Consider the following 72,089-nt stretch of genomic DNA (forward strand, 5'->3'; position numbering starts at 1 on the left):
AACACTCTAATCCTATTATAATAATAACAATCCTTGTATTTGATATAATGCCTTATCACATCTTTGAGATGTCTCAAAGGGCTTCACCAAATATACTGCAAAGTGAATTGAGTGAATATATTTTGTGGGTGAAACACGGCAGACAATTGTGCCATAAACAGTCATGGATTGAAGTGACCAATTTATTATTTTTTTTGAAGGAATTATTACCACTGGAAAAGCGATCCGCCAATCAACAAACAATGGTTTCCCACCCATCACCATGCAAACAAAGGTGTGTGGAGAAAGGAGACCTGCCCAATATTTTGCCCTGCCAGAAATCAAACCCAGGTCTCTCGCTTGTGAGGTGAGTGCTCCAACCAGCAAGCTACAGGACTCCAGGAATCGAGTTTCAAAGGGTGGGGGTAGAAAGACTGAAAGCCTGACTGCCAATGGTGGAGCGGGCAGAGTGGGGACGTGGGGCAGGCCAGTATGTGCCAGTTGGTAGGGTTTTAAGAAGGTCACAGAGGTAGAAAGGAGCAAGAAAATTGCTTTAAAAATGTACCAACTCTGGCACAGTGTAATTCCAAGCAAACACAGATTTGGGAGAACAGGACTAGAATTCATATTACAATAGGAATAATAAACAATAAGAAGCAATAAAGAGGAGAAACAAAGATGGCTCCTATATATTCACCCTTTGCTATTGTCATCCAGGAAATGCGTTTTCATAATTTGAAAGAATGGAACAATAAGCATTTATGTTTTTTATGTACACTCACAAGGCCATTTCTCCTGAGGACTATTAAATACATAAAATTACACATACTGTACAGTATGAAAAGCTCATTTGGTTCAACTAGTTATAGCGGTGTTTATTTTCCACATGAACTTCAAACTGTCCTAAACCCCTCTCCCTCACCCCTCTATTCGCCCACAAAAAACAGACACTACACTTACATTTCCTCTTAACTCTTCTAATGGCTATATTATTGATTAAGCAGATATTAAGTTAGTCTTTGTGTTCTAAATTTAATTGTCTGTACATATAGACAGTGAACATGTCAGAGAAGAAAAAGAGAAATCATAATTTTGTGCTTGTGTACTTCCTAAATTACCTGGGGGGAAACTAATTGAACTTAATGCAAAACAATGAGGGAGACGTGGATTCTTAATAGTAAATACAGTAGCAGCAAAAAATTGCTATCCAAATGATCTGCAGAGATAATTGAAATTGTTCAGCTCTTCATTATTCAGACTATCTGTTCCCTGCTGGGTTGAATCTGCTCTGAGATGTGATTTACTGCACCTTATGTGTGTACTTAATTTGAGCTTCAGCAATATTGTCAGAAGACCAGTCTTATACAAAATCTAACCTTATTATTTCATGTTTTTTATCAGACTTTGACTGAAACACTGGGGACAATACTGGGAGATTTAAATCTGCTGCTTTCTGAGTTGGCTTGAGCTGTATGGAATTCTTTTTGAACGAGTTGCCTGTGAGACAGGTTTGTGTTTTCTCCTTGGATTGACGCAAGCTCTTGACTATCAGAGCCTGCTGGCGGGAAGGTGGTAAAAATGAAGGTCTTATGCCGCTAACCAAAAAGGGTGGTGATCCATTTGTTGAGTGCCGAGATGTTCTAATCCAGGTAGTTTTCTTTGCCACGCTGTCTTTGAAAGCAACTTGCCTGAGCTTTGGCAACGGGGAAAGCTGAGGTGTGTCAATTACCACAAAATTGTGACCATCTTTCTCCTGAGACTTCCAATTTGGTGTTCGTGTATAGTCTTCCATAGCTTGGAGGAGACATTTGAATTCGGTTTCATGATGTACTATTGGGCTTTTGCAGTGTCCTTTGTTCTCCAGCAGTGATCTGGGTGTCCCTTTGCTGACCATTATTGATTTGAGGTTCCCTTCAGTACTCTGTTGACTGACAGGTTGAACAGGATCATCTCCTATGATGGGATTGTTTTGTTCTTGAAATTCTTGATTTGCATCAATTGGGCTGTGGGTGATCTCTGCTCTACCTTGTGATCCTGAGCTGGCTTGGTTCTGTGCCATGTCAGATATACCTTTAGAGGATGATTCAGGAGGCTCCAGATGAACTAATTCTCTGCCTGCAAATCTGGAAACTGTAAATGACACAAACATAAATTCTAGACTTCTGTAGGTGATTAGGCTCAGTATGGAGAAATGTTAACTTCCATCTAAAAAGAATTATGAAGCCCCTTGGGTTGAATCTCATTGGTTTGAATGTAAATCATCTTTTTGTTGAAAAGTTGCTCCCAGGAAAGAGATATGGTAACTAATAGAAATAAATAGATACAATAAGCAGGTTAAAATAAGCAGAGAATAGATAGAACGCATAGAAAATAATGAAAAAGAATTCAAACAAAACACAAAGAGAGAAAAGGAAAGACAATAAAATAATAGTTTACAGAGTTTGGCTTAGTACATGCCAATTGTGTTATAACACAGGTGTCTGTATCCAGTATCTTAGAGGCCATGTTATAACAGAGCACAGAAAACATTCGACTCCCAGGTTGTCAGGTTATGGCTGATATCACTTCCTCCATTCTGAGCATGAGTGGTATATTAGGAATCACTACTGATGTCACTTCATGAATGGTTCTGTGCATGCAACCTGTAAGAAGTGAAGTTAGCCGTTAACCTGACGACTTGCAAGTTAGACATTCTCCTAAGCGCAGGAAGCTGATTAATCAGAACCAGAAGCTGGGTATACCACTCATCTGATGGTGCAGGTCCCCAGTAGGCTCATGCTCCAAACAAACCCAAGCTCAACTGGGACATTCTAATGGGGCTGCCCTGTAATATGTATCTATATTAAATATCATTGTTACCTGCAAACAAACTATATCATTAGAAACTTAGAAATCTATCTCTGGAATTTCCATGTGTGGGTGGGATGCATGGAATCCTCAGTTTGGTTTGGATACTCTTAAGCGTGATGATTGGTATCCACATGTGCCAGACACCCACTGACCTAAAAAAAATTAGAAACTTAATTGGCAGCAGTTAATGATCACTGAAACCTTTCCAGGATTGTTTATGTTTATTCCGATGGACACATTTCCTACAGCAACAGCATAGTGCCTTTCACACAAGGTAGTGTCTCGGAAACTTCCGAGTTCCTCTTGGCTTACATTATTCACTCATAGTGTACTGTAATTATTCAGCTTTGATCAGTACTGTACAGAGAATGATACAATTACAGCACAGACACAGGCTATTTGGCCAATTAAATCTGTGCTGGTGTTTTCCTCCACATGAGTCAACTAATCTGATCTCACTTTCCTATCGCATACCCTTTTACATTTGTTTCAAGAATCTAATTTCTTTGAAAATAATTTACTTTGTATTAATGTTACTTTGAATTTAAAAATGTTTCTTGTAAACAAATCCAGTTTTACCTTCCGGGAAATAGTTGTCTTGAGTCGCCAATACAACTGCAATCTCTTGTTCCTGAATAATCTCCTTCAGTATAGGTGTGTGCACAGACTCAGGTTCCTTTGTTTCAGAGTTCTTCTGATTTTCCTGATGTATCTGTTTGGTAGTTTCCTTACTATCTTGAGATTGTGATTGGAGATTTAGATTTGTAGATTTTAGCTTTGCACACATACTTTCTTTTGTGTTACTTTCCCTCTGTTGAATGTTGGAAAAACACAAGTTATTTTTGTGAAACAACTTGAAACATGAAATCTTTTTACTAAGATGTTGTCTAGTTAAAATTCACATTTACAAGGCTTTTTTTGAACATGACTATTTATTTTCACTATTCAACCTGACGTTCACAACAAAAGTCCAAAGCATGTTGTTGAAAAGATAAATCTTTTTAATAACCATATCGACAGTATTTACTTTGTGGGTTTGGAAGACATGATACCACTAATCTATGGCAAAGCTCTCAAAATATCACAAGTGTCTGAAAACAGAAAGTTCCAATTGAATGATCCTAAATAATCCTTCAAGGCTGAAACTGATAGATTTTTAAAAAATAGAGGGATTAGGGGATATGAAGATAGGGCAGGTAATTAGAATGAGGTCAGAAGATCAGCCATGATCTTAACAAATGGCGGGGCAGGCTCGAGGGGCCGAATGGCCTACTCCTGCTCCTAATTCTTATGTTCTTATGTCCTTATGTACATTGCTTAATTTGGTGCAGTTGATCCAATGAATACTGTACTGTAATCCTACTCCCAAATCCTCCTTCATCATATGGTCACTCCATCCTTACCATAAAATAGAAGTCAAATGCCTGACATTGATAATTGCATATTCCCTGGCAAAACAGTGTGGTTGGTAACGTCCCACAAACCTTACTATTCTTGGAGCTAATCCAAAACTTCAAATTAAGTTACACACAATATATTAGCTATGATACAATCTGAGCTATCTGGACCCTGTGTTGAGCTGACTATTGTTGATGCCAGATTGCTGGATTTCTATACTGTTATAATTGTTATGGAAGCATGGAGGTCTCAGTTCGATATTAATTGTTTCTGCAAATTCTAGTGCCAAGGGTTGCTGAAATGGGCTATGAGGCCAGATGTAAAGTAAAATATTCTAATTAGCACTTTGTCTTGTGGCAGCATGAATGTACTCTCTGACCAGTGTCAGTTCCAAAATCTTTTTTTAAGCTCTGTGATAATGACAACACTTGTAAATTAGCATTTAGGGCTGATACAGAAGAACAGTCAATAGAGGAGTAAGCCCTCACAAGTTGTGTTCGTGATCCTATAATACAATAGCGTGAAAAGATGGTTGTTTGATATGGAATGTGATCAAGTAATAATTTTATCTGTAAGGCCTTTCACTTCTATCTACCTTTCAACTCAGCAATATATATAGTTATGTGCTCTCTTGTTAATCTGAGGTTATGATGAAAGCTGTGTGTTCAGGTGTAAGCAGCACTATTTAATTTAGCTGTCAGTACCTAACTTTAATATACATTATCAACCCATTTTCCATATCATTTGCAATGTCAAATCATATTTGATTATCAATTTATTGTGCTTCATTCCAGAGATACCTGATCAGCCTGATCATTTGATAGTCTCTTAGCAGAACAGGCTTCCTAATTATAAAATAATCAGTTTACAAGTTAATACAGTTATATGTAAATATATTTATTCAGCGAAATAACATGCTTTGGAAATAATGTACCACAGTATGTTCTGTTATAAACAGCAGTGGCATTAAATTTCAGAGCAGTAAATTAGTTCAATAACTAAATGTCTATATCAACCTGATTATAAATTAAATTATATATTTTAAATGAAACCAAGTCTTGTTTTCATTGTTTTGTTCAAAATATCCTGCCGTCATCCAGTAGAAAAGGTCGTGTTCATATGTTATTATAAACATTCTGTCTATGTTTATTAAAAGATGCTGATGCTTATTAGCATCAAAGGTTTCCAGTTTAAGAAGCCCAGAAAGGAGGCAGGGTAATTGGTTGTGGACACGTAGATTTATAGACCAGTTTGTGGTCACCGTTCACACAAAATCCTGGTGAAACAGATTCACTGTAATTGCACTCCCATTTGACAAAAAGTCTGATTATATAAAGTCAGGGTTTGAAAACTACAGTCAGTCCCTGCGGTAATGACAGCTTTTGTAGTAGGTGCCATTCCATTGACTTTATAGCCAATAACAATTGATTTAATGTCTAAAGTTGCAACATTACTATTGTCTAGCTGTAAAAGTCCTATCTAATCATCCTTTCATTGGATAAAGTGCCCATAATATCAAAATGTATCTAAGTGCTTAACAGAGTTTTCCTGAGAAATGTAATATTTGTAGGTGAACACAGCAGCTAATTTGTGCACAGCAACGTCTCATAAACAGCAGTAATAATAATCCTTACATTTGATATAGCACCTGCCACAACAGGAGGACAGCACAAAGCACTTTGTAAATTGGCGTCGATCTGTGTTTTGTGTGCAAACTATGAAGTGAATGATAACTTTTTATCTGGAGGATCAAGAGAAACCTCCTTCTCATTTTGAATAATATCATGTGATCCTTAACAGGGACCTGAATAGGTAAATGAGACTTCAGTTTAACGTCTCATCTGAAAGACAGCACCACTGACCTCACAGTATTGCAATGGAGTGTCAGGTCAGACTGTGAGAACAAAGTGCTTGAACTTACTACCTACTGACTCAGAGATAAGAATGCTACCCCAATAGATGCTGGCTAACTAAAATGAGGTCAGTCAACATCTGTGTAGGTGTGATTTCACAGAACAAAACTGCTCATAATTCAAAACAATTGACACCAAATTGAAAGGCTGATTCAGAGATGTCCCAAAAATGTGATGTGGTTAATGAAATGTTCATATTAGTTCTGTCAAAAGCAAACTTGTGAGGTTTTATCTGTGCTTGACACTGACACTGAATATCAGCACCTTGAGATGTTCTCCTGACGTAAAAGGCACTATATAAATGTAAATTTGTATTGTATCAACCAAACATTCACATCCCTTGCCATAAAGAACATGCAAAAGAAACCCTGTTAATAGTCAATTTACCTGCTGAAATGACGGTTTGTTAGGGATATTCTTTTCAGCAGTATCTATCCACAGAGACCTGGTTGATATATTCCACTCACTAGACTCAATCCTCTAACCAATTAAGCAAAAATATAAAGCAATATGGTTAATAAGTTACAACAAAGAATGTTTTCCAATCAATATGAAAAGATCAAAGCGTTTGTAATATTCAAAAACTACTTGATGGATGCATCAACATTTTACACCTTGTTTTTTATTCCATTTTGGTATCTTGCCAGTCTCTTCAGTAACAGGCAGTAAGTTGCCATGATGGGGGATGGTCTGTTATTGATTAATGTGTTCATAATTTCTGTAAGCCCAAAGCCCAGTTTTTCGGTCATAAAGTTTAAAACAGATGAATTAAGTTCATCAGGATGAAGTCTACAAAATAAAGACACGTCATTAAAATACATTATTGCCACAATATAATTTAACTTATAGTATATCAAAAGTACCACTTTAAGAAACATGCTAAGTAACACTAAATGATGAAAAGATCTTCTGTGCCTGCTATGTTGGACCCATTTTTTCAATTATTAATCTAATACATTAGTTGCTAGACTTCAAGTATGGTGTGCAATTAAAAATATAAAAACGTCTTCATAAAAGGCTAGGTCGCAAAGCATAACCAGTTTCAAATAGTATCTAGATCAAGGAAGGGACATATAAAGGTCCAATATCTACAGCTGCTTAGGGCAGCTCATAAATGAATGTGACCCATATTCAGAGGTTAATGAAGCCAGTTAAAAGGCCAATAACAGTTGCGTCATAGGTTTGACACAGCTCCTGAGAGCTATGAAAATGGTTCAGACCTGAATAGGACCCATTGTAAATGTCTAAGCTTATCTTAACTTTTATAAAAATCTGTCATTGCTCTATGTACCATTTGAAACTAACTGTTTAAAAGTAATAATAATACAGAAATAGAAATATTTATTCTATGTTTTATGAACTAGCCAAATAGAAGTAACACAAGTCAAAATGTCATAAGGTCCACATTGCCTACCAAAGTCTTATCTGCATTATGGTAAATGTTCACCAAAGTTTATTAAACTGTTCACAATAGCTAGTTAGGGTAAAAAATATAAAATTCTGTATCAGAATTAACAAAAGTGTTATCTTTCCAGTCTCTTCAATAACAGGTATTAATTAAGTAACCATTTTAGGAGATGGTCTGTAATTGATTATGTACCACTGCTAATAATTATCACATGGTTTGACTTTTTGCTCTTAGCTGTGTCCCAGTCACCCACTGGTTATCACAGAACACTTCCTGACATCGGGCCAATCGTTGGGCCCAAAGCCACTGAACTTGTCTGCAGAATCTTTGAACCTTCCTCCCTGCTGATTTTGGCATTTCAGAGGAATCTTTTGGAATAACAGTTTAATTCAAGTTTTAACGTGAATTCTCCCCTTTAGGCAATGAGCTATTTAAAATGTGTTCTTCAGATATTTTGTACATAACTGAAATTTGAAAACATTTAAATTCTGAGAATGCCTGAAAATCATCTGAACCCAAACTACTGAATTATTAACTAATGTAATTTAGGGGATGATTCCATTCTGCAAACAAAGAAAGACTCTTTCTGACACAAATAACAATATTTGAAATAGTGCAACATCAAGACAACTCAAAGGGCTTCACAGGAAATTGCTGTAAAGTTTAGTGTTTGCAAATGTGGCAGCTGATATGAACACAACAAAGTCTCACAAACAGCTGCAAAGTGAATGCCTAATCTATCTATCAAATTTAAAGGACAGCATCTTTGACAATGCAACACTCTCCCAGCAAATGCACTGCAATATCAGCCCATACTGTGAGCTCAAGCCCCAACGTGGGTTTTGAACCAGTGACGAGAGACAAGAGTGCTATCAACCAAGCCAAACTGATGCCCAATAATGCACCTACTTGTTGGCTTTTTGCAAATTAAATTTTCCTTTACAAAGGGAAAAACAAGACACATCCCGCAATGTAATTGTAATGAAGTACCTGTTTTTATAGACTACTGAATGCAAGGATCTTCGCACGAACCCTTCACTTAACCATTTCTCCTCCATAACTTCTCTCACAGTGGGTCGTTTGACTGGATCAGGCTCAAGCAAGCAAAGCATGAAATGTAGCCCTCCTGAAAGAACACCGCCTCTATGTTAGTTATATTCACAGAATGATTGACAAGCCTTGGCTGTACGGACAGAAAAGTAAATACACATGTGCTTACTCTAAGGTTTAACAGTCATTTCTCAGCTAAGCCAATGTGTGAGGGGTCCCCTCCACAACTGATAAAACACCAGCTTGTTTGTATCCACTTTCAGACTGTGTACTACAAAGACACTTTGAAAGAAACAATACATTTGTAGTTTCCTGCTCCTGCTGGTAAAATCATCACATTTATGGGCTGGAACATTTTCACCAACAGGGAGACAAAGGCAGCGACCAAAACATAGGTGGTTGCCAGTATCCACCATATCTTTCTGATCTAGAAGTGGGCATGAAATTACAAGTTTCTGATTGTTTGGTTTATCTCCACTGAAGGTCCTCAGCATCCCCATTCTATCAATTTCATCTACAACCAACTCTGTTACTTCCAAGTGGCATGGACTGTTTATGTAGGTACAAACAATAAGGTTCAGAGTATCTTAGGTCAACACTAAAACACCATTCTTTAGTTTCCACAAAATAAGGATGGAAAATTTATAAAAATATATCCTTTTCCAATTAAAAAGAAAATTGTAATCCTGAATGCTAAAATGATATTATAAATTTAGATATAAATATATACATTTAAAAGTAGCAAGTAAAAGAATTAACTCATTCGTAAAAATGAAAAATTTTAGCGACAATCTGCTCTTCAAAACAATACTTTTTTCCTCACAGTGCAGGAAATAAACAAGCAAACAATCAGGCCATATCAACTTGTCCACTCCCTCTGCTCAGCAGGCTCAGGCCTGCTCCACGTCCCCCGCCCGGGATCAGGCCTTCGGCCTCTCTGCCCCCACACTTTGGAATCCATCCCACAGTCCCTTTGCCTTGCTCCCTCCCTTGCTCCTTCAAGGCACATCTCAAGACCCTCCTCTTCGACCATGCCTTCAGTCACCCTTCTACACCTACCCTCCCTGCCCTCCACCCTTCTAATTGCTACCCACAGCTCGGGTATAAATCCCTCACTGTCCAGTGTCTTGAGACGTCTTCCCGACATGAAAGAGCTATTCTGATGTAATTTGGGTCACGTCTGGCGTCCCCCAGGGAGCTGTCCTTGGCCCTCTCTTCTTTAATATCTACATGCTCCCTCTTGATGACATCATCTGCAGACATGGGGTCAACGTCCACATGTATGCGGATGACACCCAATTCTATCTTTCTGCCTCCACCCTCAACTCCAGGACCACTGCTGTCCTGACAGACTGCCTGTCGGACATCAAGTCCTGGATGAGGGCAAATTTCCTACAGTTGAATGTGAACAAGACTGAGGCCCTCCTGATTGGCTCACACCAGCGCCTCAGCACCTCAGGCTCTGGCAACATCAACCTCCATGGTTACTCACTACAACTCACCAGCCAGTCAGGGACCTGAGTGTCTTGTTCGATCCTCAACTGTCTTTTCTTTCCCACATCCAAGCCATGACTCGCTCTGCCTTCCCTCACCTCCATAACATCGTCCGACTCCACCACTACTTAACCCCTCAGCCACTGAAACTCTTGTTCATGCCTTCATCACCTCCAGGCTCGACTATGCAAACTCCCTGCTTGTCGGCCTTCCCAACTCCTCCCTCCACAGGCTGCAGATAATCCAGAACTCTGCCCATGTCCTCTCCCGCACCAAACTCCGTGACCCCATCTCCCCCATTCTCGCCCAACGCCATTGGCTCCCTATCCTTCAGAGGATCCAGTTCAAGATCCTGGTCCTCACCTACAAAGCCCTCCATGGCCTCGTCCCACCCTATCTCTGCGACCTCCAACCCCCTACAAACCCCCTGTTCCCTCCGCTCAGCCGACTCTGGCCTGCTCCACATCCCCCGACCCACCCGCTGGGAGAGCCTTCAGCCACTCTGCCCCCAATCTCTGGAATTGCATTCCCCAGTCACTCCGCCTCGCCTCCTCCTTAGCCTCCTTCAAGTCCCGCCTCAAGACCCTCCTCTTCGACCATGCCATCAGCCACCCCCCTTCCCCTTCCCTCCCTTCTCCCCCCTGACCCCAGCTCGGGTCTGAAATGCTGTACTCTGTCTAGCGCCTTGGGACGTCCTCCCGACTTGAAAGTCGCTATACAATTGTAATCTTGTTGTTGTCGTTGTTCTCTCCTGACGTTCTGGAGACTCACGAGATAAGCTATTTCAGATGCGTGCTCACATCTGACCAAAGATCTTTGAATTTAATGAATTGTTGTTCTGAGTTTTGGGTCAGAGCTTCAATGGACTCAATTCAATTTGAGGTGTGAAAAAACTTAACCATTGCCTTTGCAACAATGTCACTGAAACATCTTAGCACATCCTCACCTGAGTGTCAAGACTAAGCTTTTTCCACTTCTTCCAAACATCAAAACTCCTACAGGTAATCATCGGGTACTTTTATTCACACACACACACAGATAGTGGCTTGACAGTATTTTGATCTAAAATATTATCAAACATGCTACTAAGTGAACTAAGCTGATACTGTGAATTTCATATTTTCAACCCCAATTTGTCTGATACCTGATGAGATTTCAGGTGGAATGGAACTGATATCCCCATTGACCATTTTCTGATGCAGCTGCTTGATGTTAAATGGTTCCACAGTGAAAGGCAATGTTCCAGTTAGCATCGCAAACATGCTGACCCCACTGTGAAGACAAAATCACATGAAAGACAATCAGAACCATTGTGAACTTACAACCACTCAACTCTGGCATATTTTTACTTCGAACATAAATAATAGTCAATGGTGTAGTCTTTGTCAAGAGCTAAAGTCAATAATCCATAAAAACTGTCAATGTCCAGAGAGAAATAAAGCTGTCAATTTTACTGATAACATTTACTCCAAACCATTTATTCGACATACTGTACTTTATATGATCTTATGCCACAAAAGTAAATTAAAAGTATATGATACCACAAGGACCAGTAGTATTGGTGGTTAATTGATTTCCTTATTATGGAATGATCATGGATGTAAGTCGCAATGAATTTGTACATTTATTGCAAACAAACAACACCAGCCAAGTTCTGAATATCAAAATATAAACAGGAAGCTTTCATATTTGGCGAAACCTTGGGCAAGTTTCCTTACTCCACACGCCTAATAATAATCCCTCCAAAACAAAAAACAATAATAAATTGGTCATTTTCAATCCACGACTGTTTGTGGGACATTGCTGTGCGCAACTGGCTGCCGCGTTCGCCCACAAATATACAGTCAATTCACTTTACAGTGTGTTCTGTGAAGCGCTTTGGGACGTCCTCTCGACGTGAAAAGCGCCATATCAAATGCAAGGATTATTATTATTATATAAACTGGATACCTCTTTTGCCCAGAACTTTACAAATAGGTGATCCAATAAAGTTTCCCCCTGACCCATATTGGTCTGACAATATTACAAATTATGTTTGTGTATTTTTCAACAACAAATTACATTTGTATTAGCGTCTTTCATATCAAGAGGAATTCTCAAAGCCTTGGACAGTCAGGGATTCAGTCCGTATACTACTGGTCCTTGTGGTATTATCCATTTTAATTTACCTGTGTGGGATATGATCACATAAAGTACAGTATGTCAAATAAGCAGTTTGGAGTAAATGTTAAACCTTCAGACTGAGAGCAAGCAAGAGCTGATAACCATATTGCAAGCAGTGGATTTCCCTTTCCACTTATGATTATCTTGTGAGAACTACTGCTTTTGCAATTACCAACAGTCATAGTACAGAAAAAAATGTTTGCGATCATAGGGCATGTCAGTGGAACATATACAACACCGTCAACAACAACAACTTGTATTTATATAACACCCATCACCCATGTAGTTGCGTCAAGAGCATTTGACCTTCAATGCTTTTGAAATATGTTCTGTAAAATTATAAAGTTTTATCACAGGAATGTTAGACTGCTTTGGCCTTAATAGTGTTTTGATGGTGATATCACTGTACAAGTGTAAATAGAATATGTCACTGGACTGAGCACTTTCATCCCAACACCTTAATGCCAAAGCAACCCAATGTGTACAGTTGTACAGTATATAAATCACAGTTTATTGAATATGCACAGAGTAAAATCAAGAAACATATTTTGCTAGAAATGCACCACTTCCCAAACTGTATTATCATAAAAAAAGCTGTAATGTAAATTTTATTTTGACTTTTCAGTTTAAAAAGTTTCTCTTTCATGTAATGTGTCAAATGTTTTTTCTAGATAGAGAACATTGTGTTATGCTTTAGTTTTATAGCTGGTTCCACAGAGTTACAAAGAATAGTCCAAACACTCAAATACATCAAACAATCACTTTAATCTTTAAAATCCACAGTCACAATTGAACCTCTATACACACTGCTCTTATGCAAAGCAGTTCATCATATCGGGATTGAGCTTCTCATTGCTCATATTGGAACTCTGGTCTAGACCATTGTAAATTGATATTTGTTATCAGATGGATTTTGTCATCATAATATTACAACTGCACATTTTATTCTAATGAAAATTAAAGACAGTGGTGTCTGTCACTGTTACACTAATGTTGATATACTTGTAAGATAGCACCATTCGGTATTCTTCCGCAAGTGTGAAATATATGAAACTGTTAGAGACAGAGGCAACATAAGTGTCTAATTTCTGAGTCACAATTTGATTCTTAACTTGTAATTCCTGTGTAAGTATAGGTCATCTGGATTTCAGCTCCAACATGCTCCTCACAGGCCAATTCAAAAGTACACAAGTGGCATGCCAAGCCCCATCCTGCCTTCACAAGCTTTCCAGATGGATATACCTTCCAGCAGGACAGACTGCAGATGACAATTACGGATGACAATATTGACTGATATTTCCCTGTCTCTAGCTCAGGGGCTCTGAGGTCAATTGTAGCATCCCAACTGCTTCCTCAGCTGAAATCAACCTGTAATGTGTGGTCCGCCTGGCTTAGTGTTACAACATGAGTGGCTCTTACCCACAGTTAACCTCGGTTTTAAGATTTTCATCTTGGTTTGAGCTGGCACAAGAATGTGTTGGCTTGCAACTCAAACACTCTGGGCCACAAAGATACAGGGAATAGATCCTTCAGATGTTGAGTTGTTGACCTTCCCTGGAGAGGAGAAAGAAGAAAACTTGGGTGGCAGTCACCTGCACCAGTCTGACCTACTTCTTTATTGTCAAAATCAGAATAACACTGATGAAGGTTTGCTCTACCCCTTGGTCATGATGGTGCACGATGACTGGAAGCCTAACAGAGGACACACAAGAAGCAGGCTCATCAGTCAATAATAATAACAATCATAACCCATATATTTGCTATAGCTCCTTTCGCATTACGAGGACACATCAAAGCACTTGATAAGATATACTAAGGGTTCTAAGGGCATTTTGTGGACAAACAGCTATAAAGTGAGTGGCCAATTTTATTTGGAAGAATGTTGGCCAGGATTCCGGCAGAAACTCCTTTCTCTTTCTCAATAGTACCATGGGATCGTTAATGCCACCTGAACATGTTTAACATCTCATCTGAAAAACGGCACTTCCATCAATTCAACGCAGCCTCAGCACTGCATTGGAATGTTAGCCTAAACAATATGAATCTGAGTTGTATGGCTTGAACCCACAACCCACAAATTCACCCAGATTGCTTCACCTCTGACTCAGAGAGCTACCAGTGAACCAGCCTGGCACATAAAATAAAAAAAGCTTACATTTTATTTAGATTGAAATAAAAACAATAACTTGTAATAAGTCTTTATGATATCACATTGTTGCAGATTACAGCACTGGGTACAAACATGGCAAGACATTGTCAAATATTTCAACAATACAATGCAAATTTATATTTAACTATACCACCTTTCACACTGGGAGTACATAGCAGTCTTGGAAGTCAAGTCCCATTGAATCTGAAATACTCCAAGACTTTGCTGATGATAGACCAGCCAGCCTAGCTCATTGGCAGGACTCGGAGGAGCAGTTGATGGGCAAGGGGGTGGGGGGGGAGAAGGGAGAAGAGGAGGTAAAGTGTCAAGTTTGGCAATGGAATATTGGAATTGAGTCAATCCTCACAGGTAATCTTAGTAGTTCAGTTCCTGAGCCAGGCAGATCTGCAGTACTCCCGGGCACTGCTAATGACAGACCAGCGAGCCTGGCTCATCAGTAGGATTAAACGGGCAGACTGGGGTTCAGGGACTCCTCCCACTCAGCTCCTGGTAACCGTGCAAGCCAAAACCCCAATGGGTAAGATAGTCCTAGCTGTTAAGTAGTGAGAAGTTTGGCAGACAATGCTTTCAATGGCAAGCTATGTGATTTTAACTGTTTATAAACTCCAGCAGGACCCTGACACCCACTCTGAGCTTTGGCTTTTTCCCACCTGAGTTCAATACTCTCTGGAATTAAGTAAAGAGGGTTCATCTTTCCAGGGGAAGAGTGCATATTCCATTCCAAACATGGGAATTGCACAGTGTAGGTGGCATACATATGTGGAACTCTGAATCTGCTATGGATATGATAATGGGATTCAACAGGTGCTGATCAAAAAAAATGGATTGGCACACTGGTCACTGGGAACATGGATTCTTCCAACTTATCTCTTGTTAACCCTGAAAGCCAAAGCTCTAATCGGTATAGTCCTAGCTGGACAAGCAAAGAGAAATTTTCCAGTCAGTGCTCTCAATGACAAGCTACGTAGCTTTAGCTGGTTAAATTCCAGCAGTACACCAATATGCACTCATTTTTGTCAGTTAATCACAAAAATGACACATAAATGTATTGATTTGGTTCAGGACACCGTTAAAACAAATTCGACATTAGCTTTCTATACTTCCAATGGTCCTTTTAAGTTTCCCTTATTTAATTTTTGTGATATACGTGGGATAACAGGTTAATGGTATCTCCTCTAAGTCGCTCCCTATTTCTTGCCTTGGTGTTATATTTATAGTATCACCTGAGGTGGCACTCAGATCTTCAGTCTTTGGCTGACTGCTTCTCTTTCTCTACTGCACAACTTTCTCTTGACAGTCAATTTCAATTACATTTTAAGAAAAAGTTTTAAAGAAGAATGTACCTGTCAGTGTTTCTTAGTCTTAATTCCCGCATGAATGTCATTGTTTGGAGTCAATGATCTATGAGCAAGTTGGGAATAGAAATGGCTGAGTAGACAGAGTCAATGATTTATATTCACCCTTGGGGTATGCTGACCAGTGAAATGGTTGATGAATGAGAGAAACAGCTGAGTGATACATCTGTGGGATGTGAACATGTAACACTGTACAGTTGCTAGGAAGTGAAAGAAATATCAAGAGAGATAAAAGTTCAGTGCCACTGGTAGAAATAGTGATAAAGGGCAAAAAAAAGAAAAATGGCAGGAAAGTATATTTACTGGTTTGAAATTGAAAGCACTAATCAAGACCGTGGGTAAGAATCTTGAAGAGATTTTTCTTAAAGGTGGAAAGTATTATAAGTTTATCAATATTATAAGTTTGTCAGCCAGTGCTCTCAATAAATATTCTAAAAATATCCTAGCTCTCCACAATGGTTCAGTGCCCAGTATGAAACTGAACATATAGATCAGGAAGTCCTTGGCCTTCTCTTGCACTGGTTCCCTTAGACCCATATGCCAGTCAATGGCTTCAAGAAAGGGGAAGGAGAGAGAAAATAATTCCAAATTTCCAGTTTATTTTCAAATGTCAAGTCAAAAAAATCTGGGGAAAAAAAGCACCCAAATTAACATTTCCCACCAAGATTATTTTGTTTGCTGGTCTTCTTTTTGGACTTTGTTAACTTGGGATTTGAATTACAGTGTGAATGTTGTAGTTACCTTGATTTTACAACTTAACGTTTATGAGTCATATTTGTAGGGTAAAAGTCAGCTGACGGATCGGAGAGAACAAATGAGTCAGCTTCAAAAATACAACTCTCTTTACAGAATTCACAATATAACCTTCTCTATCTTACAAATCTCCTCACTGTAAATAGAATAAATAAATTAAGAAGCAGAAATATCATTTATTAGTAGACTGAAATCTAAAATGTGATGATTTCAAACAGGAGTCCTTAATTTAGGAATGAATGGAGTTGGAGGAAATTGCCATGAGTTGGCAGGGTGCATGTCCAGATTTCTGAAAATGTGACACATTATTCTCATTATTTCACATAAACTCATATTCATGCTAACTCAAAGGCTTAGGTACCCCGATCCATGGATAAATCTCAGGAAAGACTGGCCTGCTAATGATGTTCCTTGGGTAAGTCAGGTCATTTCTTTGGTTGGCCAGGAGGTGGAATATCTTCATAACATAACATAACATAACATAACATAACATAACATAACATAACATAACATAACATAACATAACATAACATAACATGTAGGAGCAGGAGTAGGCCATTCGGCCCTTCGAGCCTGCCCCGCCATTCAATCGTGGCTGATCTTCTAATCTAACTCCAGCTAATAACCTGACCCTGCCTTACCCCCATATCCCTTAATCCCTTTTGCAATAAGAAATCCATCTATCTCAGACTTGAATCTGTTCAAGGACTGAGCTTCAACAGCCCTTTGGGGTAACGGGTTCCATACATTCACCACCGTTTTTCATTGAAGAAATTCTTCCTCAAATCAATGTTAAAGGGCTGGCCTCTGATTTTAAGGTTGTGGCCACTGTTTCTAGTTTCTGCAACCGGGGGAAACACTCTCCCACTATCTACTCTATCATGCCCTTTGATGATCTTATAGGTATATATGAGGAGACCAAAATTGGACACAGTATTCCAAGTGTGGTCTCACCAGAGCTCTATACAGTTGCAGCAAGACTTCCCTAATCTTATACTCTAATCCTTTCATAATGAATGCTAACGTATCGTTCGCCTTCCTAATTGCTGCTGCCCTGCAGACTAACTTTCTGTGATTGGTGTTCAAAGACACCCAAGTCCCTCTGGACGCTAACACATTCCCATCTCTCCCCTTCTAAAAAATAACCCGCAATACTGTTTTTGCTACCTAGGTGGATGACTTTGGACTTCCCTACATTATACTTCATCTGCCACCTACCTGCCCAATCACCTAACCTTTCTATGTCTCGCTGCAATTTTTTAATGTCGTCCTCTGTGTTGACACTTCCTCCTAGTTTTGTGTCATCCGCGAATTTAGATATATTAACTTCGATGTCCTCATCTAGATCATTGATGTAGATGGTAAATAGCTGAGGCCCAAGGACTGATCCTTTGGCACTCCACGAGTCACATCCCGCCAATCTGAAAAGGACCCGTTTATCCCTACTCTTTGTTTCCTACCCGTTAACCATTCCCCAATCCACGTTAATATGCTCCCCCCAATTCCATGGGCCCTTATCTTTTGAACTAACCTTTTATGCGGCACCTTATCGAATTCCTTCTGGAAGTCCAAATAGACCACATCCACTGATTCACCCTTATCTAATTTACTGGAAATATCCTGAAAAAACTCTACGAGATTTGTCAAACATGACTTCCCTTTTGTAAAGCCATGTTGACTTGGCCTAATTATATTGTGCTCCCCTAGGTACCGCACTACCACATCCTTAATCAACTATTCTAAAATTTTTCCTATCACTGATGTGAGACTAACTGGCCTATAGATCCCCATCTTTTCCTTTCCATCTTTTTTAAATAGTGGTGTGACATTTGCAATCTTCCAATCCATGGGGACTGTTCCAGAATCCAAGGAATTTTGGAAGATCAGACATAAGGCCTCCACTATCTCATAAGCTACCTCTTTTAAAACCCTGGGATGCAAGCCACCCGGACCAGGGGATTTGTCACCTTTTAGTGCTCACAGTTTCCCTAGCACCAATTCTCTACTAATGAAAATTTCTCTAAGTTGCTCCCTGTCCTTATCCCTTTGGTGCATCTCTATTCATGTTTGCTTTAACCATGTAGGAAATTTTCAGAGAAATTTCTAGTGATATACAATGTCAACTTGAATCAGATGAGTCATGCTCAGTACCTTGTTGGCTCCACCAGAGGGATTTCAGAGTATTATGTAACACAATTCCTTCAATAAAAAATAGCTGAAAGATCCATAGTAGCCTTCAAATTCAGCCTTTCGGTCTTTGAATAGATTGGACAAACACCACAGCTTTAAAGGAGCAAGTAGTTACTAAAAGTGGAATCCTGTTATAACTCAGGTTCACTTCTAGCACAATTGGGGTCTGGACCCCGGCAATTATTTACCAAAAAATTTATTTACATTTAGAAGGCCATCTGGTGTCATGTGGTCTAAAGACAGTCTATGTTTCAGTTCATTGGAGTCATTGCAGATGTGTGGCAATCTGATGGCCTGAAAGACGGCTATTATTTTATCATGGGGAATCTGGCCAACCTAAATCCAGAAGTGGTAAATTGTGATTACGCCCCAATATAATGTTAATTGGGATTTTAGGAACCCACAAGTACTGTGTTATTATTGTGGCGCATTACTGTACTTATATACCACCTCCATTATATGATTTTAATAAACAAACATGAAACTTATATTAATAGTTTTCAATAGGCATGGTACAGGTGCCAATTTATATTGTCTTAAGTAAAGGGAGCAGAGTATCTTTGTGTAAAACTACAGGTGCAACTTGTGTGATATATACACCAGATCAGGTGCTGTATGGAGACATAAATGTATTTAGTTTGTGAGTTTACATTCGGAGGTCCAGTTTTAGCCAGTTTTTTTCTTAAAATTTAATATTGAGCAGAAACATAGAAATTTTTTCAATTCAGTGTTTTTTTCACAGTTCTTCAACAGAAATAGCTTTCAAATCAAGACAGATTTTAAGAATTTTCCACAATTTTGCAGGACCATAAACTATAAAACACAGTGGTCTTACAGGCTAATACTAGATAGGATTTTTCACCCAAGGTGTTGTACACATAAAAAACAGGAGGCCATCAGCATGTCAAACCTGTTCCATCATTTTATTAGATTATAGCAGATATTTTAATCCAATTTCTCTGCTTTTTCATTTATCCCTTAAATGAATCACCTTACTTCCCAAATATCAGTGGAGTCCTGTAGCTCAGTGGTTAGAGCACTCGCTTTGCAAGCAAGAGACCTTGGTTCAATCCCAGGCAGAGGGCGAAACCTTGGGCAAGTTTCCTTACTCCACACAGAGCCTAATAATAATCCCTCCAAAACCAAAAAACAATAATAAATTGGTCATTTTCAATCCACGACTGTTTGTGGGACATTGCTGTGCGCAATTGGCTGCCGCGTTCGCCCACAAATATACAGTCAATTCACTTTACAGTGTGTTCTGTGAAGCGCTTTGGGACGTCCTCCCGACGTGAAAAGCGCTATATCAAATGCAAGGATTATTATTATTATTATATATCCAAATATTTATCCAGGAAAGAACTTTAGATTTTGCTGCGATTCCTACCGTTACCTACATTGACCAGACATCCACCTTTGGACCATATTTCTTGTGAGCCAAGAGCTCTGGTGCAGCATAGGCTGGGCTCCCACACTGTGTAGTCAGCATTTCCTGACTGTCGATCTTCAGGGTGTTGCTCAGTCCAAAATCTTCATCAAGGAAAAAGCACAACAAGAAATCAAGATCAGTCAGTTAGCAATTCATGCTTAATCAGAATTTGTGCCACGTATAGCTTTCCAGAGTCTTTGAAATCACAATACTAGGTTGGATATATTTCTCATTCCTCCAGAATCCACAACCAACAGTTCTTCCACCATCAAGCATCAAGCTGCTTAAACCTGAATTTACAGAGTTGCCTAAATAAATAAATAAATAAATAATTCTTACATTTGACACCTATATATTGAAGCATCTGTAAGCAAACAACACAGCCAATTAACACACAGTAATGTTCCTAAACAGTCATGGAGTGGATGAGCCTTTTATCTAGATGATATTGCCCAGGTAACTCCCTTAGTGTTAATCTTCAATGACCACCTGAAAAGATAGATGGGATCCTAGTTTAATGTCTTATCCGAAGGACAAAATTTCAAACAATCCTGTGCTCACTCAACACTAATTGGAGTGTTAGCTTGGACCTTAAGCCCCCTGGCATGGGATTAAATCTACAACCTTCTGACTTAGCGAGATACCAGAATGTTATAAGAATATAATATAAGGACATAGTAAGTGAAAATGTAAATGTTTCACAAAGGATTTAATGTGATAACTAGTTACAACATTTTACAATTTTACTTCTATTCATAGGACGTGGAACTGACCGACCCCTTCCTCCACACACAAATTGGGGCACAAGAGTTCATTACGCTTGCATTTGATGTAACGTCTTATAATGTCATCAAGACATCGCAAAGCGCTTCCCAGGTTTTACTGTAAAGTGTATTGATTGAATATTATTCCAAGACCATTTTTGTAACATTTTAGCTGCTATCTTGGTTATCATGTGTGGGCCCTGTTTTGTTTTTAAAATCAGCGTGATAGCTGACAACTTTTTCCACATAACTTTTTGCAATGTTACTTACCAACAATTTTGATATTGTTATTTTCATCAAGTAGGAAGTTTTCAATTTTCAGGTCCCTTGAGAAAACAAAAGATTTTATTAAACCCAATTGGTTACTTATTATCTTACATAAGTACCATTGAGTTATTGAGATAGCAGCTTCTGAAACAGATACCTTCTCTGTCATATCAGACAATGCCATGCCTTTGTGCTTCCAGCATTTAAAGGACTCATAATCAAGTACTGTATATTATGTGTCTGATAATTGCACAACCTTCCACAGTAATGCACTCCTACTAGCTCTGCCACTCAATATTTTCTGCTCCTTCCTGAGTACATTAACTGGGTAACTACATCAGTCCCAAAATATTGCAAAGAACACATTGAACGTAAAGGAACGGGTGCCTTTCAGAAACAAAGTGTAACATTGCTAACTTCTATAGTGTTTAATAGACTTTTAGGAATGCACATTACAATACAATACAAAATTACATTTGTATAGCACCTTTCACATCGGGAAGATGTCCCAAGGCGCTGGCATGTTACCTATGAAACAGTCACAAACACCTGGTAGATGTACTTCCTGAATTGAACAAACAATGAAGATTAGCAGACACAGTAAACAGATATGGGCTTTCAATATAATTGGTTATAATAGTAAAAGCCACATTTTCTCATAGAAATATTGGGGTGAAACTATGACTTGTGATGTGATAATTATCACTTGTAATAATTATCCCATCAGGTGTTGTATTTTTCACCCCATTTTCTTCTGCACACCAATGGAAACTATGGATGCCTGCATGTGAAATATAAAGCTTTCTATGTTGAGGATGTTCAAGTCAATATTGTCTGTCTCTGACTATTTGAGTTTTGGTCAGTTCCATGAGTCAGACCACAATCCATCTACACACATTGTTTTGTTGACTATTGCATCCCGGATTCCTGCTGACAGGTGTAGAAATATAACTGGTCCTGGAATTTCTTGACATCTGGTGTATGTATGGAGCCAGGAATATCTGATGTGTCTTGCAAACAAAATTCTGACAATTAGTTCAGTGACTGCTTTCTGTGATCTGTCAACACCATATAAACAGACATAGTTGTTAAAAAAAATGAGCTAGCATCATTCTCTCTGTGAAGAACTCTTAGACCCTTATCCTACGTGTAGGGTGCTATATGAATGCAAGTTGATGTTGTTGTTGTTTGTTTTCTGAAATTGTCAAAAAATTGTGTCAACAAATTTTTCTTTTCCTGAAAGTGTTGACTCTTATTGGGTATGGTTTCATAAGCATACAGAGTTCATCCAAGTAGCCCTTCGGGCCGTCTAGACTGTGAGTGCTGGCAGAATATTTGATAATGAGATAATTTGATAATCAAAGCTGAGCTCCGCACTCAATACAATATCTACATAGGTACATTTTCCAGCAAAGCTCCTGGATAGCAAAGCAGGAGCTCCTAGCTGATTTGTCCTTTCCACAGCCTAGGAGTGATAAGGTCAATTGCAGAAATCCTGTTATAATCTAAGATTTGATCAGCTGTTTCAACAATGACTAGCAATTCAACTTGGTACCTTCATGATCTGTATTGTTGAGTTCAACACTGGCATTGTTATTACTAACTGAGATATGAATTTCCGCAGTTCTCAGGAGCACTGCTGATGACAGTCCAGCGAACCTGGCTTAGCAGCATGACTTGGAGGGGAGACCAGACACTGAAAGCAGGGATTCTTCCCACATAGCTCCTGCAAGCCAAGGTCCTAAAAGGAACGGTGTTAATAACTAGACATGCAGTGGGAAGCTTGCTAAAGGTTCTCTCAATGGCAAACTGTAAATCATCTGAGATGTCCTCCTGACTTGAAAAAGCGTCATAACAAATATAAGGATTATTATTGCTATACTTGGAGCTCTTGGTCTGGTTTGGATACTGTTAAGCAATATGATGGTTTTCCAATTTTCAGACAACCAAAAAATTATTGGAAGTGGGACTGAATCTCTGTTTAGAAGTAAAAGCCAATGAAGTGGAAAATGTGTCTGATGTGATATCATTCTTATATCAGTCAAAATTACAGTCTGATTTGATCTCTAATTATGAGTAGGTTTGTGATTGAGTACCTTCTCCCTCATTTGACAAAATACTTTGACCCAAAGCTGCTTGAGTTTTTTGTGAACCTGCCATCTTTGTTGTTATCACCCACAACCGTGGCCTTTCAGTCCTGATGTTTGTAAACTGAGATAACTCAACCACGGTTTGGCAGCCAAAAGGAGCGGGCAGAAGGTATGGTCTTCTCTTAATCCTTTGTACAGCATTTATATCCTTGGAGAAGTGCAGATGTGGCTGGCGATAAGTTTCACCATTGATACAACTGTGGCTCGGACAAGCAGAGGTGAACGGATGGATACTTTAGATTTAATTATTTTACACAGATAATGGAGAATATGTGAAGTAGACTCTCCAGAAAGGCAATGGAGACAGATGCGGATGATCTGCAAATTCAAGATTGATTTGGATAACTATTTGCTGAAAGATACAATTTGGACACTACCATTATTAATGTCTAACAAAATTAAAGTTGTTTCAAAATTTAGATTTTATTTGTATCCAGCTAATATTATTATTAATTATTAGTACATATAATCAATAGACTTACTGGCATTTGAATTGCAGTATTACAGAAATATTCAGTATTTATTTCAGTACTGTGAGATTCAGGATGTTAGCATTTGAAATGGTGTAACAATTCAGATTAAAGCAATCTCTGTTTATGAGCAAACCAATGAAAACAGGCATGTGGTTGAACAGCAGGCTCTGGAGGGGGTTAGAGAAGCAAAATTGGAGTTGCTACCTGTGCACAACTGCATGGCGATGGAGGTGCTCCACAGCTGACAGGATCTGCCTGGTGTACCTTCTCACTTCTCTTTCTTCCAGTTTCTTCTTGTCACAGATTCTTTCCATCAAGTCGCCTCCCAGGCACAGCTCCATCACCATGTAGTAAGAGTTCTCAGTCTCCAATGTCTCAAAGAGTTGGACAATGTTTGGATGTCGGACCATTTGGTGGATGCGGGGCTCTCGTTTCATGTTCTTCAGGACATAAGAATCTTGCTTGGCCTTCTTCTTGTCTATCACTTTGATGGCTACCTGGTGAAATAATCAGATCAATCAGCTATTTGCCAGTTTAGTAATCAGAAATGAAGATTTGTAATACATATGCACATATAGGATTTAATTTGCAGGTTGTGATAACCATGTGTAAATGCATGCGTAATGTGGGAATTGCAGATGGTTTTAATTATGTAATTTGGTAATTAAACAACAATGAAAAAGAATATAAGTTTGTTTGGGCACCAAATTCCAGCATGTCTCTCAGGTGTCACATTGGTTCATTCAGTACTCTCACCCCTCATATTTGATTGACTGAAAGTCAGATCCAAAGTTATTTTTTCAGTAAATGTAGTTGATCATGACAATTAGAAAATAAGTTGGTAGCTGCTCAGTGAAGCAAATACCATTGAAAAGAATTATCTAATTGGCACATCCTAGGGTCTGAGGATTATAACAAATTCTCAGTGATGCCTGGAACTAATATTTAATAATTTTTTGCTCACAAGATCATAAGAATGGCCCTTAGAAGAAGACGCTTCCAGCCATCTGATCTCATCAACAAACAACCAGAACAAATCACATTTACATAGTGCCTTTTACATCGGGACGACATCCCAAGGTGCAGGTTTCTCATCTCAGAACACCCAACCATCCTCATATCACAGTACTGAGCTGTCTTTTGAGTCAATCCAATGTCCTGGTCTCAAGCGCCCTTCCTGGTAATCATTTCCATATTTTAATTACATTCTGGATAAATACGTATTTCCTGGTGTCTGTCCTGAAACTGCCTTTTGCAACTTAAACCTCTGTTCTCTTATTTGGCTGTCTCAATACATTCAAAATATTATGATGGGTTTACTTCAGTCAAACTACTTTACAATATATCTTGTAGAGAACTTTGAGATGTCTTAACAATATGATAAGTGTCACAGAGCTTAGCATTTTATATCCAATGCCCCAGTGATTAGAGTTGGGAGGACAAAACCAGTACCCGTTTATATTAACAAATTTAATATATGCACTTCTTGAAATAAATTTAAAATATTTAATGAACACAAGCATATAATTTAACAACACCCCAAAGCCTTATACTAAGCCGGAGTTGTGATACATAAAATGCCGGTACTTACAGTTTGAGCAGGGGAGCAAGCTGATCCACGTCTTGTTACAAGTCTCTCCAAGGTGCAACTCTCCTACCTGCTCAAACAACTAGTGTTTTTATCTCCTTGTTCCCTTGTACTCTCAAACAATACAACAACAACTACTTGCACTTATATAGCGCCCTCCATGTCAGGCGGCCTCTCAGAGCGCTTAACAATGGTGGAGCCCAAGGCCGAGCCAATGGGAGGAGGAAGATGACTGTAGTCGCGGTTGAAAAGGAAGGTCTTCAGGCACTACCTGAAGATGGGGAAGGAGGGGACAAGGCGAAGGCATTGAGGCAGGGAGTTCCAAAGTTTTGGGGTGTAGTGGCTGAAGGCACGGCTGCCGATGGTGGAGCGAGGATTCGGGGGACGTGGAAGAGACTGGACCCATTAGAGCAGAGGCAGCGGGTACTGCTGTGGGGAGAGAGGAGGTTGGAGAGATAGGGGGGTTTGCCAAGGAATGGAGGGATTTAAACACTAGAGTGAGGATCTTGAATTCGATCCACTCTGTGACAGGGAGCCAGTGGAGATTGGTAAGGACTGGAGTAATCGGGGTACGGAATTTGGTGCGGTTGAGATTGTAGGCGGCGGAGCTTTGAATGAGCTGAATTTTGTGAATAGTAGAGGTGGGGAGATGGGCAAGGAGGGGTTAGAGTAATCCAGCCGAGAGTGACAAAGGCATGGACAAGGGTTTTGACAGCTTTTGGGGTGAGGTATGTCGGAGACAGGCAATGTGGTGGAGGTGGAAGAAAGTGGTGTTGATCAGGGATCGGATGTGGGTAGGAAGGATAACTAGGGATCAAACCTGATGCCTAAGTTGTGCACGGGTTCAGAGTTTTAAGGACAAGTTAGGTAGGTTGAGGCGGTTGGACCCGTGGGATAGAAGACATCGACGGGAGCCAAAGAATATGGCTTCCGTCTTGTTGACATTTAACTGCAGGAAAGTCGTGTTCATCCTGTTCCTGATGTCAGACAGACAAGCTGCAGAACATTAGGGGACTGGGGGTTGCAGAATACACATTCTTACAGACTATAAGTTTTCATTCAAATCAGGCCTCCTTCAGACGACAACATCCTTTAACTGAGAGGGTGCACCCCAGTTAACATTCCTTCCATTTGAGACAGTGAAACAGTTCCTGCTACCTATGGGGTGTAAATGACCGAAACATTACCATGCAACATTCTAACAGACATTGAGTCTTCATTCAAATGAGAATTCAATCGAGTTTGCAGGTTCCCTGGTCATGACGTCACCACCACTACATAAGGCACTATGTCAAATGCAAAGATTATTATTATTATTACTATTACTTTCTCAATCTAATTTAAAATCCTATATACCTAGTATATACCTAGAGTCCTGTTGCTCAGTGGTTAGAGCACTCGCTTTGCAAGCGAGAGACCTGAGTTCAATTCCAGGCAGGGCGAAACCTTGGGCAAGTTTCCTTACTCCACACACCTAACAATAATCCCTCATAAAACCCAAAACAATAATAAATTGGTCATTTTTAATCTACGACTGTTTGTGGGACATTGCTGTGCGCAATTGGCTGCCGCGTTCGCCCACAAATATACAGTCAATTCACTTTACAGTGTGTTCTGTGAAGCGCTTTGGGACGTCCTCCCGACGTGAAAAGCGCTATATCAAATGCAAGGATTATTATTATTATTATTAATGGTTCATAACACTGGGAACCAGCGTTCTCCTTTGCATTGGCTCTGGAGCCTGGGCAGCCCCTTTTCAGCCACCTGGTCAGTCTGGCTCAGTGGTAGCATGCTCACCTTTGAGTCAGAAAGTTATGGGTTCAGGCTCCACCTCGAGGCTCACATCATAAGCTGATACTCCAATGTAGTGCTGATGGTATATTGTATTGTCCTTCGGATGAGATTTTAAACTGAGGGCCTCTTTGCCTATTAAGGTGAACGTTAAGATCCCATTGCACTATTCGAAAAGAGAAGGGCATTTCTTCCAGTGTCCAGACCAACAATTTCCAAAATAAAAATTGATAATTCAGTTCATGGCTGTTTGCAGGACATTGCTGTATACAACTGAGCTATAACATTTTCCTACAAATATACAGTCACTTCACTTCATAGTAAATTCTATGAAGTGCTTTGGGTCTATCTCCTGACATGAAAGGTGCCATACCAAATGTAGGGAATATTATTATGTCAAGGCAATATAACTGTATGCAGTACTCCCAGCAAAACCTGACTAGAACACTGTACAAGTTCAATATGACTTCTTGAAACCAGATCACAATTGATTTAGTATTATAGTTCAGCATCCTATTTGCCTTGTTTATCGTTGCCTCACACTATTTTGAGATGGTGAATGGTGAGTCAATTAACATCCTTCGATCTTCCCCTTTCCATCCATGGAGTATATGTGCTTCCTATATTTACTTCCTTGCATTTTTCTAGTGAAACCCTTAATTTTAAGATTTCTGCCATATTCCTATCCTTAGAGCTGAATGGAAATTATTATATTTTCCAGGACATTTCAAATCACTGCCTCATTTTGGAAGAATGTCCATAGTACCAAGATGTCGATTCAAGCATAAACTCTGAATGAAAATCCCAGTAGAGCATTATTACTGAGAAGTTATATTCATTCACCCTGCAGGCACCCTAAAGTTTTTTTTTCAGATTTTAAAAAATAAAATAACCAAGATTAATTTTTTATGGAATCACAGCAAATTAACAGCACAATATGAGGCTATTCAACCCATTGTGTATATATGTGGGTACCGGCTCTTTTCTGAAGCTACTATCATCCCAATTCTCTGCTTCTTCCTTATAACCTTTAAGTGTTTATCCAATTCCCTTTTAAATGTTATTATTGGCTTGGCTTTAACAACCATTTGCAGTTGGACTTTCTACTTTCTAACAAACCTTGTTGCAGTGTTTTTTTCTAACCTCCTTTTTGCACCTCCCAGTGCACAAACTCAGTATTTGGTTTGATACTCAGATCTCCTTCCTTTCTTTCAATTGGTCCCTGTCCAAGACTGCTTTTCTGCACCTTCATCGCATTGCAAATTTGACTCTTCATCCATGCCTATGATCACCTCCCCTGTCCCTTCTTCCTTGCTCAGTGTCCAACTCACTGTGAAAAGTGCTCAAAGACATTATCCTACATGAAGGCCATTATATAAATGCGAGTTTTTTTTATTTGTTGGTAGTTCTCAATGTATGTCCTCAGTGTCCCCTCTTGTTTCCAATTCAACAAACGATGGAAATAATCTCTCTATTTGCATTATCCAAACTATTCAGAATTTTAAAATCCTCAAGTAGATTTGCCCTTCTTCTTGGCTGCATTTCCCACTTTTCAAGTCTTTTATGTCTAACAATAACATCTCTACCCTAGTAATATCTGAATGAATCTCCACTGAATCCCATTAATGGATGTTAACATTTGGACAGAGGAGGCAAGCAGAATAGTGGAGCATGAGCAGAACAGAGAGGTAGGAAGGTGATGGGTGTGAGAGAATTAAGTGTGAGGGTAAGAACCTGGAAGACAATGCATTCAGAGACAGGGAGTCAAGAGAGCTTGGTGAGGATTGGGGTTTGGGATTAGCTGGATCTTGTGGATTATGGAATTGGGGAGACCAGTGAGGAGTGCATTTGTGAAATCAAAGCTGGGGTAGCAAAAATCAACTGTCTCCAGGCACTTCGCTTTCCCTCTGGAAAAGGCACTCCAGAAAAGAGAGTGTGCTACAATGAGGGCCAGTTCTATTATGGCAACTCCAGCCAGCACAGACTCAGGATAAGTGCAACAAATGTCACCTCAAATTGTAGCTTATGATTATACATTTTAGAGCTAAATTCAAGTTTTTTTTTTGGTCAGCCATCTGATAGATGCGGAAATGCATCACCATGCTTAAGAGAGCATTCAAGTTTGAGAATCGACAATTCTGATACATCAGTTCTGGTATTAAGATACGTGTTCTTAAAACTGTGCTCCATATTACTGAGCAACTGTAAAGAGTTAACAGTAAATAGTGGAACTGGAAGCAGTACACATTTCTGGTACCCTTTGAGTAAAGGACCATTTAGTTTGTTCTATCATGCCTGATACGTCTTGTCCTATAAGTAAATCTTGATACCACAGTATTTATTGAGCTTTCCACTCACAAACACTGTGTCCCGATGAACTCTCTGTGTATAAACTGATCCATACCTGTATCTGCACCTTGCACAATTTGGTGCTATTTCAGTCATTGTTCAACCACATAAAATACATAGTCACTCCACTTTACAGTACATCCTGTGAAATGCTTTGAGTCATCCTCCCGACATGAAAGGAGCTATACCAAATGTAAGGCTTAGTATTATGATTATTATTATTACTACTTCATTTGTAGGTAAAACATTGCAGCCAAACTGGAAAAGTGTTTGGATGTGGTGATGGTTTTACTGCTGAATTCTTACCAGTTGGACAAGTGCAGTTTAGGCAATAAGGGAACTTTCAGCGATGCTACTGCTCCATGGATTCAGAAAAGGGTTTAGCCACCAAGGAACCAAATCAACAATTATTTTATCAAGCTCTTTATGTTTTCCTGTTCGTACCTTACACCACCAGTGCTGGAATTCACAATTGAAGCTGGTTTCATTTCTGCCTCACCCTCACCTCTGAGTCAGAAGGATGTGGGTTCAAGCCCCACAATGAAACGCTGAGTCATAGTCTAGGCTGACATTCCAACACATTACTGGCGTGCATTGTTGAAGGTGCTATCCTTCGGCTAAGACGCTAAGCGCAGGTCGTGTCTGTTCAGCTGAACGTTAAAGAGCACTATTCCAAAAGAGAAGTGGGTTTTTCCTGGTGTCTTGGCCAACAGTCCTCCACATTAAACTGAACCTCCAAATTCACTTCATGGTCGTTCGTGGAACTCAGCTGCCGCTAAAAATACATAGTCACTCCTCTTTACAGTATATCCTGTGAAGCACATTGACATTTCCTTCTGAGGTGAAAGGCGCTAATATCAATTCCAAGGAATATAATCCTTGCATTTTGATATAGCGCCTTAACAAGTCTTCGAGATGTCTCCAAGCGCTTCACAGAATATACTGTAAAGTGAACTGACTGTATATTTTGTGGGCAAAATGCAGCAGCCAATTGCGCACAGCAGTGTCCCACAAACAGTCATGGAATGAGTGACTAAATTATTATCTTTATTTGTTTTTTTGAAGAGATTATTACCCCTGGAAATCCCCCGTTATCGATTAACAACCAGTTTTCTACTTACTGATAGGTAAACAGAGGCATGTAGAGTAAGGAAGCTTGCCTAACCTTTCGCCTTCGCCAGGAATCGAACCAATGTCCTCTAACCAATACACTACAGGACTCTTTATAGGATCATAACCAAACTGCTAACAATTTCTAATGCCCTCTAGTTCACAACAATGAGTATAAGATCATCACCGACTGTCATCAGACATTCCTCAGAACCTACTGCAGAATCAAAACTTGAATCGGGCATTATAAATAGGGTGTAAGAAAAGCCAAATGTGATAATGTATATTTGTACGTGCATGAGCATACAGATGCAAGGTGCAGTATGTAGGAGACTTAAAGATAACCTATTCCATTCACCTAGAAAAATAAACAATCACTACACTTTACAGTAAATCCTGTAAAGTGCTTTGAGACATCTCGACGATGTGATAAGGCGTTACATCAAATACAAGTATTATTAAACAAAACTAAATTTGACCACTTTCTACTTCTTTCTTGCTCATAACATCTGATCCTGTTTTACAACAATATTAATTGTTCAGAACTGTAATCTTTGTTTTCTTTTTTCTGAAATTAGTTCACCTTGTTTTTGCAGTTCTTTTTCTAAACTTTCTGTAAATACCAATCAACACCAACCCTGTGGGTTTCTCTAATTCTTGCATTCAGTTGAAAGTATTCAGTTCTTTGCTAAACTTTTGTTTCCTTTATTTTGCTATAAGTTAAGCACAAACTCAGGACAACTGATGGTTCTGTTACCTTTTCCCCTGTTGGAATGTGTAGGCCTTCCATCACCTTGGCAAATGACCCTTTGTTGATCATCTTACCCACCAGGTAACTCCCAACCCGTTTTGTGTGAGGGAAACTCTTCGCCAGATCCTGAGGCAATTTAATAAAACACTCCGGGACCTGAGGACCCTGGTTTGCTTTGTCCCATTCCGATAGCACGTGCTCCGTGTTGCCTGTCTCTATGAGGATACCATCCGGAGCTGAACTGACTGCTGCAGGCATTGTTAGGAAAGAGAGATTAACAGAGCAGCTCCTCAGTCTCAAGTTAGAAAGGCTCTGTGTGCATCACTGGGAACGAATCGAGACCATGATTACTGGAGTCCTCCCTGAAAGATTGCTTCCTAGTTAATGATTTGCCTGTAGGCATGCAGGTTTCCTCAAGCAGAACAGTGGCATAGATAATTAACCAAACTGATATCCACTGTTGTCAGTCATCCTGCTGAGCCGCCAGCAACCGATATTCAATCCCAGCTTTAAGCCTGTCATGCACAAGACACTTCAACACACAAGAATTTGGGAACTGAGTGTCAGGTACTCCAAACCAATTATCTAACTCATGGTTTGTACCAAGCTTGTTGTGCAAAGGAATCATTTCAATACTGCTAACCATGTACTCATAGAGCTACTCACAAAGCATAAATATCAATGGGCTTTCCTACGAGAAAAGGTAATGTGAGGGTGTGAAATTATTGTGAAGCCATTCAAGCACTTACTTCTAAACAGTAAGGTAAATAGAAACTGGTTATGGGGTAGGAAATGCAATATTTCATAACAGATTCAATGTGATCCTTGAACTTGTTCTGAAATATTGCATTTTCATAACGGATTCAATATCACACGTATGTTATGAAACAATTTATTTTTCACCCCTATGTTTCTTAACTTGAACAAGTGAGTCACACTCGAAATGTTTGTGACAAATGCTTGATTGATCCAATATTGCCTCTTATGGGTAAAGAAGCTTGAGGTGCTTCTCAGGAGTATAATTCTATGTTGACCTTCATTTCATAGCTTCTCCCTACAGGAGCCATGGGTTTGCACAGTGGCAAGTAATTCCTATTTTTCTGGGGTGTATCTAGGATTGCTTATGCTAAGTGAAGGTAGTGTATAGAATCTGTCTGCATTTAGTATTACATTTCACAGCAATGAAATGCATCAATGAAAGAACTGGTAACTGTTTTATAATGTAATATTATAGTCTGTAAGGCTGTAAAAGTATATGTGTACCAATTAAAGAGGAGGGTTAACAGAGATGAAAAGATAACAATCTCTGCACAGCTTTGACTGTAAGAGTTACATTTAAATTGCGCAAAATTAAAACAATTACCATATGTACACTATATAATTTTAAACAACTACAGTATCCCTATAACATCCTTATATCCTCAGTGTCGGCTCAATTTTATACAATTCCTCTGGGGTGGGGATGTGTGGGACCAAGGAGGTAAGTGGAGTGTGCTTGGAGTTAAACTGGTACCAAGGTGCCATGCTTGGCAACAACATGTCAGAAGCGAGTCAATCTCGTGTGGCGGTCTCAGGAGTCCAGGTCCTAAGGGTAGTACTCCAGGGCATTGCTGATGACAGACCAGCTGTCCAGGCTCATCAGCATGACTTGGTGGGTCAGACCCCAGGACTTGGACAATCTCTGGAAGCAGAGTTTCTTCCCATTCAGCTTTTATAAACTCTGGAAGCCAAAGCCCTAACTTGTAGGGTGGTCCCAGCGGTGCTTTCTATGGCTATGTGGTTTTAGCTGGTAAAACTGCAGCAGTAATGCACAATCTGGGGTACCAATTCTTTTATCAAAACATGTCAAAGCACTTCAAGGACTGCATTACTTTGAACTGTCACAACTGTTGTTATGAAGTTTAGCGCTGAAGCTAATCCGAGCCACAACATCCCACAAAGAGTAACAAGATGACTAACCAATTAAACTGTTTTGATGGATTTGGATGAGGGATGAATAGGTAGGCGAAGGACACCAGGACAACTCTATTCTGTTTGAAATCGAGTCATGAAACTGCTAACATTCACTTGAACCAGCATACAAACACAATAATACTGTAACCCACAATGTTAAAAATAAGGAACATCTTTTAATTTAGCTGTTCATCCATGTCAACTAAACCCACTAAAATAATGTATTTAAAAATTCAAAATGTAGCCTGATAATTCCAGATGCACAATTGAATCTACAGCCCAAAACACATACATTGAATGTAAGCAATGCCCATTGGCATTGAAAACCTAGAAATCATACATTACTTAGTGGGTTGGTATCAACCAACTCTTCAACTGGTTGCTTTGAAAGTTATCAAAACTTTATGAGATGATTTGTGTTGTTAAGTGAGGAACTTTTACTGATGGTGTTTGTTACTTTTGCGTTTATCCCCAATTAAATGTCAATAACTCACTTCTTGGTGGATTTTCACACCTAGCGGAGTCCTGCAGCTCAGTGGTTAGAGCACTCACTTCGCAAGTGAGAGACCTGAGTTCAATTCCAGGCAGGGCGAAACCTTGGGCAAGTTTCCTTACTCCACACTCCCAATAATAATCCCTCCAAAACCCAAAACAATAATAAATTGGTCAATTTCAATCTACGACTGTTTGTGGGACATTGCTGTGCGCAATTGGCTGCCGCATTCGCCCACAAATATAGTCAATTCACTTTTCAGTGTGTTATGTGAAGCACTTTGGGACATCCTCCTGACTTGAAAAGCGCTATATCAAATGCAAGGATTATTATTAAGATTAGCTGATGCTTTCTCATTTAGTTATGCTTCTGAACAGCAGCTACCTGATAATAAGCACCACACTGGAAAGAACTATGGGAAGAAGTTTGCGATAAATTACTACACATGTATGTGCTGATTAGCACACGGAACAATTTAATAACTTTATGATAATAATAACCTTTTGATCAAATGCATTTTTTTTATTATTGAACACATCAACTGATCCCAGGGAGTGCTGGAGGAGCAGCCCGCCCTGGCTTTTCTCAATGGTTGCTTGTCAGAAGTCAGCTGTGCCACCAATTGGTCTTGTACGTTGTGGCCCTGGATTGCTGGCAGGATGCTGGTTTTTAATAAACATAAAGACATCAGAGCAAACTGGTATCCCATCAGTTGGAAGTCCAATGAGGACAGCTAGCCTTTCTTGTACATGCCCTTTGAGAAAGGGGTAGGGGGAGGGTGCTGTCTCCCCCAGCATACCAGGTATCAGTCAATGTGTTAAATATTATAATTTTGCTAAATTAACCCAGTGTTAATTATCAGCTCAGTGTTAATTAACGCAACAGAACATCGCAAAATGATTTTTGTAAGCCTATGCATTCTCCACATTATTTCTGACTTATGGCAACATTAGTTGACTGTTTATCATAAGTGATTTTATACTTAAATGTATTCTTGATGCACAAATGAATTATGACATAAATGATAAAGGGACAGACTGTGACATGTGTTGAAGGATGTATGGAGCTCATTTAAGCTTCACTATACTGTGACTGATTCCTGAAGAAAAACAATTATTCCTTCAAAGAGAGGAAACATTAATACAAAAATGAATGAGCAGATTCACTTTCATCAGATTAACTTCTATATCCTCACCCTCACCTACAAATCCCTTCACACGCTCGCTCCTCCCTCTGTGATTTCTCCAACCTTACCCTTCTGTTTGGCCTCTCAACTCAGCAAACGCAAACCTGCTGCGTATTCCCTGTCCCCTTCAGCCCATCAGTGGCCGAGCCTTCAGCCACCACACCCTCATCCTCTAGAACTCCCTCCTTCAATCCCTTCCTTCATCAATCCATCCATCTCGCCCTCCCTCACTAATACTTTTCATAAATCCGCCTAAAAATCTACCTCTAAAATTAAGTGCACTGCAAAATTGCTCTACATGAAGGGCTCTATACGAATATAAATTGTGAATGAATAAATTGAGGAAATTCCCTAACTATACAGCATGCTCAAAAAAAAGTGCCAGTTTGATTTTTCTTCTCGATGCTTCTTATCTTGGACTATCTCCTTCAATATTCAAGCGCTTAAAACAAATCTCGGTGCTAACAATTGACAATCTCAAGCCCCCTCTGGTGGTCACTCTCAGGCCTGCAACACATCTGCTCGGACACCACAGTATTGGAATTCGTGGAATTCTGCTCAGTTCAGCCATCAATCAAGTGACAGTAGGTGTGAACGCACAATAAATGTACATCATCTTTAAGTTACTCTATAAGTTACTTCAACTGCAGACAATTTTTTTCCACAGAAAAACATTGGAGATAAAGGTTCAATTGAAGTCAATGTAAAGTAAGGTCAGTTATATTCTGTGGGCATTGAAGGTGCATAGCATTGGCAGGATGGAAATTTTGGCATTTTTGCTCACAGATTAATGTGAATATTTGTATCAGATGACAGTGAAAGCATTCACAATAATGATCACTAATCTTAATACAATATTATGTTACAATTTGTTTGAAGAGAACTGCCAATACAAAACAGCAAGTATCAGACTTAAAAACTACTATTCAGCCAAACAGATAGAAAAAAAGTTGAGCAGCTAGTGACATCAGTAAGAAACAACTTTCATATATATAATGCGTATCAAAATCCTTCAACTGTTTAACAGTAATTACACAGTTAGTGAGTGTAGTGACTATTTTTGCCGGCATAGGCAGCAGCTATATTGAGCACAGTAAAGTCCCCCAAAACATCCATGAGATAATAATAATTATCGTTGCATTTGATATAGCAGCTTATCCCATCTTCAAAACGACTCAAAGTGCATCACAGAATATACTGTAAAGTGAATTGACTGTATATTTTGTGGGCAAAACACAGTAGCCAATTGCACACAGCAATGTCCCACAAACGGTTGTGGATTGAGTGACCAATTTATTATTTTTTTTGAAGGAATTATTTCCCCCAGAAAAGCGATCCGCCAATAACAACAACTGGGTTCCTACTTGCTCCTAGGTAAACAGAGGTGTGTGGAGTAAGGAAACTTGCCCAATGTTTCGTCCTACAGTGAATTGCTTGTGAGGCGAGTATTCTAACCATTGAGCTACAGGACTCCTGAGATGAATAAATTATTTATCTGGGAATAGTTAGCCAGATCATCAGATATAACAGTGTGATGGGGTCTTTAATATCAACCTAAACAGACAGGCTAGAGTGACAATGAGCCTAAGTGCTCCATGTTCAGTAGGCTTGAAGGGCAGAGGAAACATGCAGATTTCCTGAATTAATCATCTTCCAGTATTAATTAAGTGCCCTCATTTCTGTTTCCAATTATCTTTTCAGAAACCACTACTTACAGCCCATAAGCTGTGAGAAAACTTTATTTTGTCTGAAGCACTGAGCTATGCTTTTCCTCCTGTTGTTTACGATATTGAATATTTCACTAGCAGGAGGAAAATTACTTCTGTTTTATAAACAGAGCCAATTTGGGCATTCAAAAGAGAATTAGACCTTGACATGCAGAGGAAGGTATGGGACTTAGGATTAAGTTGGATGGCTATTTGGAGGAGCAAACACGGACACTAAATAGTTGGCCAACAATAGCCTTCTGTTGTTCTATAATAGTCTTAACTTACACTCCAATATTTTGCTCACTTATTAAGTACCTATTGTAGGGGTGTTACAATTTGCCTCAATACCCGATGTTAACAAGGTGAGTATCAGATGGAGTGCCCCTTCTCATGACAATTCAGCAATCCAACACAGATTTGTTAAAGGCAAATCATGTCTAACAAACCTGATAGAATTTTGTGATGAAGTAATGGAGAGGGTGGATGAATATAGTGCAGTTGATGTAGTTTATATGGATTTTCAAAAGGCCTTTGATAAATTGCCACATAATTGCTTATGAGATAGTGGAGGCCTTATGCCTGATTTTCCAAAATTCCTTGGATTCTGGAACAGTCCCATTGGATTGGAAGATCGCAAATGTCACACCACTATTTAAAAAAGGTGGAAAGGAAAAGATGGGAAACTATAGGCCAGTTAGTCTCACATCAGTGACAGGAAAAAATTAGAATCATTGATTAAGGATGTGGTATTTAGGGGAGCACAATATAATTAGGCCAAGTCAACATGGCTTTACAAAAGGGAAGTCATGTTTGACAATTCTCAAGGTTAGTCCAAAAGATAAGGGCCCATGGAATTGGGGGAGCATATTAACGTGGATTGGGGAATGGTTAACGGGTAGGAAACAAAGAGTAGGGATAAACGGGTCCTTTTCAGATTGGCGGGAGGTGACTAGTGGAGTGCCACAAGGATCAGTCCTTGTGCCTCAGCTATTTACCATCTACATCAATGATCTAGATGAGGACATCGAAGTTAATATATCTAAATTCGCGGATGACACAAAACTAGGAGGAAGTGTCAAAACAGAGGACGACATTAAAAAAATGCAGCGAGACATAGAAAGGTTAGGTGATTGGGCAGGTAGGTGGCAGATGAAGTATAATGTAGGGAAGTGCAAAGTCATCCACCTAGGTAGCAAAAACAGTAGAGCGGGTTATTTTTTAGAAGGGGAGAGATTGGAATGTGTTAGCGTCCAGAGGGACTTGGGTGTCCTTGTACACCAATCACAGAAAGTTAGTCTGCAGGTGCAGCAGCAATTAGGAAGGCGAACGGTATGTTAGCATTCATTATGAAAGGATTAGAGTATAAGAGTAGGGAAGTCTTGCTGCAACTGTATAGGGCCCTGGTGAGACCACACCTGGAATACTGTGTGCAGTTTTGGTCTCCTTATTTAAGGAAGGATGTACTTGCCTTGGAGGGGGTGCAGCGTAGATGTACTAGGTTAGTACCAGGGATGAAGTGGATGAGTTACGAGGATAGGCTGACCAATTTGGGCCTATATTCTCTAGAATATAGAAGAATTAGAGGGGATCTTATAGAAACCTATAAGATCATCAAAGGGCATGATAGAGTAGATAGTGGGAGATTGTTTCCCCTGGTTGGAGAAACTAAAACCAGGGGTCACAACCTTAAAATCAGAGGCCAGCCCTTTCGCACTGAGTTGAGGAAGAACTTCTTCACTCAAAGGGTAGTGAATGTATGGAACTCACTACCCCAAAGGGCTGTTGACGCTCAGTCCTTGAACATATTCAAGACTGAGATAGATTTCTTATTGCAAAAGGGATTAAGGGATATGGGGATAAGGCAGGGTCAGGTTATTAGTTGGAGTTAGATTAGAAGATCAGCCATGATTGAATGGCAGGGCAGGCTCGAAGGACCGAATGGCCTACTCCTGCTCCAATATGTTATGTTAAGAGACTTGTAAGCAAAATAGAAGCCCATAGTATTAAAAGGACAGTGGCAGCATGGATACAGAACTGACTGGGAGACAGAAAGCAGAGAGTGGTGGTTAGTGGTTGTTTTTCTGACTGGAGGGAGGTGTGCAGTGGTGTCCTCCAGAGGTTGGTATTGGGACCACTGCTGTTTTTGATCTATATAAATGACCTGGACTTAGGTATAGGGAGTACAATTTACAAGTTTGCAAATGATACTAAGCTAGGAAAAATAGTAAACAGTGAGGAGGATAGTAGTAGACTGCAAGAGGACATAGACAGACTGGTAAAATGGGCAGACACGTAGCAGATAAAGTTCAATCTAGAGAAATGCGAAGTGATACTTTTTGGAAGGAAGAATAAGGAGAGGCAATATAAGATGATGGTAGAATCTTAAAGGGGGTGAAGGAACAGAGAGACCTGGGCGTTCACATAAGTAAATCTTTGAAGGTGGCAGGACAGGTAGATAAAGCTGTTAAAAAAAATGTATGGTATACTAGGCTTTATAAATAGGGGCATAGAATACAAAAGTCAGGAAGTTATGATGAACCTTTATAAAATGCTGGTGAGGCTTCAGCTTGAGTACTGTGTTCAGTTCTGGGCATCATACTTTAGGAAGGATGTCAAAGCTTTGGAGAGGGTGCAAAGGAGGTTTACCAGGATGGTACCAGGAATGAGGGACTTCAATTATCAGGAGAGGCTGGAGAAGCTCGGATTATTCTCCTTGGAGGAGAAGGTTAAGAGGAGACTAAATTGAAGTTTTCAAAATAATGAGGGAATTTGGTAGGGTGAACAAGGAGAAACTATTTCCACTGGCAGGTGGGTCGGTAACCCAAGGACACCAATTTAAAATAGTTGTTAAAAGAAACAGAGGGGAGGTAGGGAATTTTTTTTTCACACAGCGAGTTGTTTGGATCTGGAATGCATTGCCTAAAAGAGTGGTGGAAGCCGATTCGATAACAACTTTTAAGAGAGAAGTAGGTTATTATTTGGGAAGGACAAGTTTGCAGGGATATGGGGAGAGCAGGGGAGTGGGATTGAATTGGATAGCTCTTTTCAAAGAACCGGCACAGACACGATGGGCCGAATGGCCTCCTTCTGTGCTGTATGATTCTATGAAATACACAATCACTACACTTCACAGTAAAATTCTGTGAAGTGCTTTGAGACTTGCTGATGATGTGATAAGGCCCATTACCAATGTAAGGATGATTATTTTTTTCTCTCTTTCTAAAATAAACTGAAACATTCAAGTAATCTTTTGCTGTCTACCTGGAAGATAACCACAGCGGAGTCCGTGACTATTTCTAGTAAACTATATACATTAAAATGGGATGTCCTCCTGATATGAAAAGCGCTATGCAAATATAATTTGTTGTTGTTGTTGACAAACCAATCAGTCTGGCTTATTGGCAGGATTTGGAGAGACAGTCGCTGTGAGCAGAGATTCTTCCCACTCAGTTCCTGTTAACCCTGCAAGCCAAAGGCCAAATGAATAGGGTGGCAAGCTTGCCAGACTCGATCACAAGCTATGCGGTTTTAGCTGGTTAAACTCCAGTAGTACTACAGCACACACTCTGAGGTCCTACTGGTTGTTATCAATTTCAAAACACACAGTCACTGCAGTATATCCTGTGAAGCACTTCGGGATATCCTCCCAATAAGAAAGATGCTGCACCAAATGTAAGGACTATTATTAATATTATTACTTTTAATACTCTCCAGAATTAGGTAAGCAGAGTACCTCCCTCTGAGGAGATAGATACTCTGAAGCATGGTGTTGGGAAAAAAATAGACATTCAAAAGAAGATAATCGCTACTCCTGATACACACAAATACTTATTTTGGTAATACCTACATCTGTTTCACATGTCTGAATTCATATTCTTAAATATCTCATAAGAAACAAGAAGATATAATTTCCACACAACTTAAAGCCAGCATTGCCAGGTAAAGATTGGAGGTTAATACACCAAAACATCTCATGTCAAAATTCATTGACACTGTATGCAGAGAGAAAGAATGTCAAGCAAACCCCCTTTCAAAATGCAAACAAACATGTTGCATAAAATTACACAGAATGATACATCACAGAAACATTCAGCTCAATCAGTCCGTGTCGGTGTTTATGTGCCACATGAGCCCCCAACCATTCTATTCCACTTGATTCCCTTCTCCCTCATGTATACATCACATTTTTTCCTAAATGCATTGATGCAATCTTAAATACATGTTGTACTTACTTAAATACATTATGTTAATTCACAATTACGTCATTGCAGATTGGTCTGACATTTTAAAAAAAATTTGTAACTTGCTGGAAAAAAAATGCCTCTCTGTGCAAATGCTGTTATTCAGGCATGAGTTATGGAGGGTAATGCCCACTATCTGTGATTGGAGACACAGCAATAAAGCTGGCTTTTTTATTGTTATTCTCTTATTTATACTACTAATAATTATTAGTTTGTAAGAAAGAAATCAGAAAGTGCTCTGTTCTGTCTTTTCTTCAGGTGGATGTTAAAGATGTTGTGTCACTATTCAAAAAGCGAAGGGTGTATTTCCCAGTGTACTGGCTATTCACCTTATTGCTGTCTTTGAGACTTTGCTGTACACCTTGTTTACCTAAAAAACTTAATTTGAAGGAAATTACTGTTAAGCATTTTAAAGATGGTAAAAAAAATTCAGCTTTGTTTTTCGTTCTGCTTCCCCACTGTCTTTAGAGACAAAAATGGACCAGCTGCTAGAGTGATACAGTCAGGTGATGAAATCTTCAGCGCCAAAGCCAATTCTACGGAGGAATTTGAATTCTTGATAGAAAATATGTTCTTAAATAAGTAAAAGAAATTCCTGGTAAATTAGTAAGTGCGTCTCACGTGCAGACAAACAACAGTAAAAGTTAAGAGCTGCTACTCTGACGTTGCTTGGCTCAAGCATATTCAGATATTTTGGTCACAAAAGCACAGGGTTTGGAAATTGAGGAACAATGCAGGTTTCCTAGGATATAAAGAAAAGGACAGCTATGTGCACATACTCCACTGATGTTTTCCTTTCCACGTTATCAGTTCAATCCCTTTTCCATCCAATGGTTCCTTCACGTTTAATTGCTTTGGATTTTGGAGAAAGACAAGGCATCCTCTATTGCCAAGTCATTCTTACAAATAGTGTTTCATTGTGTAATTATCCAGTGAGAAGCTCTCCTTGGTAAATGATCAGTACACTATACTTTACAGCTTTTTCCACTAAAGGAATCCATTAGCTATTTTTCACGATGCGCCCATGTGGGAACGATTACAGCTTCGTTATAGGGTTGGCTGGAGTCCACCCGTTTTGGATGTGCATTTTCCTATGTATCTGAAGGAGAAATTAATGAAATATAATGTTATGTTTGATGCAAATGAAGCATAAAGATGGTGCTTGTGTTGAGCGATAAGAGATGGCAATTAGCGTTTGCTATTTATACAGCAATTTAGAAAGTGCCAATAAGGTGTTGGACAGCTGGCAATTTCCTGCTGGCTGCATGCTTAATGCTTTAGGCTGTAACCACCACAGGAAGGATCTGAAGCAGCTGTGCAATACTTACTTTCATTAAATACCTAGAGTCGAGACCCAACAATGAAGTCAGAGTACCTGGCTCCAATCTCTGGAGGGCAGGTTTCCATCATCTTTTCATCTGAATGGCTGGAAATACAGGGGAATGGCATTTATTCACCTACTGCTCCCAGATGCAACACTCAGTACTTTTGGTAGTCACAAATTTCTGACTTGCCAGTCTTCAGTGATTTGTACATATAAATAAAAGTTCACTTGTGGAATATTATTTTCATCGCACAACTGGGGAAATCGCAATAACTCATGATTGACCATGCCCCGTCTGTGTAGTAAAGGTCTTGTGCAAGAGGAAGGGAAATGTGACAATGTGTAAACAGTGTGATACATTGAATGCTATATTTGTGACACTTTTTTTACACAAACCATGGCTAGGAGTGAGGAACTTGTTTAAAATGAATAGCATCCACTGAGTATCAGTTAGAGCACTCGCCTCGCAAACAAGACACCTGAATTCGATTCTTGGCAGGGCAAAACATTGGGCAAGTTTCCTTCATCCACACGCCTCTGTTTACCTAGCAGTAAGTAGGAAGCCAGTTATTAGTTGATTGGCGATCACTTTTGTGGGGTAATAACTCTTACAAATTTTTTTTTAAAAAAATAATAAATTGGTCACTTTAATCCATGACTGTTTGTGGGACACTGATTTGCCAAGGGGGAGTCTGAAAGAGAAAAGGTGTTACTTGACTGATTGTTTGCCATTTCAAAACAGTGCAAAGCATCAATAACCAAAGCAACAAACAGTAGCTTGGGTTGTATTACTCAATCAATTGAATTTAGATTCCCAAAAGTCATGCTCTGTATTATCCTCTGGCTTGCTTACATCTCTCTCCCCCCCCACCCAACAAGGAGGATAATCACTAGTTGGATACTCAGTATTTTAAATGGGATTGAGAAAGTAAACTCAGAACAATACTTTTGAATAGTTCGAAAACAGGAAACTTTTATATGGTCAGTTTCCTGGAGTAGACTGGGAACCAGCTGTATGTCCGTATAGGGAATTTTAACTCGGGGAAATCTCAAATATTGAACAACAGTGAAGTTCTTGAAATAGCATTAAACAACTGGGAGGATTTTGTTGCTGAGTTCTGGGATTTGTGTATGTAATAAAAAGAGATTTATTCGGCAACCAGCGCATGCTGGACCTGCCAATGAGAGCGAGATTGATACTGAAAGTTGAAAAGCATTTTGCATCCTAGCACTAACATTTGTTGATTTACATCAATTGTACTGCATGGAAACAGGCCATTGAGCCCAACTAATCAGTGCCATTGGTCTTGCCACCCTGTGCCTAATATTCGCTGGAATTAAGTAAGCAGGATGTGTCCCTCTAGGGAGAGAGTGTACATTGAATTCCAACAAATATCTCTGGAATTTACATGTATAGTTGGGATAATGGAACTCTCAGTTTGCTGCTGCTAAATAGGATAAAATAAACCAGAACAATGCTTTCAGATATGCCAAAACAGCTGTAGAAAGGTGCACAGGGCCAGGAGTGATAAATGGCATTTTCAGGACAGACACCAGGAAGTATTTCTTTACACAGATTCTAGTAAATTAAAGAACAGGTATTTGGAAGTGTGTAGATGCCAGAATGCTGCATACTGTGATGAGAGGATGATAGGATGGAATGATGTGGTGAAATAGGTCGAAGTTCCTTCTTCATCTGAACTTCTCTTTTGATCTATTTTCACCTTTCTCATGTGATACTGCAGCTAAATTTAATTGATAACAGTCTGTTCGGATTGAAATATTGAGCCAAAAAAAACATCACTCAGCAATATAGATCGAAAGATGGCTTTGGGATTACAACACAAGTAAATTACCTGATTATTGCTATACATTTGTATAGAAAGTTTTTTGAATGTGACCCAGTATTTGACTACTCACTTCAAGAAATTAGCAAGTGTGGAATTTGCTGTGAAATCTGTAAAGATACTTTGTCCTTTCTCTGCACAACACGTGTGAAATGTTGTCCTAGTCCCATTTCTTTGACTGACCATCAACACTTTTCACTCAGTGACGATATAAACTCAGCCCTCAGGTTTGGTGTCAGATGAAGCCAATAAAAATAGTGAGTACAAAAACACTACCTTAAGCAGTGCTACAAATTCTGTACTATTCAGCTGATCCACATCCAGAATCAGGTCAGGATATTGGTGATCTGCTTTCTACTGAGAAACGGCAGATTTTAAAGCAACCAGATTTAGATATTCCAGGGAATTTGAAATGAGTCATTCACATCCAAAAGACCTTACATTAAATATCAATATCATATTACAACAGCTGCTGAAATGCACTCTTGAATAACACTCAAGAGAACAATTTAAAAACACAAATCAAAATCTGGACTAGAATTGGACCAAAACAGCAACTGCGGATACCAGGACTAAAACTGGACCAACATAGCTTGTGGATGTAACCAGAGCATTAGTTAATCTGGATACATGTATTTCTAGGGAAATACAAGAGGTAATAAATAGTCTATTTCTCTTTCATTGGAGGCTGCTACCCTCAACCAATATATCCAATGGTGTCCAACCCACCATTGTGCAGTGCATCAAGATGCTATTTGTACAAAGGATGCTATATAAAAGCAAGTTATTGTTGTTGATCGTAAAATTGATCTTTTGATAGACGTTTTAAGTTCCCACAGAAATGTTACAATGATGTTGTATTGTCCACTCACTTCTATCACTTTAAGGAAGTTTCTCCTGGTTCTCTGGTTAACAATCTCCAAATAAAATTGATTATTCACTTTGTGGCTGTTTGCAAGATATTCCTGTGTGAAAGTTGGCTGCTGGATTTGCCTACAGAAAACACAGCAACTCCACTTTATGGTATATCCTGTGAATTGTTTTGAGACATCCTCCCAATGTGAAAAATGCTTTATCAAATATAAGTATTATTATTACTTATTTATGAAATAAGCTTTCATTATTTTGGTCCTCTTCCTCATTTGGTTTTTATTCATTTCCTTTGCTCCTTCCTTTACATGGTCAGAAATTAACACCTCTGAAAGTTTTGCAAAAAGTAGTAAAATTTAATTGATTACTTAAAATGTTAAAGGGCCCATTTTTAGTTGCAAATTTCTGCTTTAAATTTAAACATAAGGTCAACTGGGGGAGATTTAAACTGTTGACAGCCATGTAATATTCACCGTGTTTTTCATAATAATGATACCCTTGAACAGTTTTGTTGATAGTGATGGAATTCCTGATGATAATGTCTCTGGACTTTGAAGTTACTTGATTATATTACTGGTACATACTTAAAACCAGGCAAACATCTGTACAACAACAAAAAAATTACATTTGTATATCAGGAGGACATCCCAAGGTACTGGACAGTCAGGGATTTGGACCCAAGCTGGGGGTCAGGATCAGGGAGGATCGAGGACAGGGAAGGTAGGAGGGTGTGCAAAGATTCAGTACAGGCATGGTGAAATCTGCTGGAAAAACTGTAGGGACTTTGATGATACATGTTTGTAATTTGATTTTCACTTTATAAATCCAAAGCTTCAAAGTCACTGTGGTCAAACTTATGTGCGCAACATCGCAAATGTAAATTTAAAATGATCATGTCATTTTGAGAGTGCTTTAAGACGAAGTGGGTAAATTTTCATGTAAAATTTCTGTTTGGACAGAATTTTTGGAGATGCAAATGTGCTATCCGACCCATGGAAAGCGCTTTAAGGTTCCATCTGTTCTGGGGTGAATTCTCTTAACTTGGGAAATTGCTTCATTTTGAGAATGACACCATATAGATATGCGACAAGGTGAACACATTGCTACTGCACCTTAAAACACTCCCTTTGAAAGAGCCTCCTCTTTGCAGTGAGATTTCTCACCCTCTTTCTTCCTTACCTCCGTATTGCCAAGTGCACCGTGTGCTGCCCACTATCTACCTTGCACCCTAAGGCGCCTTGATCTTCGTGGCACTGTACAGTTGTTGTGTTTGATACAATTTCAGACGCTTAGGCAGGCCAGGAGGCTTGCACAGGGATGTGGACGTCACCTAAACTTTCTACGATGGTTGGGCTGCTGGCTGATATGGGTTGCAGGAAAACTGGAGGGGATAATGTGTGGGTACAGGGGAAGGGGATTACGGGAGGGTAAAAGAGTGGGGGGGACAAGGAAGGTACAAGGGGATGGGAAGGCAGGATGGTGGATGGCAGTTCTAACGCTGGAAAAAACAAATGAAAAGCACATGGGTAAGGTTTGTTAACAAAACATGCGTTCCCTATTGAACTTCAATAATGCAGACCAGGAAAACCTTTGTTTTTGCCGAGTTATAGCTACATGCACATCATTAACGGAGTACCTGGTGGTGGCAGGCTCTCTCCAGCTCCACACTGTTCGTGGCCCTCACGGGTGGTAAAACAAGACATCAGTGTAGCCTCCGCCAGGTTCAATGAAAGGTCATAGTATATGTTCCTCCTGCACCCCCTGTTCTCCAGAGTCTTCTTCTGAGAAGCAACCCAGCACATTCATCTGTTTCAGCAAATAACGGCCCCCGGCCCCATTCCTGGCGAGACGTGGAATGGTGTGGCTCTGTTTCAAAAGGCCACTGTCTCTAGCATCATGTTCTGTTGATCTTAACTTTGCATTCTCCTGCATCTGTCTGACCCCTGGCTCGGGATCAGACTCAGCTACTGTAATGCACTCCAGGACACTACCCCGCGTGAAGGGCACTATATAAATGCTAGTTGTTGTTGTTTTGTACAGTTGTCTCACCACAAAACAGATATTGTTCAAGGGTTGGCATCACGTGATACCAGCTGATGATCTTCTGCCATGCTGGTTCTCAAGATGTGGCCTGTCTACACAGCCTGAATATGATGTCTGGGGATCTAAACTCAGCTGATTTAGCAATATAGTCCAAAATAGTGTTCGGCTTGTTTATTGCATTTACTGTAAGTAGAATTTCGTACCCAATATACATGTTTTAATGTCCCAGGTTGAGAGACCTGGAATTCTCATGATCTCTTAAAATTTAAGATGATGTAGAACTGGAGGTGGAAACCTTTTCAAGCCACATGCTGAAGACGATGGATTTTTATTGTTGCTTTTCTACATAACTAATGACAGCAGAGAGCTCATTTCCCTTCAGGGTGAATTTCTTTCGCTCCATGTAATTTGCAAAATAATCATTTGCAGTTCCATGCTCTCGACACAGTCAGTGAGTGTGTGGAAGACAATTCTTGCAGCATGGATTATCACCTGGACTGCATGAGCGTTATGAATGAAAACGTCCCTTAAATTCCTAATTTCAGGACCACCCTGAAATTCATAAGATTCTGACCCTGATGACTGCTACAAATTTCATTATGATAACACATTTCATTCAAACTTTGTGGGTATTTGCCCACAAAGTACACAGCCACTTTACTTTACACTTTACACTTTACTTTCTGTGAAGAGCTTTCAGATGTCCTCCTTATGTGAAAGGCACCACACCAAATCCATGCATTATTGTAATTATTAATAATAATAATGATCCTTGTATTTAAAATAGCACCTTATCCCTTGTTGAGATGTCTCAAAGCGCTTCATAGAATATACTGTAAAATGGATTGACTGTGTGTTTTGTGGGTGAAATTTTATTAATAATAAATTTACAATGCCAGGATGAGTGTCAAGAAACTGAAACAGTCACCAATGAGAAGCAGTTTCAAAATGAAGTGCATAGCCAATGAATAGGAACCAGGGTGAGATTTGTTCTCCAAGCCCTCGGAGTTCAGAGATTTGGATTTTCTTTGTATACAGTTATTACTGAGTTTGTATTACTTTTTATGTATTACAAAAAGCCACAGATTTCCCATCTCCCAGTCAGGTTCAAGATCTTTCTCTTCACTTTCAAATCCCTCCACGGCCTCACTTCACCCTACCTATTATAACAACATAATAATCCTTGCACTTGATATAGTGCCTTATCACATCTTTGAGATGTCTCAAAGTACTTCACAGAATTCACTGTATTTTTTGTGGGTGAAACGTGGCAGCCAATTGTGTTCCACAAACAATTGTGAATTATTGCAACATCCTGTTCTTTGTCTTTATCACATCTCTGAAACATCTCAAAGCACCTCACAGGATGTACTGTAGAGTATATAAGTATAAGTAAATATATATTTTGAATATGAACTTGGCAGGCAATTTGCACAAAGCAATGCCCCACAAACAGCCATGAAATGAATGACTAATTGTATCTAGGGGATTGCTAGCCAGGACATTGTTGTTATTACTGAGTATGTGTTACTTTCTGTGCATTACTGATACGTTTTGACCGTGTGTTATTTTCTGGTATATTACTTTCAAATACTGAAGAGTATTATGTGCTATGCCTTATTGGCACAATCTTAAGGGGATGTTACTTGTAACTGCTTCAATGTGAGAATCTTACACACAAATTGACAAATTCATTGACCAGCTTGAAAAACACTGTTGAATGAAATGGACTCAGGTTATGTTTTAATAAACAGCTCAAATGATTGAGTGACATCAGACTTTTGGGAGCCCAGTAGATGGAGGAAACAGGGAAATTAGTTTTGCAGTCAATTCCTGTTAAGGCAATAACCTGCTTACCAAAGAATGGAATGGTCATTTACTTTAAGAGGAATTCAACTTGAAATATTGGAATATGTGCTATGTGACAGCAAGTTTAACATTGATTTAACTGTATTAAAAGAGATTATAAATCTTGAGTTCAGCACAATTCCATTTGGACAAATAACCTTTTAAAATAGAAATGCTAACAAAACTCACACTGATTCTAGTGCATCTCCCAAGTCTTACTTACATAAATCAGCCATAAAACACAGTCACTGCACTTGACAGTATATCCTGTGAAGCTCTTTGGGATGTCCTCCTGATGTGAAAAGCACTGTAATCAATTGTAAAGATTATTATTAAATGATTGTTAGTTAGACCTCAGTTAGAGAATTGTGTCCAGTTTGGTCACCCACTTTAGGAAGAAGGTCAGGGCCTTAGAGAGTGTGTCGAAAAGATTTATTAGGATTATACCAGGGCTGAGTGGTTTGACCTGTAAGCAAAGACAAGAGAAACTGAGACTATTTTCATTGAAACAGAGAAGGTTGTGAGGAAACCTAACAGAGGTTGTTAAAATTATGAAGGGTTTTGATAGAGGCGATAGGGAGAATTTATTTCCACTGGTCAATGAATCAGTGACTAGAAGGCATCAAATGTGGAGTCCTGTAGCTCAGTGGTTAGAGCACTCACTTTGCAAGTGAGAGACCTGAGTTCAATTCCAGGCAGGGCGAAACCTTGGGCAAGTTTCCTTACTCCACACGCCTAATAATAATCCCTCCAAAAAAACAAAACAATAATAAATTGGTCATTTTCAATCCATATGACTGTTTGTGGGACATTGCTGTGCGCAATTGGCTGCTGCCTTCGCCCACAAATATACAGTCAGTTCACTTTACAGTGTGTTCTGTGAAGCGCTTTGGGACGTCCTCCCGACGTGAAAAGCGCTATATCAAATGCAAGGATTATTATTATTATTATTAAATGAAGATAGCTAGTAAACTGGCAAAGAAGAAGATCAGGAAGATTTTTTTTCACATAGAGAGTTGTTAGGATGTAGAATGTCCTGCCGGGTGCAGTAGACAAGGTGGAATCTATACTAGCTGTCAAGAGGAAACTGATTATATATAATATATATATCTAAAAAGGAATAATTTTGGGAGGTATGGGGAAAAAAAACGGTAAATGGGACTGAATGGATTGCTCTTTCAAAGAGTCAGTCAAGGTAGCGCACCATAAGCAAACTGGATTCTGACAAAAAAAAGGGTTTCTAGCAGATGTGTCCAGAGATGGCCAATAAATTGCAGGAGCTAATTCATTTCTCCAGCTGTGTCCCAAGGCCATCCAAAGACGTGCTTGTCTTGTCTTCTGAAACCACATCACATGTCCGCAGTACTGGATGTACCATGAGAAACCGTATTTGAACGTGGTTCAAAATGGTCTGTTTACGCACACAAACACTAGGTGCGTTTGGACAATTGGCACTTTAACTAGTCTCTCCTTGGAGCCTGTGGGTACTTTTCACTGCAACTTTTACTGCAACTTTCTCAAAAATAACTCAAGCCCATTGCGGAGTCCTGCATCTGATGCCCAATAATTAACTCCAAAGATTAAGTAGCAAACATGTAGATTGGGGCCTCTAGAGTTCCGACAGGTCGATAAGACTTCCGATTGGAATTCTTACTAAGGAATCCAGCACTACAAAATAGGATTCAATTGAAATATTTTCATCCCAAGTTCAAATCACACACTAGCGCTGAATTTGTCCGTCACCCCGAGAAAAGTAGCAGCAGCAAACAAAATGGTCACTAAAGTTCCTTCAGATTCTTAGAGAAAATATGTAATTGCCTCTATTTTCCTTAAGAACCAAAATCTTGGCAACTATTCTTGTGGTTTCCTTACTTTTGCAGTTTTGTTTGGTACTTCCAGTCTGTTTCCGTTGGCTGAAATAAAGGACTGATTTATTGACTCTTAAAGAGTTTCTATTTTACCCCGTGAAATTTTGAAAGTCAAATCAGAAACTGAAAACCATGCAAACCTAATGTACCTATAGTTGTGTAAGATGTCAGAAAGGAATTCAGAATATAATAATCCTTGCATCTGATATAGCGCTTCTCACAAAATATATTGTATTTCAGAGATTACTTTTTTTTAAAGTTAGCTTCTGGAAAAATAAGGGTATGTAGTATTAAAATAAGTAATATCGTTTGAAGATAAACCCTCCTGCTGTTTCCAATATTTAAAATAAGGCATACTTACTGATTAAAATAGATGTATTATGATTCATACTTACAAATTGAAGACAATATAACTAAGAATTCCTCTCTGAATTTTGGTTGCCTTATTTCTTAGTTTAATCTTTGGAGTTAAATATTAGGTGTAAAGATACAGGACCCCGTAAAGTGCCACTATGATTTACAAGAGTTGTTTTTGAGGAAGTTGCAGTAAATGAGTGAAAAGGACCCAAAGGCTTAATTGCTCCAAGGAACTAGTTAAAGTGTCATTGCTTAACAGGATTTCTTAATATGGAATCTGAGTCACGCAAATAGCTGCTATCACATCATTCGCTCCCTCACATTGCTGTGCCAATTTCCCTTGCCAGGAGAATCAGACCTCCATTCCCCACTCTATAGTGTTGTTCATTGGCTGCAATACTTCATTCATTGTGTCTGGTTTATAATATGTGCTGTACATTTTCATTAATCTCCCTTTAGTTGTTACAGTTTTAACCACTCATTTATGTAGCGCCCTCACGCAGGGTAATTGTGGTACTGTATCAGCACACTTCATAAAAGTTCCAATGACTATTCAAAGAATGTACAGCATGGAAACAGGCCACTCAGCCCAACCAATCCATGCCAGTGTTTATACTCCACACCAGTCTCCATCCATTCCTTACTCCCTTCCCATACCCTTCTATTCTCCTCTTCCTCATGTGAAGGTTTAACTTTCTCTTAAATGCATCTAATCTATCTGATTCAACCATAGATTCAGGCAGTGATCTCCACAACCCCTCTGTATGAAGTAATTCCTCCTAAATTCTCTTTTAGATCCCCTGGTCACTATTTTATATTTGTGTCCACTGGTTACAGACTCCCAAATCAGTGGGAATATCCTATTTATGCTAACCTTATCAAACCCTTTAATAATTTTAAACACCTTTATTAGGTCCCGCTTAATCTCTTCTCTAGCAAAAAAGGCCTAATCTTTCCAATGTCTTCTGATAGCAGTAACCTGCCAACCCTGGATCATCCTCATGAACCTTTGTTATACTCTTTACATTGCTGCTATTGAGACCAGTAATAGACACAATACTCAAAATGTGCTCTAACCAAGGTTTTGTATAAATTCAACGTCATCTCCTCACTTTTATATTCTATCCCTCTGGATATCCTGTGTTAGCAGACCCCATCATCTCATCCTTCTTCACTAGACCCAGCTCTTCCACAGACTCCCTCACTCTCAGGTCCAATAACTTCACAGTTTCTCTGTTGCCTTCACGGGGCACAACTCCTCCACTAGATCCAAATCCTCTAACAACTCTTGCACCCCGCTTGGGTTCTAGCTCTTCCATAGGCTCCTGCCCCTTGACAGGATCCAGCTTCACAAATTCCTGCTTCTCCACACAAAGTGCTGACTCGGGTCAGTCACAAATGTATCAGACATGGGCGCTTTGGAAGCCACACCAACCAGCCTGCGCTCCTCGCATTTCCTGCTCACCAAGATCTCCATTCCGACCAGTTCAAGGCCTAACCATGACCCATAACAAGGCCACACCGAGGACTAACTGGAACAGATAATCTCCACTATACTAGTTATTTTAGTTTTCTAATCACAAGGTTCTGGATGCTGTGTTATGTCAAGATCCGTCGCTGGTTAGGCTAGTGTTAGATGAAGAGCAGGGGACAGTGGAGCATCACTTCATTAATACTGCAAAGTTACTAATTAATTTGCATTTTAACTTAGTGAGTTTGCTTGACCAATTGCAATAGATCACGTTTTATTAGTAACATAGAAGAAAAGGACTCAATTTGAGAGTAGTTGGAGATAATATTGGACTAGGGGGTGGAAGAGCCCCAAACAAATTTGCCCCAGGCAAATAAAAGCCATAAGCAGAGTGTTGTTTCACAGAACATGGAAAGCATTCCTTAATTATCTGTTTATGGTCTGGCAGAAATCCTTCTGATCAGAGTACATCCCAGTTCTCTCGTAACATCAGTGTCATGGCCCTTTGTGGGAGTGTTCCTCTAATGGTACAGGATGCCAAACTTGCAGCTTGCAAGTAACGGAAGTGTAACATTTATTCACTTGCCCCTTTCAGTCCAGACTGTCATGAACTCCGACTTAACACTGAAGATAAGCAAAGAAGAAGAGGGCAGGAATAACATCAGTTTTTACGGTGAATGCCCTTGAGCCATGCAAAGCACTGTTTTTTTTATGAGGTACATGCAGCACTAAAGTCTTGCAAAATCTCGCATCCGTTTTTGATTAAACAATGTCTAGCCTTAGCAAACATTGTTAATATGTATTAAGTTTTAATGATTGATTGTTTTTACTTTATTTCCCCTTTCCTGCCAGCACCCTACAGGCACAGACCCAGCTGCTGTTCGCTGTACAATGAATCTAATCTTCAAACTCACTGAAAACAGTTTTCTTTCCTACTATTACTCCATCCAGGCCTTAGAGTTATTTATTCTGCGTCCATCTGTTGAAGAAAAAACATTAATGAACAAGGTTAACACTTGTAAATTTATGAGATGTTATATGCCCACATTCCGCAGATTTTTTTTCATCAACCTAACATGAGCATTTAAAAAAAACAGAAATTGTTTTCACATACTTAGCCCCTGAGTTAATACTTTAAAAATGGCAACCGCATAACACACCAATTGGGGCCTTTTTTAGGATTGGGATATGGCTACACTTCCAAGTCTCATTCATCATCTGTGGGTGAGGGGTGCCCACCATTGGTGAGCGAACCTTTAGATATACTCTCCCCGCTTTCTGGAACTCCATCCCGGAGTCCTTCTGTCTTACCCCATCCCCGCCTACAAACCCCGATTTAAGACCTACCTTTTTGACTGCACTTTCAACCAACTTCTCCTCCCCCCTTCCATCTCTGGCTCCCAGTTAGTTGTGTGAAGTGCTTTGAGACACCCTACTGACATGGTATTTAAACGTGAATTGTTACTGTGGCAGTGCTACCTCTCCAACCTCCTCACTCCCCAAGCCATCACCCGGTGCCTCCGCTCGCCTGGCACTGGCCTCCTGCTTGTCCCTCACACCCTCCGCCCCACCAGCGGAGGTCGTGCTTTCACTTACTTTGCCCCGAAACTCTGGAACACTCTCCCTCAGTCCCTCTGCCTTGCCCCCTCTCTCCCCTTTTTCAAGTCCCGCCTGAAGACCTTCCTCTTCGACCGTGCTTATGGTCGCCTCCCCACCCAAGCTCGGAGTCAGGCTCCACCAGTGTTAACCGCTCTGAGACACTAGCCTGCGTGGGGGGCACTTTATAAGTGCAAGTGGTTGTTTGTTTGATACGAACAATGAATTAGATTCCTGTGACCTGTGCCAGATGTGTTTCTGCTCCGAGTCAATTCAGCAATAGGGACACCATACTTATCTTTCCCTTTTCTATTGGTTCCCTCCTCTACTTATGATACAAGGTCACAAGAGAGGTTCAGATAAAGAAGGCCCTTTGGCCCATTTGATCTCATCCTTTCAGAATAGCATCCCTACCACTGTTACATTACATGTGTCAAGTCAGTAATTTGATCTTTACCAACCCTTCCTGATTTGGGGAGGACAAGTTTGCAGGGCTATGGGGAGAGCGCGGGGGAGTGGGATTGATTTGGACAACTCTTTTCAAAGAGCAGGCACAGACATGATGGGTCAAATGGCCTCCTTCTGTGCTGTATAATTCTATGAACACGTTCCAGCTATTGAGCAGTTAGTAATCGTACCACTTTCAGCAGCATTGCGGGCTGTATTCTACAGATTTCTGGCTACACTCCCTCCACCCCCCCCTAAATCATGAGGGAACAGTCACAATACTCCTGTATGTGGCAAATGTTTCAGTGCCGCTCCTGCAACTTTGCAATTATTTCCAATTTGCTTGTGAAAGAAAGCAGATTCTGTAAAGTTCCTCTTTCCTTTCATTCATCTAATGCTTGAAGTTTTGAAATATAATGGGAACGTTATGAAAAATTGTGGAGTTCCGTGATTTGACTTCCTAATTATCCTTCCTTCAACCTGTATTGTTAAGTTTGATGCCGTTTCCCTTTCTCAACAGAATATTCTGCTGCTGATGAGATGGGCTCAATTCCAGTGTCCGGTGTCCGTTCAGCCTGGTTCAGGACACAGGAACACCATCCAGTGGAACAGTTCAGATGAAAACAGGGAGAACAACGGAATTCTGGCAATAACATTTAAGGTGTAGATTCCAGATATGAAACGTACGAGCATTATGTTATCATAAGGGCTAATTAGCTGTCAGAATTTGAAAAGTATGCTGTTAGGTTGGGGAATTACTTTAAGTGGGCCACAGTGTATTAGGCTGGCTGCTCAACTGAGCTCCAGCCTCACGTGTGTGAGATTTAGAAGTCTTTGTGTAACTCCTAAAGGCTCTCAGATTAATTAAATAACAGTGAAGGTAACACAAAACAAGCTGAGCATGGTTTTGCCCATGTTGGTTCACCTTGTTGTAAGAACAGTTGGTGAGAAAATCTTATATGAATCAATTGTTCAAGCTGCATAGACCTAATATTCTAGACGCCAGATGTTGTCACTTCCATCAACTTCCCTTTGCTCAGTGAAGTATTCACGAGTTTTTAACACTTCATTTGTACTAAAATACTCACTTTCACACGTTATAAGCACAAATGTTATTCCTATTCCTGTATCACACTGCCAGCAAGGCAGCCCTCCATGCAGGAACATTCAGAGCCATCGATTCATTCCATTGTTCAGCCCTTTTTTTCCACAGTGGGATTTAAGTTGTTTCTCTTATAACAAAAAAGGGTTAAATGCTACAATTTAAGTGAAAGTTCTTTTGGACTACGATGTCGGACTAGTGTTATTTTAAAATAGTTTCTCTTACATGTATATTTCTTTGTTAGATTTCATTCTGGTTTCCTTGTAAAATGTTTGCTGTTATCAATTCTTGTGGGGGGAGATTTTGATCGGTTTGATGTCTGATTCTTTTGGAAACCCATCTCCGTGATTAAGAATATCCAAACCCAGACTGAGACCCACATAAGTATTGCCACCTACACGTGGAAATTCCCCAGTGGAATAGAATGTACACTCTCTCCGCAGAGGGATGCACACTGCTTACCTAATTCTGGTGATAGCCCCACATTGGCAAGAGTCAATGCTTGGGGAGCCCAGACTGTGTGCTAGAGTGCTGCTGGAGTCTAACCAAACAACAGCTTGCTATTGAAAGCATTGTCTGGCAAGCTTCCTGTTGCTTGTCCAGCTAGATGACCTGACCTGCTAGGTCCTTCGCTAACACGGTTAACAGGACACGAGTGGGAAGAGTTCCTGTCCTCAGTGGCCAGTTAACTTTAGGGCTCTTGGCTTGTTCTTTAATATAATAATAATCGTGCATTTGATGCAGAATCTAAATCATGTCTTCAAGATATCTCAAAGTGTTTTGCAGGATATGCTGTAAAGTGGTGTGACTGCGTGCATTTTGTAGATTAATACAACAGCCAATTAGTTCACCGCAATGTCCCACAAATTTTTCTTGGTCAGCTGTTGTCTGACACATGTGGAAACCAATCACCATGCTTAAGAGTATGCAAACCAAGCTGAGATTTCCATGCATCCCACCTACACATGGAAATCCCGGAGATAGATTGTTGGAATGGAATCTCTCTATGGAGGGACGCATCCTGCTTACCTAATTCCAGAAAGTATTAGCCGTAGGTTGGCAAGAATATAATAATAATAATAATCCTTGCATTTGATATAGCGCTTTTCACGTCGGGAGAACGTCCCAAAGCGCTTCACAGAAAATACTGTAAAGTGAATTGACTGTATAGTTTGGGCGAACGCGGCAGCCAATTGCACACAGCAATGTCCCACAAACAGTAGTAGATTGAAAATGACCAATTTAATTATTGTTTTTTGTTTTTTTGGAGGGATTATTATTAGGCGTGTGGAGTAAGAAAACTTCCCCAGGGTTTCGCCCTGCCTGGAATTGAACTCAGGTCTCTCACTTGCAAAGCAAGTGCTCTAACCACTGAGCTAGAGGACTCCACAAAGAATCAAGGCTTGGGGACCTCATAGTGTGTATGCTGCTGTACTGAATATTGGTGAGGGTGATGACACCTCTGGAGATAGGAGTCAAAAGCAACTGGATGCACAGGGGGGACAGGGAAGAGTGTCAATACAATTTTCATTGGGGACACATCAGTGAAAGGAGTAGACAGTAGACAGACATTTCTGCAACTAAAAACATGACTCTCGCAGGATATGTTGCCTCCCTGGTGCCAGAATTCAAGACATCATGAAACGGATGCAAAGCATTCTACAGGGGGAAGGGGAACATCCAGAAGTAGTGGTCCATATTGGGATCAATGATGTAGGGGGAAAAAAGGGCTGAGGTCCTATAGGGTGAGTATCAGAAGCTAGGGAAAAAGCTAAAGAGTAGGACTTCAAAGATGGTGATCTCTGGATTACTCCCAGTGCCTCGTGCAAGTGAGTATCGAAACAGCAGGATCAAGCACATGAATTTATGGCTGGAGAAATGGTGCAGAAAGGAGGGCTTCATGATTCTATGAAGTGCCTGAGTCCGACTTCCTTTTTTTTTTGAGAGGCACCTTGAGGAGGTGCTCAATATAAGCAAGATAAAGGAGGTAGGGGTCTGGACAACTGAGTGGGAGGTGTGGCTGAAGCTGCACCGGAGATGTGAGGGGAGTGTTGCTAACATCCCCTCCTGATTTAACATTGTACTGTACTATGCTGGACAGCCCCAAGCGTGCCTGAGATGCGGACAAGCGGGCCACTACGTTGCAGCCTGCACACAGATTGTGAGGAGGTTTTGCTGCTCATGGGGGAAACATTAATACCCGAGCAAGCAAACATGGAATCGTCTTTGGATGATACCTCCTCCAAAGAAAAAATGGAGTCAAGCAAGAAGGAAGGCAGTGAGGAAGAGATAGAGGTAAACCGAGAAAAAGTTATAAAACCTCCAATCCAGAACATGAACAGAGACAAACAAAAAGAGTTTGGAAAAGAAGGACATTGGCAGGTGCCTGGCAAAAGGGCACGAGAAAAAAAGGAAGAAGAGGGTGAAAACCCAACAGCTGGAAGAGATGGGAAATACTGACATGGACAGTGAAGGAGCGGAGATGACAGCGAAAGGGGGAAAAAAATGGGAACCCTCAAAAAGTGTAGACAATTGAGTGAGGTTTCTGCAGACCACCCCAACAACAATGGGGAAAGAAAACATGAAGGAAGCTGGAGATGGAGAGACAAAGAAGTCAAAAAACTTCAGACTACAGGAAAAAGAGGAGGAGTTTTCTGCCAGCTCCCCCAACATCATCCTTGGGACTAAAAACAGACAGAGGACTGGTGATCCGGGGACTATGGGAAAACTGGAAACAGAAGGAAAGAATGAACTTTTGGTTGAGGGTCCTGCCAGCTCCCCCAAAGGCGTTGGGAATAGATCTGAGCAGGAGATAGGAGAAGAAGGGGACAAGAAAAAGGTGATAAATATAGGGTAAGATGTCACTGAAGATAGGTACCCTGAACATGCACGGTGTATATGATAAAATGTGCTATTTTGCGACACTCCAGTACCTGTCCAAGGTAAAGGCCGATGTTCTGTTCCTGCAGGAATGCTAGATTCCGCACTCCGACAATTGCAGAGCCTGGTCCAAGTGGTGGGATTCCTTCTGACCCTCTGTGTGGTCCAGCGGTAATGACAGCCACAGCCCTGGTCCTACTGCGGGGGAAGAACCTTTCCATCACTGACCATAAAGAGGTGGTGGGGGAGGAGACTCCTTGTGGTGGATGTACTGTATAACTCCGATCAGGCTTATTAATGTGTACGCCCCAACAGGGATGAGCGAACGCCTGGTCCTGTTCCAGATGCTTTCTCTGTTGTTGGTCACAACCAGATCGACAACAACTTGCACTTATATAGTGCCCTCCATGCCGGGCGGCGTCTCAGAGCGCTTAAAGACCAGTCATTCTAGGAGGGGATTTAAATGATTTAAATTGTATATTGTAGAGAAATGGGAAATCCACCAGATCTGATGGGAGAATGGATGTCATCACCAAGCTGCTCCAAAGAGTGGTGAAGGACGTGCAATTGTGTGACATTTTCAAGGTCCCCGCAGATGGTGCACGAGAGCAATTTATCTTTCCCAGGCCAAATGGGTCTTTTTTCTAGCACATAGATTTCTTGTTCGTTTTGAGAGGTCCACAGAAAATGTGGAAGAAGACAGACAACGCAAAGGTGGATCTGCACCTTGCAATCTGGCCTATAGAAGCACACTGAGAGACAATGAGGGACATTCACCAGCACAAATACTGATGTCAAGAAGGTTAAGAGATTTGTTAAGCTCGGAAGAGAAAAAATTGAGACCGCAGGTACAACACAATAGAAATGGAGGGAAAACACAAAGTGGACCAGGAAAGGAGAAAACTTTTACAAGAGGAGAGAAAATATGGTTCAGGAAGAGAAACCCAAAAAACAGAAGATTGGACAAAAGGAGAAATTTGGAAGAAGGATAAAAACCCAAGATCATATTCGCTTAAAAGTGATAAAGGAAAATTATATAGAAGGACATCATGGGAAATACGTCTAAAAAGGAAAGAGGAAGAAAAAGAAGAGCAGAAGGAAGATCCAAGGATGTCAGAAACATCGAAAATCACTAGGTCAGGTAAAGTAATAAAAACCAACAAGGAGATTAATTGAACAAGACTGAGACAAGGAAGAAAAATAAAGAAAAATCCAAAAAGGGGAAGATGTTGGATACTCATTAAGACAAGAAGGGCCAATTGACTAAGACCAATGGAAGGGGATCAGGAGGTAGAAAAGCAGCAAGCAGGGAGAACTGAGTAGGGGGTTTTTAGTTGGATTGTTTGATTTTATAACTGGTGAGCTGAAATAAAAAGAGTATTCTACACATTGTTTGTTGAGAACATAAAAACATATTCTCCTTGCCACAGTTTGGTGAGACAGTGCTACACTTTCAAAATTTTTGGCCATTTTTACATCACCAAATGCATGAGCCATTTTGGCTGCACTTTTTTTTACCATTTCACCATCTCTAAATGACTTCTTAAACTTCGCTAGCTAGAGACAGTCCTCATAAGATGAAGTCAGACATGCAGTTTGAATTGTTGCTGCTTTGGTGAAAATATAATTTTCAGCAAGCTTTTCCAGTATATTTGTATTTTGCTTTCATAGAATTATACAGCACAGAAGGAGGCCATTTAGCCCATTATGTCTTTGTCGGCTCTTTGAAAATATCAATCCCACTCCCTTGCTCTCTCCCCATAGCCCTGCAAACTTGTCCTCCCCAAACAATTATCTACTTCTCTCTTAAAGTTGTTATCGAATCGGCTTCCACCATCCTTTCAGGCAATGCAATCCAGATCCAAACAACTTGCTGTGTGAAAACATTTCTCCTCAACTCTCCTCTGTTTCTTTTAACAACTATTTTAAATTGGTATCCTCGGGTAAACCTCCTTTGCATCCTGGTAAACCTCCTGTGCACCCTCTCCAATGCCTTGACATCCTACCTAAAGTGTGGTGCCCAGAACTAAACACAGTACTGTAGCTGAGGCCTAACCAGTGTTTTATAAAGGTTCATCATAACTTCTTGACTTTTGTATTCTATGCCCCTGTTTATAAAGCCTCGTATCCCGTATGCTTTTTTTTAAATAAAAAAAACAGCTTTATCTACCTATAATACCACCTTCAAAGATTTAATGATATGAACCCCCAGGTCTCTCTGTTCCTTCACTCTCTTTAAGATTCTACCATCAGCTTATATGTAGATTATATTATACGTCCTCCCGACGTGAAAGGCGCTCTATAAATGGAATCTTGTTGTTGTTGTTGTATATTGCCTCTCCTCATTCTTCCTCCCAAAATGCATCACTTCACATTTCTCTACATTAAATTTCATCTGCCAAGTTTTACCAGTCTGTCTATGTCCTCTTGCAGTCTGCTACTTTCCTTCTCACTGTTTACTACTTTTCCTAGCTTAGTACCATCTGCAAACTTGGAAATTATAAACCCTATACCCAAATTCAGGTCATTTGTATAGATTGTTGGAGTCCTGTAGCTCAGTGGTTAGAGCACTCGCCTCGCAAGCGAGAGACCTGGGTTTGATTCCCAGTAAGACAAAACCTTAGGCAAGTTTCCTTACTCCACACGCCTGATAATAATCCCTCCAGAAAAGAAACAATAATAAATTGGTCACTTCAATCCATGACTGTTTGTGGGTCACTGCTGTGCACAATTAGCTGCCGGGTTTTGTCTACAAATTTACAGTCAATTCACTTTACAGTACCTCTGGAATTCCATCTCCCAGTCACTCCGCCTCGCCCCCTCCTTAGCCTCCTGCAAGTCCCGCCTCAAGACCCTCCTCTTCGACCATGCTATTGGCCACCCCCCTTCCCCTCCCTTACCCCCCCCAACCCCAGCTCGGGTCTGAAATGTTGTACTCTGTCCAGTGCCTTGGGACGTCCGCCCGACGTGAAAGGCGCTATACAAATATAATCTTGTTGTTGTTGTATTCTGCGAAGCACTTTGAGACTTCTAGAAGATGTGAAAAGCGCTATATCAAATCCAAGGATTATTTTATTATTATCAACAAGAGCAGTGGTCCCAATACCAACCCTTGGGGGACACTACTGCACACTTCCCTCCAGTCAGATAAACAACCATTCACAATCACTCTCTGCTTTCTGTCTCCCACCCTCTTCATTACTTCTGTCTCCACCCTCTTCATTACTTCATCAAAACTCTATCAGGTTTGTTGGACATAATTTGCCTTTAACAAATCCGTGTTGGCTATCCTTTATTAACCCATTTTTTCTAAGTGAAAATTAATTTTGTCCTGGATTATAGTTGGTAGAAGGCACCCCACTACTGACGTTAGGCTGACTGGCCTGTAGTTCCCAAGTTTATCCGTCTGCCCCTTTTTGTAAACCGAGTAGTCGAATCTCTAACAGCTTGTCTAGTTTTCTTTCACTTTTCCCTTCTCCTCTGACAGGCTGCTGGATGGACTTGGGGATGGCACATCCAGTGCCTTGGGATGACCTACCGATGCTAAAGGCACTATACAAATGTAATTTTGTTCTTGTTGTTGTCTCAGTCAGCCCTTGGGTTTCCACATTGTCTCCCTCCAGAGGAGAGAAACTGTTTGAGAGCACCCGGGTTGCCTGCATCTGCCTCAATAACTGACCACAACTTTCAGAGTCTTTACCTACCCACCTCTTCTAGGTAATGAGAATTCCTCTCTTACTCTGCCCCCAGGGTGGTCTTCTCTAATACCTCATAAATAAAAATCTCATCCTCCCTAATACATTGATGCGTGGCCAGTCGCTCACTAAGACTGACCACTTCAGCCTTGAGTTCATCGACCAGTTTGCAATTGTTGCAAATAAATCCCTCTATAACCTGGGCCTGGAAGGCAAACATCTCATAACTTATGCAACCGCACAAGGTATTCCATTTTCACTGAAGTTTAACTTTAAACAGAGCTGGTTAGGTTTTCTTACCTGCTTCTTATTAATTCGCATTGATTCCGATTTTTATTTTTCTGGTTATTTTTGTATTAGCAATTCCTTCACCCTCTGCATTGAATTCCTACTCTCATCAAATTCCTTCACTAAAAATTTCAATCTGGCCCCACCTCCCTCTGTTGGGCTCTCTGCTCAGTAAGAAATTTGCAGTGCATCTTAAGCCATTCCATGTACTAACTAATTCAATGAATACCATAAATGTTGTCTATCTAACTGGGGAGGTCACTGATACTTAATAAGTATTGAGTTTCATGTTACAGATCTCAATTGCTGTCCTTAAGAAAGAGTGCACACATGGGTAGGGGGGTGAGTTTGGGGTGTGTCTAATTATACCGTGCAGTCCCTGGGTAACAAGATGGGGTGGGGGGGGGGGAATATAATGAGGGAAAATTGGAAAACATGGTTGAAGTTCCAAAGAGACAGGAAGATTTTGCAATCTGCCACTTCCCCTCCAGCTGAGGTCTGTTACTTTATCCATATTGCTGCTTAATTGCTTTTTCCTTTTGGCTTTATCAAAATGTAACACGTAGCAGTAGAAAGTGAAAGAATGACGTTAACATTTGTGTCGAACTGGAGGGGTCAACAACAACTTGGATTTATATAGCGCCCTCCACGTCAGACGGCGTCTCAGAGCGCTTCAAAATAATGGATCCTGGGGCCGAGCCGGGGGAGGGGGAAGAAGGTGACCAAAGGCGCGGTCGAAAAGAAAGGTCTTTAGCCGAGACCTGAAAATATGAAGAGAGGGGGCAAGATGAAAGGAGTGAGGAAGGGAGTTCAGTCAGTGAAAAGAAGTGCAGTCAGTGTAATCCACAGTATACACTGTACATGACTCTTTGAGAGGCGTCAGGTGAAACACTGCAGTGCTGTTCTTAAAACCTGCAAAAGCAAAGGTCGGCTTGCTTTCAACCAAATGGAAGTCAAACATATTGCTGCGTGTAAAATGTACAGCTAGGTACAGTTGATGTTTGAAAGAGTTGTTGCCACTCTCAGCAATGTATGGCGCACTCATCAATGCATTCAGATTTTTAAAATATTTCTCCTCATTTTCTACTCTTCTGTCCTGAAAGTTTCAATCTGTCCTGAGATACACTTTTACAGGTTCTGGCAGTGCCTTGCTTCAGTGGTTATCCTTCATGTCTGGAGCCTGCATTGTGGGCAGGCTACCCAACTGTGGGGAAAATCATAGCCAAACCCACCATTGTCCTCACCCGATCATCATATAATATATTTTATACATAGAACATTTCAGGACATAAGGAGGCCATTAAGTCATTGAGTCTATGCCACTGCTGTGTGTATTACTAAATCACCTTCTTATTTTACTAATCCCATTTTCCAGCTCTTTTCCTATATTCCATAATGTTTTATGATTCCATGATTCTATAAAACAGCCATGTGGAAATGGACTTTTGTTCTCTGGTTTTTATATGTCTGTACCAAGCGGAGATGGCATTCTCAGAAAATGAGGGGAGAGGAATAAGAAACACTTTAGAAAGAAGAAATAGCTTCTAACTACCTCCCTAATGTTTCTTCGAACTATCATGAGATTGGATAATGATCATGAGTAATCTCCCCCCTCCCCACTACAAACTGAGATAAAATAACTTAGCACAGGCCTGACCTATGAGATTCATCCCCTGAGCAATCAAGCGAGCTGGAATCGATATCCATTATAGCACCACCCAATTTGTGCTTTTTAAGTTTAAGTCAACAGCCATGTGCAGGTTTTGGGGCATTTGAGCGATAATTTATTCAGTAAATTTATAGTCAAATTTGTAGAATATCTTCAAAGATTCTTTATTGAAGAGTCAGTCATGTAAATGGGGATTGCATCCGATAACCCCAAAAATGTGTCACAACAGCCCATGGGAACGCCACTCTCAGAAAGAATGGGATCCAATTTACATTTCCTTATTAAGGAATCCCATTGGAATTCCCATGAACCCATGGGTTTGACCTCACATTGCATAAAATGCCTCCAGCAATCCCTGCACTTTAGCTTGGCTCAGTGGTAGCACCTTCGACTCTGAGTAAGAAGGTTGTGGGTTCAAATCCCACATTGGAACTTGAACTTAGTCTAAGCTGGCACTCACTTTGGTCTTCCCCTTCAATCCAATGCAATGCTGGCGGTGTATTTCATCATTGTCGGAGGTGAAGACCAAAGTTAAATGAGATCCTGTGTGCCAGTTCAGGTGGAGGTTCATTATCCTATGACACTATTCAAAAAGGGAAGGGAGTTTCTCTTAGTATCCTGGCCAACAATCCTCCAAATAAAATTGGTTACTTGTTTCATAGCTGTTTGTTCATTGCCTACAAATACACAGTCCCTCCATTTCACAGTAATTCCTATGAAGCACTTAGAGATGTCTTTCTGACGTAAAAATGCACTATACCAAATGCAAGCATTACTTGTTATTATTATTAGTCCTGTTTGGCAGAAATGCCTTTGAGTTCAATGTTATGGAAGCATTAAACACAAAATAACTTGCAGCATTCAATTTGAGGATAGTTACATTGCTTTGAGCAGTTATTAACTACATATCTAAATTTGATGTCATAACTTACTATTTGGCAATAAATTAATATGGATAAGTAAAAAAGAATATTCATATGCTTAAATAGTAACTAAGCTAATGGAAACAATAGAAAAATTCCAAAATTCATAGATTTGCTTGTTGGTATCAATCCACCAATATTAGAATCTAGCAGAATCAAAGCTCTTCAGTTAATGTCAATGAAAAAAACCATGATTTAACAGTGTCTCAAACATCTGCCTCTAATAAGCCACACAACAAATCAATATACTTAGGGAAACAAATACACAATTACCATTGAAGAGTTCATTGGATGACATGAATCTTACATTATTTAAGCGATGTAACTGTAATGAATGACACTATCATCTTAGCTCATTTGAACACAAAACCTACTTATATTGGTAAGTGATGCACAATCAGTAAGCACAGTGTAACAAACATACATACAAGACAAAGCCTTACATTTACAAAGCCTAATTTGAGATAAGTATTAGAGCATTTTATTTATGTATCAGTTTTGAGAACTAGATACCACTCTATTGATTAGAAATTACATATTGTTATCTGGATGACGCAGTTGCCTATTTCTTTGCTGTACGTAGTCAGACCTAACTGACATCAAATTCATCTTTGCCTCATAGAATCCTAATAAGCCATTTCTCCTTTCACACAAAGGTGCTACAACTTCACAACCAATACCATCTTAGCCAGAAAATCACAAATAGTATCTTCAAACTACCTATGTACTGTATCCCATAATGTTATTTCCTAAAAGAAAACTATCTAATCTGTGTTTCAAAGAATCACCACTTCCTGCTTCAACTGTATCCCTAGGGAGCCTGTTCGACAGTTTCACTATTCGCTCACTGAAATAGCGTTTGTGTAAATACATTCTGAATTTACCTGCCTTCAATCACATGCCGTGTCCTCTGGTTTTACTATCCTGGTGGGGACAAAAAGTGGGGGCACAGTGGCTGAAGGTCCGCTGGCCAATGATGGGGCGGACAAGGCTGGGGACTTGAAGCAGGCCGGAGCCCGCCGAGTGGAGGGAGCAGGCAGATTGGTAGGGCATCAGAAGGTCACAGAGGTAAGGGGGAGCAAGGCCGTGGAGGGCTTTGAAGGTGAGGACAGGATCTTGTACCCTCTGTGTATCCTGCATATGATGGGAAGCCAGTAGAGTCGGGTGAGGATGGGGGTGATAGGGTTACGGAGCGTGGTACAGGAGAGGACATGGGCTGCAGAGTTCTGGATGATCTGCAGCTTGTGGATGGATGAGTTGAGGAAGCCAAAAAGCAGGAAGTTTGCATAGTCAAGCCTGGATGTTATGAAAACGTGTATGAGGGTCTCGGCGGCCTGCGGTGTGAGACAGTGGTGGAGATGGGTAACGTTGCGGAGGGTCATGGCATGGATGTGAGGTAGAAAGGATAGTTGAGGGTCAAACAAGACATCAAGGTTTCAGACTGGCTCAGTGAGGTGGAGTGTGCATCCTTGGATGGTGATGCTGTCAGCACCTGACTTTGATCTGAAAAAAACTGTAGACAAACTTATCTTCCAAGTCAAGCTTGGGTGAGCTCTGGTTTGATTATGCTTCACATGGTATGCAAAGTGCAAAAGGAAGCCCTTATATGGTAAAGGCAAGCATGATCGCTTGCACAGAAACAGGTTATAAAGACAAGGTTCAGCCACACTAGTCAGAAGAGCAGAACATTTGGTGTCAGAAGCAAACGAAGCTTGACGCTCAATCGAAGTTGATAACTCCTTTTTGTCTTGTTTTTCTTCTGGATTTCCCTTATTTTTCCTCTATTTTCCTCTGCATTTCCCTTTTTTCCCCTCTATTTTCCTTTGGATTTCACTTTTTCATCTTCATTCTCGTCTGGATTCCTCCTCTGGGTGCCATTTTCAAATCCTGAATCCTGAACCATGACCACCATCCCCTCTCTCCTGTCATCCCTGTCCCTCTGCACTGAACACCTGCTCATAATACTCATTTTTCATGCAAAAGAAAGATCATGAAATATTCTACAGAATAACAGATGAAGCAGCTTATCAGGAAAGGTACTTGAAGGCAGGCCATTGTACTCACTTAAGAAACAGCATGTTAGGAAGAAAGCAGTGTAAGTATTTTGAGAGGATGATTTCAATTGGGTCAATTAGCCTTCTTTCACCAAACTCTTTTGAAATGAAATGATACCAGAGATGGCCCTGGATGTAAATCATATCAGCAGGGAAAAGACACAACTAGGATATGTTTCTGAAAAGACAATGGAATAAGAGATATGATTAGATGTATAATTGAGTTTGTTCAACAAAGAGAATCATTTGTTAAAGTAAACTGTTTCAATCTATTGCCAAAATGTCTTAGATGTTCTGACCGCTCTTGTTCTCTCTCTCTCTATATATATATATATATATATATATCAATGATCTGGATGCAAGAGTTGTGGATAATATTGAAATAGCAAGTGTTGTTGACATTAATGAAGTGTGCAGGAAGCTATGAACAGATATTGTGAGGTTAGAAGAGTGAGCAACAGAGTTGAATATATATATACATATATATATATATATATATGAAGTGGAGAAAGTGGGAAGAAAGAATAAGGAGCAGAATTATTTATTGAGTAGAATTCTCAAAGAGGTGGATGAACAGTGGGATTTGGGATACAAATACATCATTCAATAAAGTGTAGGTAAAGAACACTATTAAAAGAGCAAACAAATTCTACGTTTTATATACAGAGCTAGTGAATACAAAAGTAAGGAGGTGATGGTGAATCTGTACAAAACAGAGATTTGGCCTCAGATGGAATGTTGTGTGCATTTTGAGCACCACATTATAGGAAGGACATCAGAGCTACAGAGTGGCTAAAGTGTAAGTTTACAAAGATAATACCAAAGGTGAATGGATTTAGCTATGAAGAAAGGCCAGAGAGGTTAGGACTCTTCGCACTGCAGTGGAAAAGGTTGAGGTGTGATATGGTAGGGATGTTTATAATAATGATAGGGTTGGAAGTTGTAGTGCAGGCTGCCTCTGTATGTATGTATCAAGAATGGTATACAAATCTATGCAAGAAGATGCATTTGAAGCAAGCTTTAAATATTGACTGTCATGATATTGGCTTTTTTTCCATTCCTCCAATTGTGCCTTTAACCTCCAAATATATGCATATAACCATAGTAATTACCAACAATCCATCCCATCGCGCCTGTTCCTGCTCTCTGGAAAAGCTACTCTTTTAGTCCCATTCTTTTGCTTTTTCCCTGTTTAAATTTCTCCTTTTCAAGCATTCATCTAATTCCCTCTTAAAAGCATACATGTATGGATTCTGTCTCCATCACTTCTGTAGGTGGAACACTTTTGGTAATTATCTTAAACCTATACCCTCCAGTTATTAATTCACCAGCCACTGGATCCTGTATTGTGATATTAACACGCCTCATAATTTTTAAAAACTCTATCAAATCTCCTCTCAAACTCCTGTGTTTTAGGGAAAACAGCCTCAGTTTTTCCTTTCATCACTGATACCATCCCAGGATGCACACTCCACCTTACTAAGCCAGTCCAAAACCTTGGCGTCTTGTTTCACCCTCAACTGTCCTTTCTCCCCCACATTCATACCATGTCCCTCTCTACCTTCCCCCACCTCCACAACATCGCCCGACTTCGCCACTGTCTCACACCGTATGTCGCCAAGGCCCTCATACACGCATTCTTAACATCTAGGCTTCACTACGCAAACTCCCTGCTTGTCAGCCTCCCCAGTTCTTCCCTCCATAGGCTGTAAATCATCCAGAACTTTCAGCCTGTGTCCTCTCCCTCACCAGGCTCCGCGACCCTATCATCCCATTCTCTCACAACTGCACTGGCTTCCCATCACACAGAGGATAAAGTACAAGATCTTGGTCCTCTGCTTCAAAGCCCTTCATGGCCTTGCTCCCCCCTACCTCTGCAACCTTCTAACCCCCTACCTCTGAGACCTTCTAACCCCCTATCAACCTGCCCGCTCTCTCTGCTCTGTGGCTCCAGCCTGCTTCATGTCCCCTGCCTCACCCACCCCACCATTGGCGGGCGAGCCTTCTGCTACTCTGGCCTCCATCCCACTGTCCCTCCACCTCGCCCCCTCCCTTGCCTCCTTCAAGTCCCATCTCAAGACCCTCCTCTTCGACAACGCCTTTGGTCGCCCTCCTTCACCCCCTGCCCTCCACCCTCCCTGATCCTGACCCCCAGCTCAGATCCTAAACACTGATTGTCCAGTGCCTTGGGACATCCTCCCGACTGAAAGGCGTAATATAAATGTAATTTTGTTGTTGTTGTTGAATCTCTTTTCTTTTCTTTTCTTTTCTGTTGCCTTGACATTCTTGTTATCCACAATGTACTTTAAGAGAAAATGCAGCATTGCCAAAGTTAACTAGATTTGCCCCCTGAATAAATAAATGGGGTTTTAGTTCAGTGTATACTGTAACAATAACTACTTGTATTTATATAGTGACCTTCACATAGGGTGGGTGTCTAACAGCATTCTTTACTGTTCTATTAAAGCTATGTCAGAAAATGAAAACCAGCATAAATATTGCACATGTGCACTCTGTATGTAAACAGCACATGGCAATAGGTCAGCAAAACATTCCCAACAGGTGGAAAATCACTCCCTTTTATTTCTTTGCATTTCTATAAAGATTATTATTAAACCATGTGACAATTTAATTGGATCTTGAATTTGTGCATAATTTCCAAAGAATTTCCAATTAAACTAATCCAACATCAGGTTGTTTAGCCTTTAGGTTATTTTTGACCCATACAAACAGCTATTGTGCCTTGATCTTGCTGTTTTTCTGTCATATGGATGTATTTGCTTTCAACATCTTTTTCTTCTGTTGTATTTTTATTTCCATTCCTCTCTTATCTTCCAGAGATCTCTTCTCATAGCGTACGTTTTCCTCTTCTTAAGTTTTTCAAATGCAAAAGTCTCACCTCTTAGTAAAATTTCATATCTAACACTATAGTGATCAGTAAAACCAAAATGTTCACCCAGTTTTGATGAATTGCTAAATACATAACCTGATTTGACCAGTATCCAAATAACATAGTACTTAGATCCACAATTTATGTTAAAAAAACAATCACTTATTGTTTCTTGTGCTTTCCTTCTTTCCTTTCTGGTGATCTGTCCTTATTTTAGACACATTGGGATGCAATTTGTAATGGAACCTTGTATACAAGAAATACATTTCGGAACATCCTCTATCAACCTATTTCCCCACATCATTACTAATTTCTTCCATTTCCACTTCTACTATTTTCAATGGTGATGGGTGTGAAGCTGAATCCATGGCACTTGTACTTGGTTAACTAGGTGTCTGACACATGTGGAAACCCACCACCATGCTTAAGAATATCCAAACCAGAAAGAGTTTCATCCACATGGAAATTTCCATGTCTGGAATGAAATGTGCACTCTCCCTCGAGGGACCCACCCTACTCCCGAATTCAAGAGTATTAGGCACAGGTTGGCAAGATCTAAGGGTTGGGAACCTTAGAGTGTGTGTTGGGGTACTGCTGGAGTTTAATCAACCATTGGGAGAACTGCCTGACAAGTTTCCTATTGCTTGTCCAGCTGGGACCACCCTACCCGCCAGGGCTTTGGCTTGTAGGATTAACAGGAGCTGAGTGGGAAGGACCCCTGCCCCAGTGACTGGTCTGCCCCTCCAAGTCCTGCTGAACAGCCAGGCTCACTGGACTGTCATCATCAGTACCTTAGAATACTGCATACCTGCTTGGCTCAGGAACAGGATTACAGAGACTGCCACAAAGGGTTGACTCAATTCTAACATCTGTTGCCAAGCACATCACCTTGGAGCTAGTTCAGCTTTAAACATATCCTGCTTAACTCTCCCCGAGGAGGATACGTCATAAACACTTTTAAATAAGCACTTGTTTAAATCTATTATCAGTCATTCTGCCCATATCTATAAGCCATCAATTTTGTGTCCTCCACTTGTTTATTACAGCTTTACATTTCTTTTTTAGTTCTTCTGACCTTCCATCCATATCCACATATGTTAAACTCTCTCCCTTCATTAGTTCATCAGCCCTTGTTACATCCAATGCCTTCTGCCCTGGAAACCAAAGCCATGTCAACAATATCTGTGCTGACTAACCTACTATCCACATGTTTTACTGTTATTTTCCCTGTTACAGCATCATGCAGGCATTTTCCATTCCTCCTAATAATGAATATAATGGATGTGCTCAACAGTTCCTTATGTGGCCCAACCTAGGAGCTCACTATGTGGGAATAACAGGGGCAAACCTATACCCTCGCACAGAACTTTCGTACATTGAAATACTGGCTAACTTGTTTACTAACTCATTGAAAGTCCAACACATTAAACAGAATTGTTTAGATGTAGGTAAATAATAAGTGAATGTCCCATTTTACAGACTTCTAAATACATAACTTGTCATTCATCACTTGTGTACTTTCACTCCTTCATTTCAGGTATCTGTCTGTCCACTGACCTCTATCACACTGAGGTCATCTTCAGCATCTTTTGTCTAAGAAGCTTATTATCAGTCTTTATCATTAAGCTCTGCAAACCCATCCTCAGCAGGCTTCGCTGATCCTAGTTCCTCAGTAGATTGACTTCAGGATCTTCATAGAATCATAGAGAATCATAAAATATTACAGCACAGAAGGGGGCCATCCAGCCCATCGTGCCTATGCCTGCTCTTTGAAAGAGTTACCCAATCAGTCCCACTCCCCCGCTCTTTCCTCATACCCCTGCAAAATTTTCCTTTTCAAGTACCTATCTAATTCCATTTTGAAAGTTTAATTCTGAACTTCAAATCCTATAATGCTTTTGTCCCTCCTTATTTTTGCAACCTCCTGCAGCCTTAATCTC

At 40.1% G+C, this 72,089-nt stretch overlaps 1 protein-coding gene across 1 annotated transcript; it reads right to left on the reverse strand.

Moving 5' to 3' along the window:
* Window positions 1–1,339: 1,339 nt before the first annotated feature.
* Window positions 1,340–31,653, reverse strand: LOC103188432 (hormonally up-regulated neu tumor-associated kinase homolog A). The gene is made up of 9 exons (XM_042332858.1): window positions 31,402–31,653; window positions 24,011–24,303; window positions 21,187–21,242; window positions 20,121–20,253; window positions 11,237–11,364; window positions 8,539–8,674; window positions 6,755–6,929; window positions 3,409–3,640; window positions 1,340–2,109 (listed from the first exon to the last, which is right to left on the reverse strand). The coding sequence occupies exons 1-9, from the start codon at window positions 31,651–31,653 to the stop codon at window positions 1,340–1,342; spliced, it is 2,175 nt and encodes a 724-aa protein (XP_042188792.1).
* Window positions 31,654–72,089: the final 40,436 nt, after the last annotated feature.

Source organism: Callorhinchus milii, unplaced genomic scaffold (assembly GCF_018977255.1).
Source record: "Callorhinchus milii isolate IMCB2004 unplaced genomic scaffold, IMCB_Cmil_1.0 Scaffold3, whole genome shotgun sequence".
Lineage (NCBI taxonomy): Eukaryota > Metazoa > Chordata > Chondrichthyes > Chimaeriformes > Callorhinchidae > Callorhinchus > Callorhinchus milii.

Bases quoted from the DNA above. Each gene is read 5' to 3' on its own strand.
- LOC103188432 (XM_042332858.1), bottom strand. From the start codon at position 31,653: ATGCCTGCAGCAGTCAGTTCAGCTCCGGATGGTATCCTCATAGAGACA. The intron at 6,930-8,538 runs GTACTTCATTAC...TTTATTTTGTAG, and splicing joins TCAGTAGTCTATAAAAACAG to ACTTCATCCTGATGAACTTA. The intron at 2,110-3,408 runs GTAAAACTGGAT...TGTCATTTACAG, and splicing joins AGACAACTATTTCCCGGAAG to TTTCCAGATTTGCAGGCAGA.